At 38.7% G+C, this 68,926-nt stretch overlaps 1 protein-coding gene and 4 non-coding genes across 5 annotated transcripts; 3 read left to right on the top strand and 2 right to left on the bottom strand.

The window, feature by feature from the left end:
- Positions 1–20,915: 20,915 nt before the first annotated feature.
- Positions 20,916–30,055, bottom strand: LOC139735982 (uncharacterized). Its single transcript, XM_071646736.1, has 5 exons — positions 29,962–30,055; positions 26,043–27,820; positions 25,324–25,396; positions 24,456–24,733; positions 20,916–21,320 (listed from the first exon to the last, which is right to left on the bottom strand). Exons 2-5 carry the CDS (start codon positions 27,816–27,818, stop codon positions 20,916–20,918), a joined length of 2,532 nt encoding a protein of 843 aa, XP_071502837.1. The 5' UTR covers positions 27,819–27,820; positions 29,962–30,055.
- A 1,736-nt stretch (positions 30,056–31,791) lies between these two features.
- On the top strand, positions 31,792–31,863 carry Trnap-cgg (transfer RNA proline (anticodon CGG)). Its single transcript has one exon. It is a non-coding gene; the product is annotated as a tRNA-Pro (tRNA).
- An 889-nt stretch (positions 31,864–32,752) lies between these two features.
- On the bottom strand, positions 32,753–32,824 carry Trnap-agg (transfer RNA proline (anticodon AGG)). The gene has a single exon. It is a non-coding gene; the product is annotated as a tRNA-Pro (tRNA).
- Positions 32,825–34,555: 1,731 nt separating this feature from the next.
- On the top strand, positions 34,556–34,627 carry Trnap-ugg (transfer RNA proline (anticodon UGG)). Its single transcript has one exon. It is a non-coding gene; the product is annotated as a tRNA-Pro (tRNA).
- A 417-nt stretch (positions 34,628–35,044) lies between these two features.
- Positions 35,045–35,116, top strand: Trnap-cgg (transfer RNA proline (anticodon CGG)). Its single transcript has one exon. It is a non-coding gene; the product is annotated as a tRNA-Pro (tRNA).
- Positions 35,117–68,926: the final 33,810 nt, after the last annotated feature.

Here is a 68,926-nt window from a genome sequence, read left to right as displayed (position 1 = left end):
ACAAAAATAATTGCACCTCATTTGCGTATTTTACAATGTTGGCCTATAGCTGTCGTTTCTTTGTACCAGGTAGTATAATAACTGACCATTGTCAGTGCTGATTTGAAAAAAAAAAGCAGAATGAACATTTTGGTGTCTCGCTTAAACGAAGAACCTTGGTGAATCTTTTTCAGAACAAAATTGGGTTTGTGTGATTCTTTGAAAAGTGTCGTTGATTTTTTATTTCAGAATGACCACTTATATTGAACTGTTGAAACAAACGTAAAACTCATGTGAAAAAATGCCAAACTAGAAGGTTCCTCGTGTCAAACGGACACCACTGTGTCCCACTTACATGAGGAAACGTTTTCCCCACGCTGATATTTTGTATGCTGACTTGCATCATTTTTAGTTTAGAATGTTAGTTTTCACTCACTTTTTGTAGGAACTTACTAGATATGAATACTTTTCTAAAACCTATGTTCAACTAAATCTAATTTTCTGATTCTATTGTCCAAATAAGCATGCCACAAGTTGGGTACCGGTACCTTATTTACGGAATATATACCCACATCCCAGTATGGTAGACAACGTGCACTTCGTGTAAAAACAGGCGTCATGCACACTGTCCTGAAATCGAGCAATAGTGGACACACGATAAAGGAAATCAAATGCTCAAATTCAGATCTGATTGATTAAATGTTGGTTCACTCGTATAAGGACATCTTTAGGAATCGTATGACCAAAGACCACCGACGGAGTTTCTCAGGCTCCAGCAGTAATTACTCCGGGAGCAATGGCAGAATCTTCGTGATGTAGACATGGTGTTTCCTCACTGTGTCCTTCGAGTAAACTTCTGTAGGCATCGTATTGATTCGACTGTTGATTGGCTTTTGACCATGTTCTGGGCTAACTTCGTACGTCATTGAAAATTTCAGATTCGTTTTGCTATCTTGTGTTAATTTCGGGACAGTACGAGGCCAATTAAGACCCGATATTATAATAACCTTCATGTTTTCCGTGATAGCTCAGTGTGCGTTTCAGGTGCAGTCCGCGTTGTAGTGTTGTCCCGGGGTGCAGACACCGTAAGTTGTCCTTGAAAGTTAACCATTGCAAGGATTAGGATTACGACCGGGATGATGCGTGATGCAATCTTTGAAAGTGTAAAAGTGGCTTGAAGAATGACCTTTACAGGCAGATGGCCACTATAAACAGATAATTCCTCCGAAAGTTGGCGCGTATCGCATACATGTATTATCGTGGTATATCAGTGCATGCAATAATATGGTACATGTACATGTATGCACATGAACGGACCTGGCGGGGTGTACATGACCTACGTATCATAACCATTCATGTGTATACTCTGTATGCTGTACGTACAAATGTGAGTTGAGAACGGCATTTTGCACGTCATGAATGAGCTATTACTGATCGTGTCTATGGCACGCCACTACAGATTAGTTATATCTTCGTTTACTACTGTAGAAGCAAAATGATAATATATTCAACAAAAGATCGAATACGCATGCATTAAATGCCCCCCCCCCAAAAAAAAAAAAAATGTTCAAGATACCTTACTATATAAAAGCTTAACTCAAAGTCCCTGAACGATGTTTTTATCTTTGTTAATCTTCCACTTTTTAGAACAAAAAAGATGGAACTTATAGTTAGTGCTATTGTAACACCTTTGTTCTGTAGTGTTGATGTTATTCTTCGATGGCGTACGATAGGCGGTGTTACATTGGTAAAGTTTCTCGACACTCGACGACAGCACACAGAAGAGACCAAAAGACCAGTTCTTATTACAAAGTATACGGGCTCTTTATTTAATCACAGTGGGATATAACGCTTAGCAGAGATATATATTAACAGGTACTCCCCATCAAACGGCCATATATTGCCCCTAAAGAGGGATGGCAAGGGAGACCAACGCTTTGTGTCTTTACCCGAAGAGGGTGAAAGAGAGAACTCTTTTCCAAAAGCACATGGTCACTTTTATAATATACTCGAAGGAGGGGCTTAGTCTACAATATTCAAATATTCAAAATAGAGGGATTCAAATTATAATAAAACAAAGGAGTTGGTTAATAATAACTGTCAATCCACGGGTCACTGACACCAATGACTCACATATTACATGATGGGGATGATGGGGGGAGAAACTTAGCACTGGTAGACAATGGGGAGACAGGTTATCCAGAAATGTTTATGGGAGAGGTTAGGCTCCTAGGGAGGTAGGGTGTGTGGACTGACCACAGGATGTGATGACCAGTCGGGTTGGACAAAATTCTGAGAATAACAATGAAGGAGTTTTCCCTCATGTCTGTAGTGGTTGAAGCTCGGGTTTGTAGCAACAACACTCCTACATTTGATATATTACACTATGAATAAATCAATGACTGAAGTTTCACGCTTGATTATGCATTGGCGGGTCTAGTAGTACCCTGTTTCAGGAGTGGGATGGGGGGGGGGGGGCAAAACCTTCACATTTTACTAATGACAAACTTTCAACAAAATGTGCAGGTAGTTGTGAGTGATTGAATTTTCATGTTTTCTGTGGCGGATGAGGGATGCTCAAGTACGAGAGGGGTGAGAAAGTTTCACATTTTCAGCATCTTCTTGAAAAATATAACAGGTTTTTTTTTTTTTTTTTTTTTTTTTTTTTTGGGGGGGGGGGGGGGGTGTTTTTTACCAAACGCGACAGGTATAGCATCTATATGGCAATAATTAAAATCCCATTTGTTCGAAGGGGGAACCAATATCCAGGGGGAGGGGTGGGGGATGGGGGTGGTGCAAAACCCCACATTATTGTTAAGGTCTTAAAGTGTAACCCGGTCTTAAAGTGTAACTCGGTGCCTAGGCTTCTGAAAATGTGTCTCACATATAGAGCGCCACCTGTGGTTTTGGATAAGTTTATAGGCCAGTTCTTTCTGTCGTCTGCTTACACACCATCCGTGGTTTTGAGTACGTTATCAGCCAGTTCTTTCCGTCTTCCGCTCGCTTGCTATAAGAATTGCATTTTGAAAGTTTCGAAAATGAATTGCAGAGTATTGTTATTGTGGTGTTTGTTCCTGTTTACATCGCTATTTTGTCAGTATCAACCACGTCCAGGCAGAAAATCAGATGATGATGGCGAAGAAAGGCTCGGCGAATGGCAAGAAGATGGACAGTCATTTGCGTGTCGAGGCAGTGGTGATGCTGGCATTCCAGCTGCAGTATTTCAAATCCAACCTACTCGGCGTTAGCATTCCAGACTCATTTTTTGTACTTGTTGTAGTAGTGTGTGATGATATAAAAAGCAATGGATTGTACATAGGACTATAATCATATCGATGATTGTTCAACTTGAGTCGTTTTCAGTTGCCAAATAACTTCTGTGACTTGGAAGTCATTCTGACTGGGACTGTAACAAGTCTCCCAATCTTGCCATTTCTGATGTATACATGCATGTATAATGTGTTAATTACATTCCAGCTATTCCACTGCCAGTTGACCTATTCAGCATTCTGGTATTCCAAGCTGTAGTATTGTATTTGTTGTAGTAGTGTGTGACGGTATCTAAATAAACTAATAATCTGTACATATTCTACGATCGTCAAAATTTACAATGTAAGTTGCATTCAGTTGCCAAAGTATCCTCCATGAAAAGTTTTCTATTTAAACATTTGTTAAATATCTACTTTGGAGAGTCATTGTACCTGGGAGTATGACAAGGTTTCAATCTTGCCATTTCTATAGTCATTTATTTCACGATTTCACGGGTATTTCAGCTTTTTATCAGCAAGTATTTGTTTATTCATATAATTCCTTTTTTATTTGATGCATTAGTGTGCAAAAATATTGTATGTAAATTTTCACTGTTACCATTTTGACACAAGCAAATTCGGAATTTGTAATAGGCTGGTTTTTTGCTCTTTTTGTTCTCAGTGTTTTAATAAATATTCGCTAAAGATATTTTCTCAGCTTTTTAGTAATCATAATGGAATCTTACACATTAGAGCCTTTGAGGGCAGATTTAGAAACATACAATATGCATTGCATTGTCGAAAAGGGCATTATCAGTGATGGCATATGACGCAATACTGTCGATGTGTAATTCAAAAGAATAGTGTGGTAATCCTCCCCTCCCAAACAATGCTCAGGAGGGGACTGAAATGGGCTCCATAACATACGTGTGTGCAATGTTTCCCTTGAACTATCAAAGTAGATTATTGCACACTGTAAAACGTACATATTGTCACTCTGAGATGACCAACCTTATTTATGTATGATGCACGTCATGTCAAGATACATTTTAATATTGTATTGCTTGGAAAGGATTTGGTATACTGTGCAGTGTGTATAAGCGACTGCAAGCAGAATCACGTTATACTTTCAAAGCTTACCAACTCATTTATATCAGAACTTTTATATTTGCACAATTTGGTTTGGTAGCTAATCTATGTATAACTTGATATATGTGAGTGCCTCGTGTCAGTGTGTTGTTAACGCGTGATGTGCGAGTGTCTTGTATGACTTTAAAGGACAAGTTCACCTTCATAAACATAAGGATTGAGAGAATGCAACAATATTAGTAGAACACGTCAGTGAAAGTTTGAGGAAAATTGGACAATCGATGCAAAAGTTATGAATTTTTAAAATTTTTGTGTTGGAACCGCTGGATGAGAAGACTACTACAGCTTGTGAGTCATATGCGTACAACAGTATAAAGAAAATGTAAAAGAAAATTCAACATATTTTCACTTTTTTCGCATAATAAAAGAGCTCTTGACTTGCCTCTTTCTAAAGGCAGGGGGAATAATATTGCCCATAACATTTGTCGGTAACGAGTCAGGGGAATGTGTACTTTTTTCAAAAGATGGAATTTTGTGAAATTCTCTTTATATTTTCCTTATATTGTTGTACGCAAGTTATTCTTACACTGCAGTAGTCTTCTCATCCAGCGGTTGCTGCACAAAAATTTTAAAAATTCATAACTTTTGAACGGATTGTCTGATTTTCCTCAAACTTTCAATGATGTGTTCTACTAATATTGCTACATTCTCTCAATCCTTATGTTTATAAAGGTGAACTTGTCCTTTAAGCAGCAATATGATACTTGTAGATGTTAAAACCTCTACAATAGTATTTGATATACCAAGCAACTTGTCCTTATCATAGTGACTTGTAAAAATGTTTGTACACTTAATAATCACAACAGGGATGGTCATTTCTGTATGCAGGATATTTTGTGGGGTGTTTTCGAGAACAATCATGTGCAATAAACCGCACATTACGTGGAGCAGATACCAATATGTTGGCCTACACGACATGTCGTCAGGTCCTATAATGTGAGCAGTTCTTTTCATATCATTTATTGTTGTTTCTGTTTGGTATAATGTATCAACAAACACCTTCGAAAACATACTTATTTGTTCACCATTAATCATGGCTAACTTTGCAAATGAGAAATAAGGAAATCATCAAGAAAGAAAGCAGAGATAAAACAAAAAGAAAAGTGAAAGCATGGGGAATAAAGTTTGCATTTCCTGATAAAATTGTGGATTTTACCATACAAGCAGTAGATACCTCACCGATCAGAAAAAAAAAAGAAAGACAATAAAAATGATGAAATCACTTTCCTTCGCTGCATCAGTGGCCACCATCTGTGGTTTCAAAGTGAAAACCACAGAGGACCTTCCTCATCTTGGGATGTAAAACAGTCAGGAATGTGCATTAGGCAATAACTGAGCCAGCAAAACCGTTACATTGTTTATGTAACAATACAGTGTTAGGTGTTGAATTACTCTGGGGATGCTACCTGCCATGTAAAGTAAAAATCTTTTCAAGAAGATGTAAAAAATTACATTACGCCGCCCTCCTCCTCCTCCCCCCCCCCCCCCCCATCCGACATAGCAAATAAAAAGAAATCATACATTCACCTTCTAATATAGCATTGCATCAGCTCTGTTACTTCTAGTTCTGGAGAAGATTTGGGTGTATTTTGTTCAAACAGTCCCGTATGTTGAGGTCTTTGGACTTGGTGCCCCTTCAAACAAAGTGGGATTCCTTTACCCAGGGATGCTATCTCCCAAATTCAAGTTTATAGTGGAGATGTATATGTCATAATTATATTTTTCAAGAAGATGTTGGAAATGTGAAAATTCCACCTCCCCCTATCATGGACGCGCCTGGATACCGCCATAATCTAACATGAAGCTTCTAACTTAACTATAGTATTTGCCTAGCTCTATCATTTGGTTCTTATTATTGAAGAAGGTATAAAAAAAAATCCATAATGTTTTATGTAATTATTTGCACATTAATTTTGGTAATGCAATATATTTTGATAATAGAATTAATGTGCACATTCATTCTTTTTTTTCCTTTCAATCATGTACATAGTAATTTGATATTTTCTGAGATTTCACTGAACGCTGAAAATGATTTTGATTCATAGTATCAAAATATGTTGAAGAAAAATTAATAAATCTTACAAACAAAATAAGAAATACATTATGAAAAAAATCGTAATTGTTCTATTTATCCTTGATTTTGCTCTTTTTCTTCATTTTGCTCTTTTTCTTTTAATGTATCAAACCTATAGCTCATGTCTGCATCCCCCTTCCTATTGTATTCTGAAGTACAGGCATCTTGTCCTAATATTGTCCGTGCTAGTTCTTTGTGCAAAAAAAAAAAAAGAGAAGAAGTTTGTTTCCTTTCTTTTCCTCTCTCCAGTTGCCCTCTAATCTATTTCTTTAGAAAGGTTACTAGTATACTCTGAGGAGTACATGTCAAGCTATTGCTTTCTAGTGAACTCCTACGTTCTTCAATACGTGTTATTAATCTGGAATAGTTTGACATGAATTTTGTTATTTCGTTGGTGACAAGGTAAGGTCCTTTGCCTTTAAGTAGTTTGTATTCTTCAAAGATTTCATGTATATCATGTTGAAGAACAAGTGAATTCAATTGAATTGAATTGAAATGAACGTGCTTGATGACGACAAATGTATTATTTATCATGATATACCGCTAGTTTACAGGCACACACCCTTGTTGGTCGTAAATGAGTCTGCACCACAGGACCACTGGCACTGAGCCTCTCTCCCATGGGAGATTGGCACAACGAAATGTGTGCTCGACCGCTGCATACGCATCGCTCTGACACATTTTCAGAAGCCTAGGCATCGAGTTACACTTTAAGACCGGGTTACACTTTAAGACCTTAACACACGTCCGCCCCTCCGCCCTCCCCCCCGATTTGGTGCCCCTCCGAACAAAATGGGATTCTATTACCCTACGGATGCTACCTACCTGCTACGTTTCGTGAAAATCGGTCATAGAGTTTAGAAGAAGAAGAAGGTGAGAATGTGAACATTCCTCCTCCTCCGCATCCCCCTCCCCGGCATCCACTCATCCGCCATAAAAAACTTGAAACTACATTCACAAATTTACCGACGAATATAGCAAGCTAAGTTCTTTCATAATGTTATGGAGAAAGGTGAAAATATGTTATATTCTGTTTCTATTTATAGCCAGTACAAAAGAGTGGAAAAAGTGAAAAACAACAGGCAGGCGAAAATAATAAGTATAGCGACAGTTTACGAATGCAGAACATAGAGTACATTTTGATTTTGTAATAAAAGGAAACGAATAAACGATGGGGGAGTGCTTGTACAATACGATACCTGTGGATCGGCAGCACACGTGTGGTAATGACAGGTACAGTGAGATTGTATGTCAAGTGGGGTTTGGTTCAAATGGCAGATAGTGATAATTATGGCCGTCATTGTCTGTTCGTGACTTATGACTTTGGTATACTACATGGAATGCTGTGGTATAAAATGTGTATATAGGGTGTAAAACTAAGGTCCAGTGAAGAATTTGAATGGATTAACAATCAGACTGCATGGTTCGTTGGAGCGAGTGCTTGGACATGGAGTATACACTTGTATACAAGTTTATACATTACCAATCCAATCCCATATACCGGTGGTAATAGTGTTTTATTGTACAGTTGTATTCCTATTATGACAAATGTCGACAATTTTTAAAACGGATGGTTTCGCTCTTTAATGTGTACGCATACTGGCATTCCTAAATGTGTCGCATAATAATCAATAGGCCTACATTATGGATACAAATAATATCAACTTTTTAATTCATTGCAAGCTATAAACCATTGAATTAATAACAAATTAGTGGATATATCACAATGTTTACATACAGAGAGAGACAACATGCACACACTAGTATTTTATAAATTTACACAGACGTCTCCTACAACATACACAGTACTTATTTACTGAAATATACACATTCGTATAGTTACATGCACAACATACATTATCATAAAATGTACATATTCATACACGCATGCACGTATCATTCCTCTGTGTACAACAATGTCTCACAACTTCTAAGCAAAGTGTGTGGTCAGAAAACATGCGGGTTACGATTTAGAAAAGGGATCGATTCATACGATTAAGACTTATATGAATATCATCATCCACAATAAGTATACCCGTCGATGACAATCCTACGGTTACAAGAATTGACGTTCATAGTGATTTCGTACCTTATATATAAACTCAGTCAAAAAAAAAAAGAAAAGAAAAGAAAGTAAACACTTTTGCAAGATAATATTTCTCATAGAAAATGTGGATATCAACCTGGTATGTAAATGGAAAGAGAAACTTTACGCCTGAGTGAACACCTTTGTTTTTCTCTTCCAAGTCACAAAAGTAAAAATTGCAAAAATGAACAAGTTGTCATTCATGCGTAACTGCTCTTCCATGTAACAAAAAGAATTGAACAAATTTAACACAATAAAAAACGTGAATTAGCTTGCAAAAATAATCTTTTGATCTCTATGATATAAGGCTAAAAAATAATGGAGGAATATGAAGAATCTTCTGTCAATTATTCAAATTCAAATGAAATGAAAGAGGAAGCACTATTAAAAAAATGGTAGGAATTTGAATTGATTTTTCAAATTAGGAAAATTATAAAAAATATTTTGTTCTTTAATTTGTCTCATGAATTCTTAAATTACTAAATTACAGAATGAAATAAAAAAAAATATTCTTTTCATTTAATCGTCACTGTGCCCTTACTTCCTGTGTCATTTTAAGTTTGAAGTGACAGAAAATTTTTATTTTCCACCTTTAGTTTCCCACTTTGATTTTGTTTGAGGTTATAAAGAGAAAAAAGTACGAAAACTTACTTTTGCTATTTCATTCAAGTCTCTCATTGTGTTAAACTGGTCTTTTGTTATCTTTGTTATGTTTTCTTGAAGGACATATTTTGGAAACAAAAGACAACATGTATTTTTTTGCAATTTTTGATTTTGTGCTTTAGAGGACGAAAATGAATGTGTTCACGCATGCGTAAAATTTCCCTTTATACTGACTTACTAGGTTGATAGCCAATTAAAGACCATACAATGTTCATTTGTTGATGAAAATCGGTTTTGAAATGGCTGAGATATCCAAAAACAAAGCAAAACAAAGTGGTCGTAACTCACCAACCTTTTATTGAAACCTTTTTGTTTATAGATATCTCAATCATTTACAAACTGATTTTCATCAAATAAACTTTGAATTCCTCTTAAAATGATATATATATGCACTTTCATATTTCATAAGAAGTTTCATATTATCTCACAAAAATTTGGAAACCTGAAGCTCCAACTCAACCAAAACTGTATCAACCGATATTATTCATTCGTGTATCATAGAGGAGTGGTAATAATACCGATTGCTTACCTTATCCGTATCCGTGCCATTGTGGTAACAGGTCGTTTCAATCGGCTTCGATGAATGATGCAGTCGTTCTCTTCACGGAATATTTTGCTTCATTTCCTCTGATAGAAAGAAGATTCGGAGGTGTATGCACACAATTTTCCACATTGGTAGAACTCTTCCACCTCCCTGATATAAGGTACGAGCAGAAAGCCTTGACACAATACTGTGGTAGCCTTAAAGGAAACCCAAACCCAAAGAGCAATGTGGATTGAGTGAAAGCAGTAACATTAGTAGAACACATCAGTGAAAGTTTGAGGAAAATCGGTGTTGGAACCGCTGCATGAGGAGACTACTAGAGGTTATGACGTATATGCGAACCACAATATAAAGAAAATATAAAGAAAATTCCACACACACACACACACACACACACACACACACACACACACACACACACACAAATCACTTTTCTAGCATAATGAACGAGCACTTGACTAACCGCTTTCAGAAAACAGGGGGAATAATTGCTACTCTTAACAGATTATGTCAGTATCAAGTTAATGGAATGTGTAATTTTCATGAAGAATGATTTTTTTGTGGAATTCCCTTTATATTTTCTTTATATTGTTATCCACACATACGTCATAATCTCTAGTAGTCTCCTCATCCAGGGGCTCAAACACCAAAACTTACAAAGAAATTCATAACTTTTGCATCGATTGTCCGATTTTCCTCAAGCTTTCACCGATGTGTTCTACTAATGTTGCTGCTTTCACTCAATCCACATTTCTCTTAGGGTTTGGGATTCCTTTAAGCAATCCGTATAGAAAACCCGGCTTGCATTAAACATTATCCACCCTGGTCATAAAGAACTTCAATCCTCGACCCTACTGGAAGGATACTTGGCGTCAAAGTTCCATTTTAGCAACGGGTTAAGGTCTGCCAACAAGTGCATTGAAACTGCCATCACTATTCACAACCTAGCTGCATGTATACAGAATCACTGGAACTCTTGGATTGTGGTTCTAAGGGGTTAATGCTTGATTTTGAAACTATGTTGTGGGCACTTGATTTGGAATAAAGGGCTTGGTCTCCACGCCCTAGTCTATTTCACATCACCCAACATAATGTGTGGTTGTGCTGGCTTGGAGGCTGTCCTCTCTAGATTTTAGAGAAAGCGGCTGGCAAGAAAAGACTAGGCTTCTCGGGGATCATTCATGCAGAACACACAGGATGCAGCTATGCTACATCTTCTTTTCACCTAACAAATCACCCATCTTCATTAACATCATGATATAATTGTAGAATATATATTGAAGAATACGTGAATGTATTTGGTGGGGTAAATTGCCAAAAGGTAGGACCCCTATGAAAAGAAAAAAACAATAGATAGATAGATAGGTATATATCTATATATATAAACAATGTATATATATATATATATATATAGAGAGAGAGAGAGAGAGAGAGAGAGAGAGAGAGAGAGAGAGATAGGTATATAGACAGATAGATAGATTGATGGTCAGGCAGAATTTCTCCCGGTGGTCACCATGAGTGGACGCGCGAACAAGCTCTCCACACAGCCAAGACACACGCATCACAGGAACAAACACACCCCATCACCATCACCATCACCATCACCATCACCATCACCATCATCACCATCACCATCACCATCACCATCACCATCACCATCACCATCACCATCATCACCATCACCATCACCACCATCACCATCACCATCACCATCACCATCATCACCATCACCACCATCACCACCATCACCATCACCATCACCATCACCATCACCATCACCATCACCATCACCATCACCATCACCATCATCACCATCACCATCACCATCACCATCACCATCACCATCACCATCACCATCACCATCACCACCATCACCATCACCACCATCACCATCACCATCACCATCACCATCACCATCACCATCACCATCACCATCACCACCACCACCACCACCATCACCATCACCATCACCATCACCATCACCATCACCATCACCATCACCATCACCACCATCACCATCATCACCATCACCATCACCATCACCATCACCATCACCATCACCATCATCATCATCATCACCATCACCATCTCCATCACCATCACCATCACCATCACCATCACCACCACCACCATCACTATCACCAAGGCCCAGTGACTACAACAATCCCGTACAAACAGCAAGACTCCTACACGGAGCATGACATGCAAAGCATAGCACAGCAGTATTCACTTCTCATATATTCACTGTACATACTCCCCCTACTCAATAATAAAACTCCATGTACACTCCTCTCTAATAATTGTGCATTTTGCTCCAAATATAAACATAATCAGCAGAATACATATTATAGTCTAGGTACCAAAGCCAGATCTTCAGCCTAATATTAATTTGAATATGATTAATTTTGTTCTTTGATGGTTTTTCCCTATTGTTCCCTGGTGTTGTATCAAAATCTAGATGATGCGACTTTGGTCGGAGATATTCAAGCTGACCCCGTCCCTCCCCCCCCCCCCCCCCTTCGTTATATGAAATCTCATGACGTTATCAGAATATACCAGTCCAGCTGTATATATTTAAACCAAAGTCACACAACTGACGCTAGCCGAAATATAAATTTAGTAACTTAACATCCTGGGACCTGTGTTCATAATATTCATCTCTTGAAGAAGATGTTAATACACTGTATCAACCTTTTCAGGATACATATTAAAACATTCTTTCCGACATTCATTATCGGGATATCTTAGTATACATGGTATAGATTACCATTTTGGAAGCCATTTTGGATAACATTCTTGCCGATTTGTGACAAATTTGCTCCACTGCAATGTCAATAAAATACAAATTACTGGTTCCATAACTCAAATCACTTTAGAGCACAATTTTTCACCATTTGTAAGGAAACATGGGCCTGAAGGAGTACCAGATTTTGGCAGTCACATTGAATATCTCGATGCCTTCAAGGATACAAGAGCTGCACCATCCAGTTTCAGATTCAGCATTTATAAAGAAACATTCAAAAATGTCCAGTATTGGCACCATCTAGGCAGCCATTTGCTGGCCAGTTTGTCCATCATCTTGATATCTCAAAACATTCAAAAAATTAAAAAGCTGCATCATCCAGATTTGGATCCAGTAACCTCAAAGCAGGGTTAATCTGTTTTTACTGTTTATGAGGAAATATTATGGGAATTTCAGTTTTTGGCAACCATTTTGGCGGCCATTTGAATATCTTACACCCCCCTCAAGGATGCAAGAGCGGCATCATCCAAATTCTGATTCAGCACCCTCGAAATATAGGGTAAGTGTTAAAATACGATGCAGCTTCTGGCACCCAGACTACGTCCAGTGCTGACATCCCACATGTACCCCTGAACACAAAAGTAATCACATGGTATTTTCAAATCTCAGACCCATCAGAACCTACATTATATATATATATACACATGCACAGTAAGACTACAGAATACACATATTTCTCACCTTCAGCCTCTCAATGAAAGACTACCAACTTCAACAACTTCATAAGAAATTTCATGAGGTTTATTAATTTACCTTATTTCATGACACAAATGTTTCTCCTTGTTGAGAAGAAAATCTTATCCAGAAACACAAACACTGTATTTACATTCTGGTACATGAAAAAGTTGCGTGGCATAAAACAAACATACAGACATTATGTTTAAGGTGTACTGCGAGTAGACCAACATAAAATGAAGATACACATGTTTAAGGTAGAAAATGCAGATGTGCCCGAATTACACAGATTCTCAGGTTATAAAAAACAAACACACCCCAAATCCTGGAATTAATGAAGGTCTACATAATTCTAACCACATTCCATTCATAAACCTAATAAGACAGTTTAAATTTCTTTATACAAAATCTAAAAAGGAAAACAAAACAAAACAAAATAATGAGGTGTAGACACCAACAGGTGTCAATAATCAAGCACAAGGTAGAACGTTGTCCAATGTTTTGTAATGGTGTAAAGATTGGTGTAGAGACAAGGTAGAATATCACTACACCGTACCTTCTTAACTAGTGGCTAGCCTCAAACAGTCTTCTACGTACTTGATCACTTCACATATCAATATGTAAAGGTACTGTTAGTAACTGACAGTAATTGCAACCAGAATAAAATTTAATCAGAAATTAGTAAATGTTGTGGTATTTTTTTAACAAAGGTTCTTGACACGATTTCTCTTGTGAGAGTGACCAGAAGCATTCAGCACTAGATTTAACACAAAGTTTTATGAATCAAAAATTTCAAGTTTCACAAAACACTCAAAGGCAACATGGTCCCCCTACACTATCAGGTTATATGATTTCAATTACAGAAGAGAATTAACCCACTCTTTGGATTTTTCTTTTTCATTCATGCAAAGGGTAGACTAGACTTGGATTTGATTGAAATAGGTTGGCATAAAGGTAGAGCAGGAATGAAGATTTGAAATCTTACTATCTGCTAAATTTGTCTGTGCATCACTAACCTACAATGTACTGTACACACAAACCACACAACCATAAAATAAAATATCCCTCCCTGCCCCACTATACACATTGTACATCCCCCTCCCCCTAAATTAACTTCATATCGCCTGTGAACAGGCAAACAGGCAGACAATGCAAAATATTGTACTGGGAAAGGAAACATAATCATTTCATGCAGTTTACTGAGAGAAGCTGGTGTGGTATGAGACATCTGAGCTGCTAGAATACAGGATGTATTTCCCTGACATCTAACATCACAGCCCATGGTTGGTCAATAAGTTACATGTCAAACATTGTCTCGGTCTATGCATACATCATCCTACAGGATACCTCTGGGCCACATGCTGAAGTAATCCACAAAATTATTCCAGTTTGGCTTGATAAGGTAAAACCATGCAAAAGAGAACAACGAAGGATCCATTTTAAAAATCAAACAATCACAATAATTTAGAATACAGTGAAAAATAAACACTTGTCATATTGTCACAAAACAGTGATGTTTTTGGATGCAAATGAAAGTGAGAAGCTATGATGTCTTCAGCTTATAACTCTACTATTGGTCTAGATGTGAATTTTACTCTGAAAATTATACTTTTAGTGACTAATCTAGAAACTACAACCCAACTGCTCATAGTTATCAGTATTAGGTTATTACAACACAGTCATTCTGTGTGGACATACATTTTTCTTTTAGGTGTCGTACTAGAAACAGAAAATATTGTGAATTGCATCTTGAAGAAACACTGGTTAAAAGTATTCCAGGATTTCTGAATGTTACTCCACTCAGAGCCAGTTGTCATACAGGGATACTAACCTTTAAAACGGCACTGCAGTATTCTGAGGGCTGAAAAAACACATTTTCGGTGGAAACAACAGTACAGTGTATTTTACCCTTACCACAATAGACATGGGTTATTGTGTAGTAATACAATTTGGGAGAAACAACATTTTCCATAAAACTTGTAATCATAGTGTATTTGGCACACATCAGTACTAGATGCATTGCTGTTAAAAAGCAACAATTGGCACCTCTGGTAATATCTCTACAATGTGAGTTATCATCTCATAATTACCAATTACTGTATACGCCATATAATAGCGAGTCCAAATTTTTGCGAATCGAGACTTCCTGACAATTTTGTGAGTAGTTAAATTCGCGATCATGGGGTCCTGTACTGAACGGAGAAATGTATACACGTCCATCACATTCATATCGGGATCAGAGTCAATACTTTCGCCTGTCTTATTTTCGCGAATTACAGCTGACTCGCAAAGTTTGCGAAAATAAAAACCTTGTGAAATATTCGGCGTATACAGTAGTCTCCTACAGACCAGAACTATTTACCATCAAATTTTCTATGAAGTGTCTCCTCAGGTTAGTGCATTAGGAATGTGATAGGACCCTTTTATCGAGCACAATCAGGACAGTGCTTATACAGCTTTATAGCCTTATGTACTCTATTTCTCTGAAATTTTAAAGGGGTTGTATAGTTTTGGTTTTCAGGTTTGTAATTTTTTTTTTTTTTTTGGGGGGGGGGGGGTGAAAATGAAAACACCTCTTATGAAATGTGAAAGAGCATGTAATTCCAAGAGGAATTCAACGTTTATTTGATGAAAATTGGTTTCGTAATGTCTGAGATATCCAAAACAGAGCTGTCCTAATAAAAGTTGGGGCCCACCTTTTATTATGATTGCTTTGTTTTACTTTGTTTTTGGATGTCTCAGCCATTCCAAAACCTATTCTCATCAAATAAACTTTGAATTCATCTTAGAATGGTATGCTCTGTACTATTTCACAAGTGGTTTCTTGGTATCTTGCAAAAAGTTAAAAGCCCAATCCTCATCTTCACCAATACTATGCCATCCCTTTAGCATACATTCCCTCTATTTATCCCATATGAATATGTTATGTAGGCTCATGTCTGTGTGTTGCAATGTGTATGCACATTTTGTGTGTGTCCACACATGCTTTACGAGAGCAAAAATCATTTGTACAGCAGGTACGACCCACAGAGTTCTTATCTGCATGTGTACAGCTCACATGTAACATAACCTACAGTATGTATCAAGACCTACATATACAATCAAGCACAAACATACCTAATCGCTTTCTACAAACAATGCACATGCAAGCAAGTAATACTGAATACAACATGAAGCTAATACAAGCTCTCCACAATTCTACATGAATAAATAAAGCAAGATCAAAGCGACAAAAGTATAGGCACTTCACATTTAAAGTAAAATGCTGATGATATTTTTGCTTGTCTTGTCTTTCTCAAAAGGGATCATATAATGCTCAGCCTTGACTTCCTTTAAGCTGAAATCCTACACTCTGGCATTTGATGATTCCGATTAGTTTGAAATTTTCTTGTCTATGGAATGACACATTATACATGTACCACGGTATGTAATTCAGAGTCAATTTCTGCATTTATGAGCTGCTCTATGTGTCTCTATATACTGTGCAGCTGACATCTTCAGTACTTTGGCACCTAATTGCTTAAACCTTCCACTTGATGAATTTACACTACAAACCATCCATTTAATTCTGGGAGAAGGTGCTGTTTCCACAATCTCTTTGTGGTGTACAAGTGTAATTTCAGCTTGGAAAAATTCAAAGTAAAACAACACAACTCATCAGCTTTGTAAGATAAATTCATGCTAAAAAAGAAACTTTCTTTTAAATCAAAGCGAGATATTAAATTAAACCTAATGCTACTTTCTTTCCTCTGGCCCCAAAACCTTCACCACAAGTTTTATATCTATGTATCCAATCTGTCACGACTATTTCATTGAATAAAATGAGAGTAAACTGACTTCATGCTAAGTTCCTTGAAGCCACATTCAATGGGTTGAAATATACTCCATGGCAAGGTGCGAGACATATGTGTATAGTGTTGCTGGGGTGACAAGACCTTTATCTCAAATTTTTGGTGAAAATCACATGTCGGAGTTATGTCCAGTCCAAATTCTGGCTGTCTTACGCCAAAAAGAAGCCACCATGACATGTCAAAGTAAAGGTTATCCCATTTGTTATAATGCTTCGGCTGCCATGTTTTTTTCACTCTCCTGAACATCTGAGATACACTTGAGATACAAGGTTCTGTGGCCCCACCAGTTAGATGCTACTGCACCCTTAAAGGGAAGGTAAACCCAAAGAGCAATGTGGATTGAGTGAAAGCAGCAACATTAGTAGAACATATCAGTGAAAGTTTGAGGAAAATCGGACAACCGATGCAAAAGTTATGAATATTTAAAGTTTTGGTGTTGGAACCGCTGGATGAGGAGACTACTAGAGGATATGACGTACGAGTGGACAACAATACAAAGAAAATATAAAGGAAATTCAACAAAAATTCACTTTTCTAGAATTATGAAAGAGCAGTGGACAAACCGCTTTCAGAAAGCAGGGGGAATAATTGCTACCCTTAACATATGTCAATATCAAGTTGATGGAATTTGTGATTTTCATGAAAAATGGATTTTTGTAGTATTTTCTTTATATTTTCTTGGTATTGTTGTCCACTCATACGTCATAACCTCCAGTAGTCTCCTCACCCAGCGGTTCCAACATCAAAACTTTAAAAATTCATAACTTTTGCATCGATTGTCCGATTTTCTTCAAACTTTCACTGATGTGTTCTAATAATGTTGCTGCTTTCACTCAATCCACATTGTTTTTGGGGTTTATCTTCCCTTTAACCCATTGAGGACGGACTGATTTTGCTACAACACGCATTTCCCATAGACACCTGCCCGTGTATTTTAGGGATTCGTCTTCAACGGGTTAATCACTGCACTCTTCGTCATTATATCAAAGGTACACACACAAATGGCTCTAGCGCCATTTGTACGGGGGAAAATGGCAAATAAACACACACACACACACACACACATACACACACACAAACATACAAATCTTCGGTGATTATGTTTGTGGTTCATCATTTGATCATGAATTCACTGGAATCAAACTAGGAAAGTAGTCGGAAAGAGAGGCAGTGCTCTCTGAATGTGTGGTATGTTAGGTTCTAAGGTGTCCACTGGGAAATACTGGCAAAGGTATTTCACTTCAAGTTCCATACCACTATTCAATGTAATTCAGCCCTCTATACTTGCCACACATGGTGCCACACAGAATGGATAGCAGCATGAATAAATCCCACTCCTCTGTAATGCAGGCCCTTTCACAACTTAAACTATATTTCAGCAAGGAATGTAACTTAAAAGAGTGAAGCAGTAATTACAACATTTGACAACGATGTTATACAGGTATGAAGCATCAAGCAGTACATTGTATTTCATGGACATGACCAATAGACTTTTACTACTGACCACTTAAAGTTTGTTGACCTTGTGTGAAAGAAACATTCAATGAGCACAATATGGCACAACACATAGCAAGACGCTGAGAATCATCTCTATGTAAGGATTATGAAACGCCAACTGTGCACACTCTTGCATCAGAATATATAATTTGAGTGATCGTGTGCATGTGCGTGAGTCACTCGCAGAGCAGATTTGCGCTGGACACAACATTTTCTGAATAGCTGCATTATTGACCAATGACTGACAAGAAATTCTATGACTTTATTTTGACACATACTTACAGCGTTGTCCTTGAGTGAGAAACAAGCAACATTTTGAGGTGACTTTCTTATCGGGCTCACTTTTCAACTGGTCTATAATTCCCTTTTAGCACAAATTGCATCAGACTACACTATTTTTGTCCAATTCTAACAGTGGGCAATATCAATGCAGGTGGAAAATCTGATGTGGTGTTGTGTCTTGATGTCAAATATCAGTCTGGTTGGGCAGCACCTTAAAAATACATTTTATAGATTTCCAAACCCACTATAACTTGAATGTAGGTTCAGTTTGAGGTTATTGCTCTCTTCTATGTTTATTTTGCCCTCTCTTGCTTACATGTACATGCACACTCAAATAGCTTAGGTGAACATGTCAACTGAAGTTTCACAGAACAAGAAACCTTTTTGTAAACTTGATGACGTGCTACAGCTGATTGGATTATCTAATCATGGAATTTCTCTGCTCATAATGATGTCATTCAGGTAAACAATTGAAAACTTCAATACACTTCTTCCCCCCCCCCCCCCCTTTTTAAAAATCATAAGTACACCAGACAAATATTTGGAGATGTCTGATTGTTGTGGTAGGAAGAAAAATAAAAAAGAAACAACCCCACCAAAGGCCCCCGCCCCCCAGAAAAAAAAGAAGAGGGAAAAAAAAAAGAACTCTCATGGAGTAGAAGCCCCCTACTTAGGAAAAACACGCTGTACAGTTTGACAATTCTGGGTAATAAACTGGGTTTTAACAAGGCATACTAAGATTTGAATTCTGTATTCATTGTTTCATTTACTCAACACCATGACACACTGGTTTATCTTCTTTCCTTCCATGGCCATCTCAACATGTCACAACTTGTTCTATGTACACTTCCTTAACTTATACTGTTGACAAGTAAACTTGTTTTTCAGCTCACAGGAGCTCCCAGACCACAGAAATGACTTCCTCTGAGTTTGAATAGTTTGCCATAATACATCGACCCATATCTGTGTGTCTCCCTTTAAGCCTTCCTACTTTTCAACTTATTTCAAACACTGTACAACACTGTGATGCCCAGGGGGTGTTTCATAAAGCTGTTCTTACAGTTACGAACAACTTAAGAACAACTGGAACACGTTCTGATGTGCTACGCTTCTCAGAATTTCAATAATTCAGCATAAGAACTGACACCCCCCCCCCCCCCCCAAGTCTGAAGACAGACAGCTTGTCATTCTACCCAGATCAGCTCCAAGCCAAAAAGTCAAACTTCCTCTGTGAGGAAAATTTGACTGCAGTAGTAGAGATGTCAACCGAGACTGAGTGACTATAGCCACTGTCGCACTAGCAAAACTTCTTGAAGTTCAAGTTCTCGAAGTTTGGCTAGTATCAAAACAAAAATCCCCCAAACTTCCCACTAAAACTAAGGAAATTTTCTGAACCCCTGCAAATCTTCTCCAAGTTTGTGCAATCTTAATGCACAGAGCCAGAACTTCTGTCTTGTGACCAGTCCATTTCTTGTTTGCAGTGTCTCCTAAAGCTGTCAGACAGTACAGTACATGCTTTCTTCTTTTTTGAACTGAAACTTCAAGAAGTTTTGTCAAACTTTGCAAAGTGTTCTCAAAATTAGACTTCCCAAAGTTTTGCCAGTGTGACTGAGGCTCATAAACCAACACCTATGAGTCCACTTCATCACAGCTGACTCCCCCCCCCCCCCACGTAATATGATTCCTGCAACATAAATCTGCATTTACGCTGGTGTGACTTGGAGACAGAAACCATATCCTCAGCTGCAATACATTTTGTTCAATGCTATCTATCTTTCTGCACACAGGAGAAACCATGAAAACCTCATTGATGTACACCAATTCAATGGTCCCATAACCTTGTTTCTGACTACTATCCTGCACTCTCACTGCTTAATACACAGAGCCTTCCAAACATACCTTTTCTTAATATACTCTCTTTAAAGAGCATCAATTCCTCCTCCACCCTCCATCTTGCACCAATTCATGAATCATCAAGGCACCTACCACCTTGCATCCCTTCTGCGCAACACATGTTCAGCGTCAGTAGATGACGTCACCTATGAGGATCGGGAGGGAGGAATATCATTTATCTTTGAGGGTGTTGATCTTGTTGATAATCTTGAGCGCTGGACCAAGCTTCATGTTCATGGCGGTCATGAGATGATCCTCTTTGAGTAGCATCAGGGCTTGGCCGTCAATCTCCTGTGAGTGAAACTGCTCTGCGTAGTCGCCGCATCCCGGCAGCGTCCGGATGAAAGTGGCAACATGCTCCACCGACCATGATCCGGGGTCGCGCCCCAGTCCCGGCGGGAGATCGTCGCTATCGTCCGAGTACTGGAAGCTCTGGTCGCTGCGGCTGGGCGAGGAGACCACCACGTTGGGTGAGGGTGAAGAAGGGTTCTCCTCTGATGGAGCTGAACTGGAGCTGCTACCACTGCTACTGGTCTCCTGGGGGAGCTGTACGTTTTCCAGTTGTGGGGCTTTGCTCTGTAATATCAGCAACAAAAAGTGGTAAGAGAGGCGTCGAGCAATCACCGAGATTGTCTAAAGTTTGCCACACTAGCAGTCAACAATATTGAAACATGTGTATTCAGAGCAGGAAGTTAGATTTGGAGTCAAGATTCACAGTGACTGTAGGGAATACCTGTGAGTCACAACCATACACTTTGTATCACAGGAGTGTGAAATACAATTTTATAAGAATGGGAAAGCAGGCTTTATATATGGTTTCCTGTGTGTCAAATGGTCAGACAGAGAATCTGATAGGTAGATCTACACCAACATGGAAGATTTTATATCAAGATCACTATGATCAGTTTGTGTGTATTTACATTGCATTTGCTATCAGATCTATCATGAACTGCAGCAAATTCACGAGTATGAAATACTCCAAATTTGATGTTTATGAGCACAGAAATCTACACGTAGGTATGGTGGTTTAGATGCACAATGCAATGAGCAAAGAAGCCAATAGGTAGACTTAGGGAGGACATGTTAAAAAGCATGTTAACAGCTTTGCCGAGACATACAATACACCATGTGAAGGACTTGATTCAGGGAAGAAAACAAACACTCACCCACACACTCACATTAACAAACACCAGAGAGTGCGTCAGACACCCACACATTAATAACACACAAAAACATGAAAGGAAATATGGTACAACTTTGTGTGTACACTCCCACACACACTGACACACAGACTCATACACACCATTAACTACATGCATATTTGAACAAATGAATGGTACAGAAAATCAGGAACTACAAGAAGAAACACATGTTCATGCATCTTTTTACATGCTCTTAATTGACGAATATGCTTTTATAGTGTATGTTATTTGGCTGTTTAACAGAATTGATAATGAAAAATGTGATGATTTTCTTGAAATGCATTTCTAACTGATTTGTTGCGTACTACCGTGGACATCTCAGGGAGCACAAATATGTGATGCCTTGTCACAAAAGCCATATAATGTCTGAAAAATATTTCATTTGGCATTTAACAGATCTGAATTTGTTAGATGTCAAGCTTTAAATTGATATTCATAAAAAGTGCTCTACACAGAAAGCATTATAAAGAAGAATTAACAAGTTAGAAAACCATAAAGATTATATAGCCCAAATCGGCTCTACACACATTTTTCTTGCTTTATGATCTCCAACTTTATATAGGTAAAATGATGAGGAAGAAAGATTTGCGGTGACACCATGTGTATGTAGTCCTTAATCAGATCGCTGTTTGGCAGAAGAGCCTAGAAAGAGGAGAAACGAAGAGGGAAGCGACATATGGGGGTTGTGAGGAGGGCAGAAAGTGAAGAGTGGGAGACAGTAATGGGCTAGAGGTTGAAGTTGCACTAGTGGAGACGGTAGAGAAAGGAACACAGAGAGTGGTAAGGAAGAATAGTGTGAGAATCAAGTAGGATGTTCGGACATCGTTAGAAGGGGAAAGATGAAATAGAAGGGAAGAGGAAGAGGAAGGAGTTGAATGTTGGAGAATCATGGAGATAGGGGAGAGCAGTAATAATTCATGAAACCAAGAGAAGAAAAACGAAGTCGGCGAACAGTGTGGCTATGGAATGCGGAATCAATGGAGAAAAGACGAATAATCCCTCGAAGGAAGGGTAAGTAGAGGAGAGATGAGAATATGTTGATAGAAGGGAGAGAGAGAGAGAGGCGGGGGGGGGGTGGGGGGGGGGGGGGACAAAGAAAAGAAGTAGAAAAGAACAAATTGAAATTCAAGACGTAAATCAGAGGGAGCTAGTATGGATCCTAGAATGAAATGCTGCTGAGAAGGAAAAAAATGGAAAGGAAAATTGAGGACAGTTAAGTCCTGAAAAGGTTCCTGTGGGAGAAAAGCAAAAATAAGAAATCAAAATGAGATTAAAGTGTAGACCTGAGGAGAGAAGACAAGAGAAATAACCTGTGGAGAAATGTGTAAATTAATACTAGTGGTCCTGAAAAGGACCACTAGTATTAATTTACACATTTAGGTAAAAATTAATTTAGGTAAAATGATGTCACACCACATAATTATAAAGTGTCCTTTGTGCGTATGCATATCCCAAGGTTTTTTATGTATTTTGTGTACATTAGGAGTAATTCAGTATCAGTTGCAAGTCATACTATGTAATGAACCATGCACAAGTTAGAGTGAACTGTGAGTCACTGTATCGGGGCAATTACCCCCGGCTAAATACTGGTTAGTTATAAGGTTAGAGTAAAGATTAGGGTTAGGGTTAGGTTTAGGGCTAGAGTTTGAATTAGGGTTAGGATTAGGGGGCCGTATTCTGAGAGCTTATTAAGTGTCTGATTAGCACTTAATTACCGAATTGGTATTCTGAGAGCATGATTAAGTAGGGGGTATATTAACTACCATAGCAACAAGCGTTTTGGCGGGAAGGACCTACGCGTTTGCGCGTATCAATGCGCGTGCACCTCTGAGAGGACTTAATCACAGAGTTAATTACGAATCGGTATTCTGAGGGTGTAATTAAGTATGAAAGTTAATGGAAAACTTAATGATACCAAAGAGTGTCATTAACTACTCCGATATCACGCAATACATCGTGTTTTCTCTGCCACAACGATGATTACCGTCTTCGGTAACCGAGGAGCGGTTGAATGTTGTTATCATGGTATCCGTAGAATTCAGAGAAAAAAAGAAATAAAAGCCGATCTTCGAGGAATTTTGTCATTTTATGTGAGCAAAGAGGTTGAGATCTTCGCGTGCGTAGGTGAGGGGTTGTAATCAAATACCGGAGTGTGCGCACGGAGCTCTTGGGTTGTAATTACAGGGGCGTGGAGGAGCGCGCATTGAGGGCATATTTGCGCGTGTAATCATCATTTTGGCTTCTAACAACGCGTCTGATTGGATGGAATAACAATTAGATGGGAGGGACCTAAGATAATTACAGGGGACTTAATCATACCTTAATTACGTCCTCAGAATACCGATTTTGCCCATGATTAAGGGCCTATTAACTTCATGACTTAATCACGAAGTTAATTACAGAATTAATTACGACCTCAGAATACCACCCCAGTTCAGGATTAGGATTAGGGTTAAGGTCAGGGGAAGGGTCCGGAGTAATTGCCCTTGACCCATGAGTCTTATCTCACCCAAGGCTGGGAGACATTGAAGCTGAGGCGGCCATGTTTTCCTCTCTGTCCCTTGAGTGGCTTTGCCTTCAGCTGTAGCTTTAGCTTGTACTTTGTCTTTTCTGGCTTCTCTGGCTGGCGTGGGGAGAAGAGACCAAGACGCTTGGAGCAACCCACGTTGTAGCGCTTGGCACAGGCCATGGAGCAGAAACGCTTGGAACGCTTGAATTTGCGTGGCGAGTCCATTTTGCCACAGAACTCGCATCGCAGCAGAGCACCTTCCTCGACTGGCTCAGACGCTGTTGTTTGAAGGAAAAATGAAAACTTGATCTAAGAATTTCATGCTATCGAATCGTTGTCAGTGAGAACATAGATTAGGCTTTTATATTTTAGGATATGCCAGATTAGAAGACTAAAATTTAAAGTGGCAGAAGTATGATCATTGCTTACCGGGAGAATGATGAGTTGTAAGTAAGGCATGGGAGTGGGAGCTGTATTAAGTGTAGGCTCAAAAATATTTTCAAGAAAATTGCACAGGCATTTACACATGTAAGTTCAATGTCATAACTCAAAGTACAAGTATTATCTCCTGATCAACTTTCAAACAACCCATCCCAGAAGAGTTTCTGTCGAAATACCCATCCAAATCTTCACATGCAGATTTCAGTGCCTTACAACAATACTCAATTTAGACAACTCTTTGGATTTGCAATCTACAGGTAGCACGACTATCACTTTTCATAATACTGACCTGTTTAGAGCAATCGATCTCACATCAATATAATGGAGGTTCAAATGTAAAATGATAAGAACTTTTATCACATGATGATAAAATCATCACATTATCAGATTTTATTCAAGGTCACTGATGATAAAGACTTAATTTTACCGGGTCTTTTCTTGCTCTGCGGTGGAGTGTTCTTGTAGGCCACATTAGCTTCGGACAAAATACCGGATGTGACCTGTTTCATGACATACAAGAATGAAAGATAACAGAGTAAATAAGACACATGCTACAGATTTAAAAGATATGCAGCCCATCGAACACCTCAAAAATTCACATTCCTAATATAACTCTTCATAACTCCCCTGACCCCTTTAAAAACAGCATTTTTGCATTACTATGTTATGACTAACTAAGAGGGTAATCTCTCTCCAGACTACACTGTACATGTATATCAATAAAGTGCAGCTGAAGTAGAATGCTCCACTCTTGGTTCTCCTCATATGCTTTTGTAGGATAGGGAAGCATGAAGCAGTGTGGTATACATGTACAATGCATTGCTTCATCAAATATGACTCTACAGTGGACTCCCGTCATAACAAAGTCCTCGAGAGTGGCATTTTTCTTTCGTTACATTGAAAATTTGTTATGACCGAACAAATAAACAATAAAAGACATAGAATGGGTTGCGGCCTGAATCTTTACTTCGTTGTAACTGGAATTTCATTAAAACTGTGTTCGTTATAACGGGAGTGCCCTGTATTTGTTTGTTATGAGAGGTTGAAGAAACAAATTGTAACAGGTACTTTAACATAAATACATAAACCTCTTACAGTGTATGACATCAGTCAGCATGATGTATGATAGAAAACATAGTAACATACCGGGAATGGTTCCTTTGACTCTTCAATGATGAAGCCATCAATGACATGTGTGAGGATGTGTGGTTTGACTACAGCCTTTGGGATCTCCTTTGGTATTTCAATGACAGCCTCTGTGACCTCAGACCCCCCACCCTCTGTATCCATTGGTTCACTGATGTTCGCTGATGAAGACGGCCCTGGGGTCGGATTTGTGGAGGATGTTGCGGCTGCCGTCGATGTCACCTTGAAACGACTGTTCTTGGAAGAGGTGTCACTGTCGCTACCTTCGGATTTTAAGGAGGAGCGAGGTGTGGACTGGATGTGGGACTGGGTAGGAATGGTTGTTGAACTAGGACTATGGTTAGATTTAGCCGACATGTCCACTGGTTGAAGCTGGGGTGACCCCTTGGGCGATGTGACCAGGTTGATGGGTGTGGCATCAGGACTAGAGTGAAGGGTAGGGTCACTGGTGTTGTGGTGGGAATGTGCTTGGATTGGCCCTGTGGGACGAGGGGATACTCGAGGTAAGTGAGCTCTGATTTGAGCAGTGGGTCGGTGAGCCTGGTGCAGATTCTGCTGGGGTCCAGCCACAGTCAGCAGCTGGTGGTTGCTGGTGATGGTGCGCCCCGGAGACGGGAGGATGGGTTTGTGGTGGGAATGGGAAGGGCCAGAATGAGAGGAAGGCATCCTAGCTCTTGTTGGTGACACCAAACCATGTCTGATTTGGGGGGATGCAAGCCTCGGGCTAATTTGTCCATTTCCAGGGGATGGCTTTGTTTGTGCCTGGACAATCAACTGCCCAGTGGTTGTCATAGTAACGCGTGAAGATGCGACATGGTTGCCGCTGAGAGCTGCTTGTAACCGGGTATTACCCTGCGGGTAGGCAAGGAGTGTTGGAGAGCCAGCATGAGGGTAGAAAGGACCTCGCACCTGTGCTCCTTGCATCATGATGGAGGATTGCACCCCCCTACCTGCTGCCGAGATGGGGATGCGGATTCTGGGTTGCTGTCCTCTGGAAGCCTGTGGTGGGCTCCTGGAGGGCGGAGTCTGTTCCCTGATGACAAGACCACCAGACCTGGCCTGGGCACGTATCTGAGCTCTGGCCTGCATCAAGGCCTGTGCAGTGGTAGGTCGCATGGGTCCATTGGCCATAACGCGAATCTGATTCACATGGGTGGCCCTGCCCGGTGCACTCTGGATCGATCTGGCATGGCCCCGTATTGGCCTCACCTGACCACTGATCGGTCGCACCTGCTGGATTTGCTGGACATGTTGCACTTGCTGGACCTGCTGCAACTGCTGTCCGGCCGTCGTCGGCATTACCTGTCCAGTGGGTGTCGGTCGTATTGTTGCTGCGGTGATACGAGGGCTGGCGGGCTGGTTGGGACTGGACTGCGTCGTCTGAGAGGGAGTGTAAGATCGAACAAATATAGGAGTCCTGGTTGTAACTATCACTCTTTGGCCCTCAGAATCTTTGGTAGTCCCTGCCGGTGAACTCCGAGGACTTGCTCCACTGGGCTTGGGTGATGGAGAGACTCTACTTGGGGGAACCAAACTCCCTCCTGATGGAGGTGGGGGGAGTGCCACTTTGTGCACAGGTGCAGAGAGGGGTCCATCAACAAGGGTTGGGGTGGAAGCAGGTGATGGGATGGGTGTGGTCTGCGGTGCAATAGTTGCTGGTATTGTGGTTGTGGCAGGTGTGGCAAGTGTGACAGCTGATGTCTGTGGAGGAGTTTGCTGCGACATAGTTGTAGGGGTGGTTGTCCCTCCTGGCACAAGATCCTGTGGACTTGCCATACCTGAAATAGGGGGGGGGGGGGGGAAATAAAGGTTCTGGGTTATTTCAGCACCATCAAGTTACAACCATCAGCAGACACCTGGGATTCAACTTACATTTTAATTGACCATCTGACAGATGACTGCTAAATGGAAGCAGGTTTGTGACACGTTTTTTTTTTTTATTTTGGGTTATCTAATACAAAATGTCTACTGTTGAAGCAAGAACTGTGATGCTGACAAAAGAACTTGCCAGTAAGTGTTGCTGTGCATGTTTATGTTTCAATTCAATAATTGTACAACCTTCAACTGGCCAAACTTTTCCATGACAATAGCCAAAACACTGTAGCTACAAATGTACAAGCTGTCTGTAATACAAAATCCACTCACACTTCAACTTGTATGTTGGTGTAATATTTGCACTGAAATTAGCATTGCGTGCAGCTGTGATGGTATGTGTACAAAACATTTGATCACAGTATAGAATTCTACTCATACTGTCCCATTCACTAACTGACTTACATTGTAAGTCTAACAGAACACTTTGTGAGCAGCAGCACCACTGGTACAAACAGGTAATTACTATTTGAATGTGTTTGATGCACACCATGGCTAAGCAATGTACAGCAGTAGCAAATGTCATGCATATCATGGGAGTATGGCACATGGGATACCCCACGAGGGATACCATGCATGGGAGTTGGGGGTTTCACAGTCGTCCACATTGTACGTTATACATCACTGGTGTGTTTTGGCACAATTCAGAATTCATTCACCTCTTTATAAACAGTAAATACATCCATGATGTATGATTGAGGGTACCACTTATTGTCACCCCAAGGATCTGCAGCCTATTTATTCCCAAAGTATAAAACAAAGTAGCCCACGTTTTGCCTCCAATATGCCATAAATACTGCAGTTTCAAATATCGTGACCGTCCTGTTGATTCTGAATCTCCGTAGTGAAATAATGCCATTTTAGTGCGTGCAATGCATTTTCTTTGCGCGGCTTAAAAGGATACGCAGGGTGCCGATGGTAAGGTACCCTGCCGATACGTGGTAACGTGGCACCCTTACCATACTGCAGTATGGTATGGTACAGGAATTTCAAAATACAATTTAATAAAAAACGTCAATTACCATATAGTCGCCACTTGTGTGTATTTCCTATGCACTCCAGGGGGGCGAAATAACGATAGGCACTGAATTAGTTTGCCGCCCATAGCGCGACACGTATTAGAAGCGTCTATACTAGTTATTAGCGCATGTGTTTTCACACACTTCAAACAATGTAGGACCAGGATGCATTGTGCATCATCGCGTTTGAAAAACTTTGTTAATCTGCCACCTGAAATCCATTCGAAATAAAAAACATTCTAGCATTAAAAATGGTTTTGTGACCTGTTGCATATGGCAAAATACATTCAGATTATAATTTGTGTTTTTATGGAGGAAAAAGGTGAATTAGGAATATCTTTTGAGAGCGATGAAAATCCGTCGCCCTAGCTGATCTCCGATCACGGCATGCACGTGTTATGGATGTACATGCGACGTGAATGTCTGATGGCGACTTTAGGTAGTGGCGACTTAATGATAATCAACGTTACACAGGTAACCCGAACTTCTTATGTTGTCACTGCCTTGTGTGAAATGAAAAATGTATTATTAAACGTTAACAGTTGGTTACAGCATAGATCTACACTGTTGAGTGTTAGTGTTACTGCTGACTGTATTGAAAGCCCATGTCCATCATGGGCATGGCCCTGCGACTGGTGACCGACTAGACTAGACCTACGTACTGTATATTGCCAGAACAACACTGAACAAAGATCTCTTCGACAGCAAAATTCTTTGATAATGTCGATAGAATATGATGGTATAGTATAGTATTGCTTGCTTGAGGTGAGGATTCTTTCTCTTCTGCTATAAACGTGATAACAAGGCGTTACGTTGGCCTTATTGTGAGCGTAGCAACTAACGCAGCTCAGTCTAAAACGCGGCCACCGAATGAACAATTGACTGTAGGCCGAGGCTCAACGTATCGAACGTTGTTCTGTAAACGGGCAAAACCTATGTTTCCAACGTTTCCTTCGGCCATTTATTTACGTCTTTATGTAGTTATAATATATTGAGAATACCTACGAAATGAACTAAAAAATACTCACCTCTGACTTACGATGAAGACGGTTTGGACTCTATTCTTGAATAGGTTGTCTTTTCATTTCCACCAACGCGCTCGAACAACGGTGTAAACGTAACCTTTTACCTCTGTAATTTGATCATCACGTACAGTACGTTGCATGCATGCGCATGCATATCGGGCTATTGGGCTTTTTACGAATGCATTCATTTTTGTACCGTAGTGGTAAGTAGAAAAAAGAAGGAAACTAAATTGTAGATTGTATTAATCATGTACATTGTAACACCAGTACTCGTCGCCTTTATTTAAAGTTTAGTGTCCCAAGAATACATGTAATGACAAAGAGTTTCTGTAAAATACTCTCTATTTCTCTCTCCTTGCTCTCCTTTCCTCCCCATCTCTCCTAATTTTCTATACTAGTACATGTATTCATCTTTTTACTCGTCCTCGTTTTTTGTTTTTGTTTTTTTCTCCTGGGTCCCTTTCTCTCTTTCTGTTTTTTTTTTCTTTCTGACGATCCTTCCTGGCCGTTTTCTTCTTCATTTTCATCTTCATATCCTAATCATCATCATCTTCTTCTTCTTCTTCTTCTTCTTCTTCTTCTTCTTCTTCTTCTTCTTCCTCTTCTTCTTCTTCTTCTTCTTCTTCTTCTTCTTCTTCGTTGTCTATACTTTAATATTCATTGTACTTCCAGTAGGGTAATAATAAACATGGCCGATGTCGAAGCTATAAGATCCGTTTACCTCTATAAATGAGGATTTTATTTTATCACAGGTTTCAGACACTCTTTTGATATCCAAACTCGGTCAATTCAAACCTCGCTCATAACTTTTATATGCAACTATAGCCTTTAATTCAAGATTTCATTTTGAAATGGAATTGTATTTACAACTAAGGTAAGGTAATTTGTTGGGAACCAATAGGCCCTCGTCTATCTATCTTTATATCTATATCTATCTTTCCATCTACATCTATCTATCTATCTATCTATCTATCTATCTATCTATTCTATCAATCTATCTATCTGTCTATCTTACTATCTTTGATCTATCTATCCATCTAAGGCGTACAGGCCATCGGGTATTATCTTCTCCAAGTACAATATGTACATGTATTTTTCTTATTGGCAATCTATCACTCAGAACATTATCATGGATACCCTGACAGGTTTACAGATTCCCGATTTTGGAGACTTAACTTTCGACAACATTATCATTTAATGAGACGAAAATGACGTAGCTACAGAAATACAGTATAATACTCATGGCCGGGCTTCACCCATCTTGGGACCACTCATATAATCTCCACCCCCCCCCCCCCCCCTCCCCCGCCGTATTCAAGATCCATCTTATCTTACATAGGTTTTCAGTGACGTGATGTCGCATAAAAAAGAAAAAAAAATATGTAAAAAGTGATAAAACAATCCTCCAGATTAAATCTATTCACAGGCCGTGTTTGTGTTAATGCCTGCCATTGGATCTACCAAATATCTTTTTTTTTCTTTTTTCTTAGTCATGAAATGATTAATTAAGTTCGACACAGACGAGAACTCCTATTTATAATTAAACTGGGTACACATCAGTTTTGTTTTGTTTTTGCTTTGTTTTTTATTTGCCATGATTTTCTGTGAGAATGATAATGTTTGGATAATACAGAATGATACAGAAAATACATAAGAATGTCATGTATGACATCTGAAAATGTTAATTCCGTTATCAAACGGCGTGATAGGAAATGTTTTATCGTGTCACCAGTAAACACCCAATCATTGTGCAATCCGATGTCATCTAGAAAGGACTTCCATTGGATAGAACAACTCTATGTGACTTTTGATATTTCTGGTGGGAAATGCGGCGGCTTGTTGGTCTAGTGGTATGATTCTCGCTTCGGGTGCGAGAGGCCCCGGGTTCGACTCCCGGACAAGCCCATTCTTTTGTAGTTTTGACTGGCCGTATAAGAAGTAAAAATAATGCAAAGCTTTTTTTTTCTTCTTTTTAGATGAAGATGTAAAATGAAAGGAAAAGTAAGTAGCCAAATGGATAAATGTTAAGAGACGAATAAAACAGAGAGGAAGATAGAAGATAATGTATCATTTTGCTTCTTTCAGAACAGACAAGCCTACTTCGTTTATATGCGATTAGGAAGATCAGGGGATCAGCCTCGAAAGGCCAATGGCCTACTGCTGATTCATTTTCCTCCACCATTTATTTTAATTGTAATGTCAATCTGGAACACACACTTTTTAACTTTTAACTGTGATTATGTATTTATCCAAAATAATTTTTGGTTTGTATATGTATGTGTTAGAACTGATTGATTGTGTATTTATATGTTTTTACCTGAACTGTGGAAATAAACTGAAACTGAAACTGAGTACCATCTTGGATCTCCTGGGTGTCAAACACCATCCTCCTTGGCTCCAAGTCTGAGCGACAATCAAACCAGCAGGCTAACTAACATTACATAATTTGTCACCAGTACCGAGACTTCTAATTAAAAAAAAAATGCCCACCTACAGTGACTGCTCCAATTACTTCTACAACCGCCGATGCTATACTCCCGCTTTACTACTTATACTTCTACTACTGCTGCTGCTTTTGACACTAGTTCCAGGGCCGGCGGAGCGTTTTCCGGGGGGGGGGGGGGGCACTTCCGGGTTTCATGAGCTAACAAGCAAAAAAGAAAAAAGGTCCCCAGTTCATCTCTTCCCTACCATTTCCGAGTTTCTTCAGCTGACAAGCAAATTAAAAAAAAGAAAAAAACAAAACAAAAAACAAAACAAAACCAGGGGTGGGGGAGAAACAAAAAATATCTTGGGGCTTGTCCGGGAATTGAACCCGGGACCTCTCGCACCCTAAGCGAGAATCATACCACTAGACCAACAAGCCTGCACAGCGCCCTCACGGAGTTCAAATATTCTAGTACATGTTGTCGGCCGCGCCGGAACTGCCGACAATGACGCAATTAGGGTGTAATGACCGCATGAATGACGTCTTACCACTTAGCTGTCAAACAGTGAAGAGGTTAGTATAGCTGATATTACCTAAATTCCCTAACATCATCGATATATGGTTTTTATGATTATTATCAACATCAACATTGTTTTTGCCATCGTTCTTATCGTATTATCACCGTTTGTAATTGTCATTACATGTATTACTTTTGCTCTTAAACAGTGGACATCAAGATCTTGAGTAGATCTGGCGTCAGACACATGCGCCAGAAAGATTGGTACCAAGACACGCCCTGCCTTCGAGATGATGACCACATGGCGCAATCACTCAGTTTATATGCTACACGCAGAACTGTTAACTGTTCCATATACCTTTCAGGAATATTGGTTTGCATAATAGTTTGCATTGGTTTTGACAGAGGGATTTAAATAAGATGATTGTTTCTTGCAAAGCCCCTGTAAGGTTCACAAAATATCTTTTAGGGAAATATAAAGCATATTTTAGGAAGCTCTGTTCATGTACTTATCATTCATATTTCATCCTGTTTCATTTCATCATTAATCTCACTCACTTCAAGAGTATATCAAACAATAGGCCCTATGGGCGTATAATAACCATAATGTATACGTATTAAACGATATTAGATATGAAGAGTTTGAATGGTATATAAAACAGATAAACGCCATTTTCTGTTTTTAAGGGAGCTCATCATCGAACAGACTAAAATGAAATTATTTCAATGATATTACTCTCGTTACTATAGAGTGAGATATTTTTGAAGACATTGTTGTAATCATCACGTATCATTGATGATTTTCTTTGTTTTTTCATCAACTTCAGTTGCCAATATCTCAGGTTAAAGCTGGATCTTGGGGGAAGGGGGGAGAAGGGGTGGTATTGGGTGAATTTAAACTCTTCATATATATATCATATACATACAAATGCATACTAGTATTCAAAGATTAGGAACTTGCAAGGATCACAACATACAATGCCCAGACAATTCCCATGATTGAATCTTAAAATCAATCCATGACGACCCGTGAATAAATACTCCCTATTAACCCTTTGCCATTGAAATGTATAGCTCTCATCTAATAAATCTAACACGTGGCAAACCCACTTCTTACAAGGCAGGTAGCGAAAAATGATCGACATCACAGTACAAAGTTCAGGCGGTCGTGTAAGCAATCTGTCACTCTCGGAAGGTCTCACTTCCTGTCAACCAATTCAAGTCATCTCATTAACAGTTGATTAGTCAACAAAGTGTTTCGTCGGATTTCTTTTTCTTGCTTTAAACTTCCCCATCGGTTAGCTCTTTTAACAGCTAACTCTGATGATCATTTATTATCCAAGTTCCTGTTTCTAGCGGTTATTTCTGTACAGCGAAACATACGAGAGGAAATTAATGATTCTTACGAATTTTGATATTACGGATCTTAAACGGGACACCGCGCTCTTGTACGAATTACGCTTCCCTGAGCATGCGCCTTTAGGACACAAGTATAAACTAGTTCAGCAAACATCACAATCAGCATCAGCCTGGATAAACTCTCCAATTACATTGTACACACACTTTTATGTGCCACGTAGCTTCGCTTATCACAACTTATTCCATGAAGAGTGATAATTATATTGTGCTGTTGCCCAATATCAAACGTGTCCGGCTTGTTGGTCTAGTGGCATGATTCTCGCTTTGGGTGCGAGAGGCCCCGGGTTCAATTCCCGGACAAGCCCGAGAGATAATTTTGTTGTCTTTTTGCTCTCCCTGTATCACACATGATAAAACTTAAAAAAAAAATAATAATAATTTACTGCTAACTTATTGGTGTCGCTTAAGGGACTGGGAGTAAGTTTTTTTTTTTTCCCCGGATTCATAGCGAATAAAAAAAAAAATAAGCAGAGATATTTTCACGAATAATTAATTCTTCTAGTTCTCTGTGATTAGATTTCGGATTAATAGGAATGTGTCAGGTTATAGCTTTGACGTAAAGGAAATCAGCGATGAAATAATGAATAATAGCGATGATGACAGCTGAGTTTATGAGAGTATGTTATTTCCAATCATTCTTATGAATGGTGCAACCTATACCAACGGCACACATTTTTAAACAGACATTCAGCTACTAAGTATGCAGATGTGTAGGCACGTTCGGCTTGTTGGTCTAGTGGTATGATTCTCGCTTCGGGTGCGAGAGGTCCCGGGTTCGACTCCCGGACAAGCCCCTTTTTGTACACAAGCACATGCAATTCTTTTGCGGTTTGAATCCAATCTCTCTTATTTTATGTTCATAGTTTAAAGGCCAGGTCATGGTTGAAAAAGATATTTGTTTTTATACACATTCCATGGGTTTTATGGTAGGTTACAAGTAGATGACATCCTCCACAAATGTGAATAGGGCTAATATCACTGTCTCGTACAGAATATGTTCATTTATGACATTCCATTAGTCTATAGTATCTTATATCCTATTTATGTGAATGGAATCACTCCTGAATCGTTTGTTTGAATTTACTACAAACATAAGAGTCTACTGGAACAAGAAAAGACATTTTGCTAAAAGTCATATAGCAGTCGGCTATCATTCTGACTCGTTAATGTCACTGACGTGTTCTACTAAAATTTGAAAAAAAAATCAACATGAAATGACACAATACAAGTATATTTAATAAAGGGTTAGAATCCATTTCCACCTGCTTATCATTGTCTATGAGAGGCACAAAACTTATTGGAGTTACAGTATCAAGCTTGTGAAATTTGCACGCTTTGTAACCTGTAGAATTGCAATATTGTCAACATAGTCCAACCTAACGATTCCACAGCACATGGGTGGAGAGAAGCATCCCTTAGCTTGACCCCTTTGTAAAACTGGTTTATTTTTGTACGCACTTTACAAAAACTCCTGTGTCCATTTTGGTACAATGAAATTTGCCTCCTGTAAACAAAAAGATATAAAGTGCCCTACGTTTTGTGGCTGTTTTGATAGTGTATTTACACGGTTATTGTTCTCCTCTACATAGTGTGTCTGGCTCTTCGCGTTCATTCGAACAAGAGGAAAACTCCTGGCCGATCGGAGTAACCCAGATTCGCTTGAGGAAACACAAACTATTTAGAATTCATGCGTGTGTTACAGCTATATGCGTTGACAAAACGGACCAGTTTGCATGAGATCACACCTACATGTGTACGATATTTTGATACTTTTGTCCCTTTGTTCAGCTGCTAATCAAACATGATGTCTAAGCAGAAGTGAGCCGGTTGAAGATTCAGACAGATCAGTAAAGGTAGGCAAAACAACAGCATGAGGCACAGCTGGAGTTATAGACTTCCATAATTTCTTAAATGTCACTGAGCAAGCCAGATTATATTCATTCTACTAGAGACGACAGATCATGATATTCCAAGAAGGCTCTGCAAGGTACTGAGTGAAGATATATGAAGACCCTCTTGTCACAGTGCTGGACATAATGTCATGTAAGTGGCTTATTCTGTGAACCAGACTATGTTATTTAGTTCATCAGTCATAGTCAGTGTACAAAATACACAGTTGTAACAACAAACCCAACGTTGCAGTACACACAATAATGATGTAGATATGCCTTCAATACCATAGGTCTATAACTATACCATAGGTCTACAATGCTTTATATGCATTAGAAGCAAGGCTATATAACATCATAACCCATGCAGCTGGAAGTGTTTGTAATAGAAAGATGATAAGTTAATAACTTATCTCTAAAATTACTATTGTATCATTCACTAAACAACTTGTGGTGTTTGGTATATCATAGGGCCTATGTAGCTGGAGACAATAGGGATTCGTAACGTAGACTCAAAACTTCTAATATAAAGCTGTCAATCCTATTGATTCTTTTCATGGCTGTCGGTTATGTTCAATGCTATTCTAATCTTCATTTCTATTATGATTATAAAATCAATTAATCATGTATAACAAAGTTTATGTCTTGTCTTGGTGCGTATATCTCTTGTATAATTAGATCTGTAGATGGGATTTTACTTCATATCAGATTTGACCTTCAGCATTATTTAGTCAACAAAGTTATACCTTGTATCAATAGCTAGTGTTCTTCTTTGATTCTTTCTTCCTTTTTCCGGAAGAATATATGTGTCGAGCTTTAAATGCTACTTACTATACTACTTCTATACTGACAAGCAATACGGGCGTGATTACAGGAATAATGGGGTTGGGGTTCTTGTAAAGGCGCTCATAGGAGACAAGCCTTTGGTGTGTCTTGCCTTGTCTTGTATTAAAAGTACTGTGCTGTCGAGGTCAGGTAATTCGCAACGCTCGCCTGGTTTTAAAGACACGACAATCGGATGATTGGAGTCGCATTAAAGAGGCACGAAAGGCTTGTGTCATCAACGTCACAATGTAGAATTACGCCAGCTATAGTCTCACAACATTTCAGGGCGGGACAACTTCAGACTGTGCCATGTGAAACAGTGTCTCACCAGGGAGGTGTTACAAGGGAGATGGAGTGGCAACTCTTCATAATTCATGCAAACACATGTTTGGGTTCAAGGCGTTACAATGGGATGTCTAGCATTCCACTGCGCTTTGAAGTCATGCTCGGCACCGCTCTAGTTGCAAGACGAAGTTCGGAGACGAAGAACGCATTTCACCTTTCGTTGAATTACAAGCTTTATTTCACCGTAAAATTTTTAATGAAATACTCGAATTGATTTAGAATAGTTTAGGAAAGAATTCAATATTATAAACATGTATTTCTAGTTTCTTCGTAATGTGCAAATCGAAATGAAATGAAAATTAGGCCCTCTTAAAAACCTGATATTTTTCTATAATGCGCACATTTCCGCATGTTAGTTTTCTATCTTTTATTCTGGGATATTTTGATCTTTCAAATGAAGTACTCCGCTAAAGCTTGTTCCAGCGTGCTTTTAAACTATTTGGTGTTAAAATTGTTAGTTTTACACTGCATTTTGATTCGCTGCTCCAATTCAAGGTACACAAATTCATTGTTGCCATCACATTGAAAGAGAGAGCGAATTGCAGTTGGGTCAAGTATTTCTAGATGTGAGAGCGCTAGTCCCGATTATTGATGCTCTCTTTTGTCAAAGCACATGGGTAACACCTGTAGTTGAACGCATAACTTCTCGGCGGTGCCACGCATGACTTCAAAGGAGAGCAGTAGTTGTCTCTCCTTCTCTAGCACCTCCCTGGTCTCACTCTTTTAACCCCGTATGACAGGAAGACTCTACGGACGAATACTAAAAACCCAAATTTGTGAAAGAAAGAAAGACAGAAAAACGAAAAAAAGGAAGACGCAGAAGAAAGAGAACAGGAAGAAGAAAGAAGAAGGAAGAAGAAAGAAGAAGAAGGAGAAGAAGAAGATGTAATACGAAAGTTTGGGTATTACAATGAGTATTGCAGAGGCCTAGGAAACATTGTTCAGTACTTTGACTATGAAGTGGTTTGCAAGGCGTCCTTATTCGTCATGTTCCAGACACCCAAATCGATTTAAATGATTAGCAGGATGATTAGCCAATAACACAGAAGAACATGAGATCTTTCGCCATGCATTAAAATGGTCATGATATTTGCCCCCCCCCCCAAAAAAAAAAAAAAATAACAGCTTTTCACTGTTTGTGTTTCTTAAGGGGAAAGGTTATCGAACTTACGGTGCGGGGATCCATCAAGGTTTGCATGTCAAAATATCCGAAATTCTCTATGTCGGAGTATGCCCTCCAAAATGTAATTGAGATATCTAAGAACACCAAGGAAAGAAAAGGAAGTCTTTGGGATATTATTGTTCGTCGATTCTTGATGAGAGAGACTTGTTTATTTGAGTCATCTGTAAATGATATTTGGGCATCCACAGTTGCAGTCTTTGCTATTATCTTACCCCGACGTTGAACTGACACGTGCTGCATGACAATGCAGTTTGCCCGGCCCGGGAACAAAAGAGGGAGATGTAATACTTTCAATCACTGCGGTCATCATGACAACCATGGCATTGGTAAAGAGAGTAGACCATGAAGGTGCGAAATTTATGATCGATGTCATTTTCCTGAAACTACGCAGTGATAAGGACAAAGGAAATGGTAGTTTCATTTGTTGCTTTAAATCATCTTCAACGTAACACACCAATTTTGATTTCGAGAGGTGAAGAGCTAACAACATCGTGGTCATTGTTTTAGAAAACGGATGCAACAGCAGTTATTGTTGTCCGCATTAACTGACAATGCTGATGAAGTGCGCGTTCAGTGTTGCATAAAAGAGCTTAAAACATGATTCAAAGGTCTTTTCCCCGGTCTACTAGAGTAGTACCATAAACACAACAATAATTATTTTGTAAATAAGTATATCTATGTATGTGTGTAATTGTGTTTTGTGCTCCGATCCTACAGTCTGTCCTCGGACCTTTATCCATCATGCTAAAACACACATAAATGCTGTTGTAAAACCAAAAAGATCCGACGGAAAATGAATGATCGAGAGCGTAAGGCTCAGAGCGGGTTGATAGATAGTAAGGCTATGATAGCGCCCTCATACGTTCGGTATTAAAAAAGTATTCTGTCAGCTGCACTGGTTCTTGTCGTGCGATAGAATCTATACCACTTCTATTTAATGCCCAGCCGGCAACAAACTATCTATACTGTATCATGGCTGGTTTCATCTCCATGGACGACTAACGGACTTGTAGCCTAAGAACGAATATTAATGTCCGTAAAAATGCAACTGAAAGTCTACTTTCATAGAAGGACAAACAGATTTACGAGGATTTGCCGCGAAAATGTATGTAGCCTTTATGTAAATTATTGTAGTGCATGGGTACACGTGAATGCATTTTCGTATAGTTTATTCTCTTACCATAAGGGATATCAAGTACATATATCTTTACAGAGTTTTATATTTTTTCCTTCATCTTGTTCTGATGTACACGCGCGGAAGCTCTTATGCAAGAATAGATGATCAACGTTTTCATAAAATATTAATATTTTCTCCATGTTTGTCATCATCAGTTATTCTGGTAGACTCAGGCAAAGCCCCTCCTGAGTTGTTACGTAAATAGTTCCTGCGCATGTATAATGATACATACTGATAACATTGCACATTCATTATTACTTGACAAAGATGAACATTGTAATTTGAAAATGTTGAAATAATTGTAGTCGATCCTGGATTACTAGATTCGTCACCAGTTAAGTCAAGTTGAACAGTTGAACATACTTAATACCATGTGTTTTTTTTTTCTTCTGCTGCTGGGAGTGTCTTTTAAATTTTCACAAACATATATTATCATTACAATAACTGTCTCATAGAAAAGCGTGTTTATTGCAATTACCATGATAATATTCAACAATTTGTGGTATTTAATATCTGGCAGTCTAGACAATGTCTGTAAAATTGCATCAAAGATTCCAGTCTTAGAACAGAGAGGTGGAAACACCTCCCTGATTAGAATAAAGACGGGATTACAGTAGGAAGACAGTGTTCACAGACAAGATATCTCTTTTATTCTACAACAAGGAAATTTCCTTTTGCGTTTTCTGAGAGAATACCAAGAAGGCACAGTGACTTAATTCGCCGACGGTTTTAATTTTCAAAACAAGATATCAGTTGCGTGAAGCTTGAGTACACTCGTTCGGGGTTACCATGGTAACGTCTGCTCAATTCCTGATGCGTCCTCCCATGCGGGCGAGGTATCAGTCATTCGACTCCCGGTTATGGCAGCCATTAATCCGTACCGCCTTCTCTTACTGAGCAAAGGTCGCAATAATGCACAGCGACAGGTAACTCATTTTACACTTAAGGTATAGATCCCCGACTCTCCAGGGCACACAATAGAATAGGATATTACTAGTATGTATGCAAATTCTCTCATGTATGCTGGCGCACTTTGAGGTGCCGAAGTGCACTCATATTTCTCGACTTTGCGAGGTACGGTTGGAGGCAGAGGGGTGGCAGAATAAAAGAGCTAATTTCAGGGTTAACAACATTTCCTTGTCATCTGTATATCTCATGAACATCAAAGAGCGCTTTCAACCCAATAACGAGTGATGATACAATGGTGGTGGTGATGGTGGTGGTGGTGGTGATGATGATGATGATGATGATGGTGATAATTATGATGATGATGATGAAAGGGAATGGGGAAAGGAGGAGGAGGAGGAGGAGGAGGAGGAGAAAAATGGGTACGTGTACATGATGATCCCTTTAAACTGGCTGTAATCACAAATCAACAAACTAAGCAGAAACTTAAAACAGTGGGCAGAGTATTGGGTAAGATCTTACGTCACTTATATAGATCTGAATTGTTTTCAAACGCAGAGAAACATTTTGGCCTTTTATGGCAATCCAGAAATTCTGATATTGATGATTTGGGATCGATACATTTCTTTGTCTCCTTCCCATCTCCTGGTTTATTCTCATTATCTATCATCTATTAACTTGCTACACGGATGTCTTTCTTTTCATCCGTATGTCTGCCTCGCTGTCTGTCTTGTCTGCCTGTCGGTCTCTCTGTTTTTCCGTCTGTCTGTCTGTCTGTCTGTCTGTCTGTCGTCCTTGGGAGTTGAAGCATCTCGCCCGTCATTTGCCCGTCGCCTATTAATTGATAGAGTGAGTGAAAAGAGCTCACGTCTCACGTATGTTACTATTGGATAGGACTGCTCAACCTTTGGATTGTATATACTCGTGCAACTATGCCCTTCACGTTCGGACATGAGGATCGTCTAAACATGTGGCTTCAAATGCTAATATTTCACAATCAAAAGATTATGTGACCAAGACCAATGGCGATATGACAAGGAGGAAAATTATTTACAATAGGTTCAATTAATCTTTGTGTTTTCACCATTTAATTTGACTGTCGACCCTTTCATCTTAAATTCGATAGGAGTCTTTAGAAGAAAGTGGATTCTTTTCTCATTTCGTTATCATCATCTGTTTTTATCAACACGTATATCATCAGTGCGATATTTGCATTACCACCATCATAGCCATACCTTAAAAACAAAAGTTACGAATGCCGAATAATACAACATGGTAGTTTAACATTTGTTAAACATTTCTATCATTATAATCTTGCGTATAAGTTGTTTATCTTTCAACATATGTCATTCTTAATTTCTCGTCTTAATGTTGCTCAATTTCAGGTAATTTTAATCTCTTTTCTTCTTCGCCAGCACGGACATCACTTTGTACTACTAAAGGCATGTGATTCATACGGACGTTTCAGATCTACTAGCACACTATCCAATGTTATACGTGTATTTTGAGAAAATGAGTTGGGAGTTTGGAGTACGTACATGGGGCTAAGCTATACCTTTAAGGTTTCGTGTAATTGCCGCAGCGAACCTCACTGCACCTCAAATGAAAATTTAATTGAACCAAGTAGGCAGGTCAACTAGGAAAACGATTGGCTGTAATTACATCTAGAGGTCAAGTAGGCTTAATTCTTAAACCCCCAAAATTCAGCTTTGAAAGATCTTGTTTCTATCTATACTAAGTATGCGATTGTATACTTGATGTATGCAAGTACGTATTGATGTGTATATGCATGTGCGTCATAAGCGCGTGTTGTATACGAGACCTGTCTTGTACGTCCACACATAAATGCTAGTATTATTATTGTGTGCTTTCACGTGTTTTGTGGTTCTACTGCCCTGGTTTCAGGAGGTAAATTCCCCCGATGGTTACATGGACACGGATTTTTCTTGTTTGTTGGTGTCTTTCTTTTTAGGAGGGGGGGGGGGGGTCTACAAGCACGCGTGTTCATTCATTGATCTGTAGATTAGTGAGCAAATTGTTCCTTTAACTTACACGCTCTATAAATAGTATTAGCAAAATAATACAACAATGATATTCACATGTAAGATAGAGGTGCCTTGTTGACAGCGAATTACCGAAAGGAAAGCGTTTTAGAGCAACTCAGAAAGATGTGTGAACATAATCAAAACCTTATAATGTAACCATCTCCAGATGGAATGATGTTTCCCTTTCTGAGATTCCTCGAGATTTGTCATTACATGCACTTGCCCCGGGACTATAAGAGAGTTTACAAGCATAATCGTCATTCACATTTTGTCCCGACCGAACATGAGAAAACTAATCAGATGATAGTAATGAAGAGATAGCAATTAAACTGAACATGGATAAAATGAGTTTTAAAACGAGTCACAAAACTGCTCGCTGTCATAAAAGAAAAAGCAACAGTCGTCATGGAACGTACGCCGCACGCTTTGCTTATACAGCTTGGAGTCCTAAGTACGTGCTTAGCAGTCTCTCGCCCATGCGATAAGGTTGTTCAGGCCGTACACGCGCAGTTAGGCTTTGTTCGTCGTTAAGTCTACTCTATGATTTATCTACTGCTGATAGCATGAAATGTAACCAAGGTTCTCCCTCAAACGTGTCCACGTGATCATCGTTTGTTGACGTTTCCTTTGGAGGAGATGGTTTGCTTTGAGGTCACTGTCAGGTCAAAGCCAAGGAATCACCAGCTACCAGAAGTGTTTCTTGTGAAGGTAAGGGATTCTAATGAGAAAAACATGTGTTGCCTCAAAGTATACGATGGTACGAGTTCTGCTGCAATCTGTGCTGTAATTGCGTACATCACCGGCCTGCTTGGGGAAGTATAGGGCCGCATATCTCCCGGGCATGTCTGCGTTTGACTATAATTCCAATTCTGCGGAAATGTGAGGATATCAAGTCTTTATTTGCACTGCATTCTCAAATCTTCGTCTCGTAATCCAAATGCTTTCTGTGTATATGTCTGACCGAATTCACTTGTTGCAAAGTCGTGAGTGTGTGTATAACGTGTGTGTGATCACAATTTCCTGTCATCCTCAGGTAGCAGGCTAAAGAAGGCCAATGATGAAATACATTAACACGTGTTGATAGATCGAGAAGAGATTTCATTGATGAGGTGATGTAATAAACATCTTTATAGAATGTATCACTTCTTTGATTAGTCTTATTTGTGTAGAGATATCAAATTTCGGTCAAGATGATAGGACAATGTGTGTAAACGACACTTTACATCGAATCTGAAATAAGATTGAGAATTCAGTATACTGAATTTATAGAGAATCTAATTCAAGGAGTTCGAGAATATTTACGGTAAGCTTTGTAAAAGAAAAACGACAACATAGATAGTTTGGAAGATATATCTATACAAATAAGACGAGTGACTTATTGGCACCTTCTACTTATCAATTGTCTCGTTTTGTTAGTGTAGTAAGAAAGTTTTGTTCCTTGGGGTAAGGTAGTTCCGTCAACCACAGGGTATCAACCAGTGGCATGAGGAATCGGATGTTCAAGTTTAGGTCATTCTTTTCCCAAATGACATGAAAGGTGACATCATCTGCAAACAGAGAGAGAATGAAGTCTCGGGTCTGTCTAAACGAGTGATGATATTCGTTCTGCTGCTGTAATAGGTGTCATTCATCTCTGTGTAAAAATCCTGACATCATTCTCCGTCCCTGTCGTATTAAGTCGTGTATCAAGACTGAATGTTTGCTTAATAGGACTAAACAACCCAGTTTTTTGTTCAGCTGGGCAGTCCCTGAACTTGTATAACTGATTTGAAGACAGAAGAAATGCAACTCGTGTAATATGTAACTAAATTATTTAATGAGTGCGGCGATTTTTACACCTTCGTGTTTACAGATTGCACTGCTGCTTTATCAACTTGTTTTTTTTTTATGTGAGTTGTTACGAGGGAAGAGTTCACTTTCAATCTGCATCGTATGTCAATACGGAAGTAAGGATTCATGCACGGAAGGAGAAACCGTGACTCAATCTTATCTCGGGTAAATCCCAAGACCCACATAACGACTGGCAAAAACGCGGGTGAGAAATGATCTCTGGAAGCTCGAGTAAGTGCCGACTATACGCCCAACGTTGCCAGGAGGAGAGAAAATTTATCACCCTTTCCTACCAGTCAGCGTCGACCTGTTTGCTATAGTGGTTCTCTATGCGCCTATGTTGTAGCCTAGATAGGGTAGCCTTACCAAATTAGAATGTGATAGTATGCAAGGAGAATCAAAGAAGTGCTCAGCAAATAAGTGAATGTGCGGAATATATCATGTGAAAAAAAATACAGATGTGAATAAAAGAACAAGCAAAACAAAACTAGAAGGCCCTTTGGGGCTGTCCTGCGGACTAAGAAGATGGCGTTGGGTTGCAGTTGATGATTAACATGATTAACAAAATTGAAAACGTGATGGTTCTTACGGATCTACCTGTGCGCATTTTGTCATACGTATTTTTATCTCTAAGAATATATGATAATGTCAGATTCATTGTACTGTCATGGGAATCATTATCAAATATTGTCCACCATTCTTGGAAATAGTCCTAATTAAGGTTGAACACTTCAGTCATCAATCACCAGTCACACCATGCTGTCATGCAGATCCTCATTTCCCTATATTCATTAGTAATCAGGCAAAGCGGTTCAGAAATGAAGTTTGCTAACAATGATTCACCAATAGCAAAGCAACTGTCGTATCGCTGATCTTCTCCCACAATTGATTCTAACTCGGAGGCAAGAAATGCGATTCTGCTGTTTCCTTTTCCCCCTTTCCAGTATCACGTGAAACGTTTAAACAGAGTAGTATTCTCTTCATAGACTTTGAACTTTGCAATATCGTAAGATATTCTAAGCAGTACTTTGTATTTAAAAAAAAGGTATTCTAAGAACTTATAAGGCTGTATAGTATATTCTGAATAGGTCCATGGACGTCAATGGCGATTAAAAATGGAACTCGTTTTGGTTCCTGTTCCCAAAAGGTTGTCAATATGATGTCAATATAACAGTTAGTGTTCAAAATGCTGTTCAATACTCACATGTTATTCGATTGATTAGCTCGGAAACAGTTTTAGAAATAAGTAGATAGACAACAATCTTTCGTTAGCTCTCTCAGAATTTGCAAATATTCAAATCAATCAAAGACAAGTAACGTATCGAAATTCCTGTCTTTTTTTATTCTTTTTAGTTTTCCCAACATCCAGACGTATTGAAATACAGTCAGTTGCTGCGAAATATGATGACCCCGTAGAATGTCATAGCAAATTTCAATCTCGAAATCAGTCGCCATGATCATGTTCTGTGATTACGAGTTCTGTTTGTTTCGTTTCGTAATGTATAGGTTGTTTTTCTTGTTTTGCTGCTATTCAGTCCGTTTTCAATCGCAGGAGTAAGGGTAGTCAGGAAGCAACATCTAAAGAGTGTCATGTCTGTCTTTGATAGGAATAGAAGAAAGAATATATGTAATATTATACATATTGTGTATATACACCTATCGAATCCAAGGGTACCGGAGGAAATCCTTCGATTTGCGTGGATTTCGACTTACACCATGCAAGTAACGGTGACACATTTGCTCCAGCGATAATTGCTCCGGTCTTATTTTCTCCCATCATTGCAGGACGGGTTTTGAAAAGGTTTGGAGTTTTGGTTTAATTTGAAGATTAAGGATTAGGATTAGGGGTATGTTTGTGGATAGAATTTATGTTCGGCTTAGCGTGCAGATATTTCACGAGGAGCGATTGTAGCAGGAACAAATGTCATGGAAACGTAAGTATAAAACACGTTTTTATCCATCCGGCGTAGAATTTTTTTCGACTTAGCCATTGCATCTACTTACGCGAGATCGACTTAAGCATATATCAAATCTGTAGATTACAATAAGGTGGTGGTAGGCTAGAGTGACGTCATAATGTGTCTGAATGTCACTGTCTCTATCCGACATGTGACCTTCCCTTTAAGCTCCTCTTCAGAGATCGCAGGTGCGTCGTTAGGTTCAGCTTTCCGCTTCATGCATGCCTCCATCCACGGTATGTGGCATGTATGGTTTATAATCCGCGCCGCCACAGATTTGTAAACGAATGCAGGGATGAGGATAATCAAAATTTTCGTTTCCATGGCAACCAAGTCTGTCGTATGGATGGTTTGACGTTTTGTTGGATGCACGGTTTTATGCTAGAACGATGTGTAATGTCGTTATAATATGTCTCCTTTCCCCATCTATTTCCGATGATTTTCCTCCCTGCACGCCAGCTCTCTTATTTATTGTGCAAACAACAACAATAACTACTGAGCTTCAATCAGCTGTTTGTTGTTGCATTAAGTTTCTATCAGAGAGTCAGACGCATATATCATTATTATTGAAATCATGCAAGAGTAATGAAAACTAACAACGAACAAGAACATTGGTAACTTATTTTAGATGCTCCTACCCAAAAAGTTGTTTCACGTACAGAGATCCCTGACAGTGCATTTCTCTGAAGAGATTAAATGTAGGGACAACGAGACATGCTGGGGAAAAAAATGCGTGTAGTATGAAGACTGAATTTCTTACTCACACACGTACTCCCATTTAAAACAGTCGCTGGTTTCCCCAGGATCTACACACAGGAATGTAAGATGTAACCCTGTATAGTAAGCCCGATAGTAGCATTAGCATCGAGTTCTTACAATGTTTAAGTAATTTTTCAAATGGCATCGCCGCTGGAGATCCATTTCACGCCCTTTGTCTTTGTTTGTTTCTAGGAATGTTGATGTTTTAGCCATTAGCTAATGCATTTCATACATCGAGTCTTTAGTGTTCGCCTGAGGAATTAGTGTTTTTCTTCGAAAAGAAAATGATCTTTGGTTACCAAAATGATGGTCCGAACAGTGGCTACATCGCAGACTGAGTAAACAAAAATAAGCAAATCTCTTTAGATTCGAACCTTCAATTAGATAAAAACATGTCGTTTAAAACGAAATCAAGATTGTGTTTCAAAGAAAAATTGTTCTTTTCTTCGAGTGGATTTTGGTTTGATAAGCCATATAACATTCTTTACTTGATAAATAACTATGCTATCCATTTGTTCATAAGATTACTTAAATCATAATCATAATAGTCACTTGTAAAAATCAGCACAATCCACATGAATTGCACATACTCCTTTTATCTATGTCTTTTTCCAAGTACTTTTGAATCTGTATTGATAATGTAAATAAGGTACTTAAATCGTACCATAATTCCTGATTTTGCAATTGTGTAATGTGCCCTTAGTGAATTATCGGCATGTATATCCGCATTTCCGGTTATGTTGTCAGAGTGATTTTAAAGTTGAGTTTTGTCTTTTGTGTGTTTCCTTCTTTGCATTGATATAATGATAGCGAAGGATTCATTACAAATCCCTCTCGATCTTACAGACACCATAACAGGATGAAGAGGTATTCCCCTGACGGAAACATTGACCTGTTCCTTTGAACATACACCTTAGTAATACATTTGTTACTACGCCGTAGGGGATAGATATCAAGAAAGCATCAAAAATCGCAATTCGATATCCTACATGTCCCGTTAATTGCTACTTTGAGTATGTAAGGTTATCAAGAGTTATGGATCAACATTCGCCATGTTTCCTCTAAATGAGTACACCGAAGGCTGCAGATAGAAAAGCTCTCGTGGCTTACCCCTGAACCTGTATCAACTGGAATTAATTTCATGCCGGTAGATACACGTGACCTTAAAGAAGAAAGTAATCTCATTACATACTGGGCCCAGTCAAACAGGTCAAGTTATATACGCGAATTGATCATATCATTAGATAAAAGACAAATCTCGCGCAAAGTCTCGTATCGAAAGTCTCGATACGAGATGTCCACATCTTACCTAGATTTCAGCCAAAACCAGAGACTGACGCAACGTCACAAAAGGGACATCAGTCAGTCACAAATAGAGACACAAAACGTTTGAATCAGTCACTCGGTAGCAAATCCGTATATTATTGTCATGATTTGATCAACTATCGCAGATGATGAGTGAAATAGAATGCTATAATGACATTGAACATTGTTGAAGAGAATTTGATGCAAAGCGTTTGCGAAAAATGGCGAAGCACTCTTGCTTACGTATTTTGCCCGACATCATGCAGCGAGTATTCCTGTGTGATTTATCCTTATCACTCTTTAATGGGCTGTGTTGTTACTGTTGTGAGAATAACGTGAATAATTGATGTCATAATAACTTTGTACTTGTTTCAATCTATGTCTGGGATAGTTGTGAGATGCAGAGCAAATGATTCAAATAACTTTCAATTTCTGTATTCAACCGGGCATTTTGTTTCACGAAAATTCTGCTTACAAACGAATTTGGTTTATTGAATGCCCATGTGGCATCTTCTAAACAGAACTGACATACCTTAGCATGACCGATTCAGTAAGTTTCAAGTTTCCAGTTTATTTTTTTTCAAGTTTCAGTCTTTTACTATTATAGGTGAGAAACACATTAATATTGATTCCCAGAATAGATTACAGCAAATCTACTTAACAGCTAGAACTAGTAGAATATTCATGTAATAATGAATAGCAGTTGACAAATTTCTAATGCACATTACTTTACAAGTTCTATTTAAACCTGCTGCAATGCAAGCGATAATAGCCACAAAAATATGACTAGATTAAAAATAAATCATTAATTTGTGTGCCGTTTTGAAAGTCTAATGATTCCCTGAAGTCAGTTCTTCTGGTTTCTTGTGTTAAAGCTCTTGGTGAGCATTACGTGTGAATCGGGCATTTACCAGCTCCGTCTCCCCCTCCCCCATCTCTTTCCATCCCCCTCTCTCATGCTATTTCCTAACACACTTTTCTTTATCCCCGCTGCGAGAGGCATTCCACTTGTTATTTTACCCCCATTTTCTCTCCCCTTCTCGCTCCTCATGCTTTGGACACGGGGGGCCGGCTTCTATATAGAGTGTATTTGTGTGACGTCACTTGCACCCAGTTCACGGAAAGCTGTGAGAGAGGAATGAAATATGAAAGTGTTTACACTTTGCCAAAACACATCTTTGATGGAGGGAAAAAACGTAAAAAATGTCAGCTTTGGCGGAAGTGATGTATGTTCTCCAGGAGGTATGGAGTTCGTCGACCGCTGACATTTCATTTGTTCAGGATTTCCCTTGCTGATGGTATAATCAATTTTCCCAGTTTGGGAGGGGGAGGGGGAATCATTGAGGAATAGATGAGGATAAACTATTCTTAAAAAAAATCAGAGTCAAAACTGGTTCCCTGATGTTTGTTAACTTTATAAAGACCGAAACGTATCTATTGTCCAAAAGTTGTATTTTTCTTCCAAGTCGCGCTGTGGAATAGAGAATTCAATCAAGCATCAGACATTTTGATGCGAGGTCTTAAAACACATAGGTGCAAAATAGAAAGAGACGATTTCACAATGTAGGCCATGAAGTGATGCATTTCTGCTCTAACATAGGTCAACATCCGAGGTTACTTTTGTGAAAACTCTTTTTATTCACTTGATCAGTGATAATCACTATCATTATACATGATTATCATAATGGTAGGTCACTGTTATAAGGATTTTCACCTCTGATTTTCCTCGAAACCGCAAAATGTGATTTTCAGCTTTATACTTCAAAAGAAAATGAACGTTATGATTCATTCAATCGTACGGCACAGTGATGGGAGAAATACGGTAATATATTCTCTGCGGTATATAGAGAGAAAAAAGAAAAAAAAGTCGAATAAAAAAATGGTAACAACGGCTGGCAACTGACAGCATTCCCCAGATAAAGCTTTTGCTTTTGAAAACAAAAAGGCAGAGCTATCGGCAAATGTCCCACACAATCTATCTCGTTAGACTTCTATTGATAAGATAAATGAATTAAAGCTGCTTTCCGAAATATTGATATTCTAATAAATGCAAAAGAAAAAGAAACTGAAAAGAAAAAGAACTGGAGTATTTTTCTTTCTAAACTAATATTATTAGGATCTTGCAGACGGCTCGTCAGATATTTGTACAGGAGGCAACCTAAGGAGGCTTAATATAAACCATACGGCGACTGAAACGGTAAAGCGGCCTTTGTGTCACAGCCCCGGGTAGGATCGGCGGTAGGTTAATACAGGCTTAAAGGAATCAGTTCCAACCCGCCTCGCTGAAGTGGCATTTCGTCTGTGGCACAAGTATAGGATAATTTTGACTTTTTTTAAACATTTTTGTTTTGTTTAAAAAGCTTAACTCGTACATATTTTGTTATACGAATTATTTGATTCCGATGCAATGTTTCATTAATAATATACAATAAGAAAGGTCTAAATATTTATGTAATTACATTATTTACTACCTAATAATATTACACAAAATGTAATTCAATTTTCTATTATGGAATAACACTTCAGCATCCTTTTCAACCATATTACAGTTTCATGGATATTGAATTCCACACATAAACCCAAAATGAAATTACATGTTTGGGAAAATACACGACAGATATCATAAGGTCTTCTGTATCCGGGGTAGCCTCTTCACTTCTACCGAAGGGCCATGTCATTATTATTACCTATTCGTAGCCAGATATTCCTATTTACTCACCTTGGTCGAAAGGGGGCATGGAGGGTAGAATAGATATCTTTTCCATGGATGCAAGCACTTGACGGGATTCGAACTCGGGACCTCCGATTAAAAATCAATAGTCTTATCCACTCTGCCACTATATGCTTCCCTGCACTCTCTAACATGGTCCTAGGACACACTTTCGGGCTTTGTGCATGCCTCCTTCATTGTTTTGAAAGCGAATGGGAATGATCGATATAACAAACTGACTTCCATTATAATATAATCAGTTGAGCGCTTGATTTTACGGCGCTGCCAATTTGCCTGTTGATGGCATAACATTCCCTTTGAGTGCTTGGATGTACGATCAATACACAGTTGATGCGCTTGGAAATCACATACAGCTAAACTAATGATCGGTTTCTAACGAACTTTTGATTGGTTGGGAGGAAAGTCATTGACTCTCAGTCTGAGATTACATAATAAGACGGTAGAGACGCGTCAGACCCGGTTTAATCGAGTTAATTATCTGGAAATTAAGGGGGAATGTAGAGCGCAGATCACATTCTGCACTGCTAGTTTGCTTTCTCAGACTCTGAAAGGAAAGTTAAAAAATTGATTTCATGTTCCAGCACACGGTAGATTACCGGACCAATATCTGATAGTCTCTTTGTATCTAAATGGCATCGTTGGTTTTCAGCAGTTATGGTGCGAAAGATATACATTCTATTTTCAAAGGTGGGTATAACTGCTGTTTGTGCTTTAAAAGTGGAGTGACAATTTTCCAATTGCGATTGTAGCAAACTGAAATGGTAAGAGAACAAGTAAGTGCAGTACAAGGCATTTCTGAATCCTGAATTTAGATTTCTGTTAGACTTAACACACATTAATCATATACCACGTATACTGAACAGGCTTAACATATTTTAAACTTCAATTTGACATTTTAGTGGAAGAGTCTGAATATAAAGACTACACAGTACTGACGTGGTAACATAATGTTTACAACGGCTGTAACATGGAGGAGGTTTTGGATGGGAAGTGTGTGGCTGTCGACGTTACCTAATCTATCTGTTCTATTAAAAGTGAAAAGCTAGGATTTGATTTTTCAACTTTTGATTGGTCATCGAGTTACAATGCCCTTTGAATTTCTGGTACAAAAAATTGTCAAACTATAGCTTGGAGCATACCTCAGATATACACGTGGATTAAATAAATGCATGCAATAATAGTGGAACATAAGTGAAATTTGAGGAAAATCGGACAATCCGTTCTAAAATTACGAATTAGTGGAAAAATGAGCAAAAAAAAAATGGAATTCCAACGGGATTCGAACCCGAGACCTACGGATTGCTAGCCCGATGCTCTTCCGACTGAGCTATAGAAAGCCCTAGTACAGTGTTCGTCCAAGAAATCCTTAATTCTCAATGCTCGATTGGTCAGAAGCTATAGCAGTGTATAGTGTGACACACACGCACACACTTAAACGTGGTATAAACCCGAAGGATGATTCAACTTGGGATGCAGCTTTTTGAGTGTGTAACAAACGCAAACAGAAGGAAACTGACCAGAAATGAATATAATTTTTCAAGGTTTTGGTGACACCATCGCTGGGTGAGAAGACTGCGAAGGTTTGTGAAGTCACTGCAAGAAGACGAAAAATAGAATATATAGGCAGAATTCAACATATTTTCTTTTTTTCTGATGTAATGAAAGTGTAATTAACATAATTATGCCAATAAAAGGTCGAATTTATGTGTCCTTTTCATTAAAATAAATCTGTTCATATTAATTTCTTCAATAATTGCTCTGAAGTGACGTCATGAACTCTTGTAGTCTTGTCACCCAGCGATGGTGGCACCAACCATAACTTTTGAAAGGACTGTCCGATTTTCGTGAAACTACGCTGATGTGATCTAATGATATTGCTACATTTACTCAATTTATATGTATGTTTATGGAAACGTTCCGTATATAGAACTTTAAAAATTTACTGAAATCTACTGAAATCGTGTCATGTGTTTGATCTCGATGTATCTTGGCACATAGAAGTAGAGTCCTATCGTGCCTATTGCACCTCTTCAAATAGACTGTTACGCCTTACGAATGGGATTTGTATCAATTTGTAGCGATTTTTAACATCGAAGCGGTGGTGATCACAACAATACCACCATATTGGGGAACACATGCCTTACTGTACGTGAATTTAGAACTTGCTAATTTGAAACAACGACGACAACAGCAGCAACAACAACAAAAACAACAACAACAACAACAACAACAGCAACAACAAGAACAACAACAACAACCTTCCTATGTATTTTTATCAGCCTTTTTTATATCTTGCATGATGCGCTCCCTTTTATACAAATGCACTGGTAGCCTTGGTTTAAAACTCTGCAGTCGATTTTTCACCTCTTATAAAACATAGCCTGAAGTAAGTACCTGATAACTAGGTCAGAACCACATTCGTGAATTGCGTCCTCTACATCCAGGCATCATTAATATTTGACCTACTTTCCTTCTACCTCCCCAGATTTCTGGGTAAATTTGATTTGAATCCAGCCAGGCGTCGATCGGAGGAGAATTTTTGGGGAGTTAATCGATGTCCTGATAGTAACCTCTCCAAGACACTCATTTTCTTGTTAAGGTTTACTTAAGCCTTTCTTCCCTTTTCACTGCTCTACTGTTTACTGCGTCTTCCACCGACGGTGCTTTTGCGAGTCTGCCCCTTCCCCTCCTGTTTTCAGCTCCCAAAGTACAATGGTCTCCAGCTTGGAGCTGACTTTGACAGGGAAGTTGAAAAATTTCGGTGAGATTTGATGTACTCATACCTTTGAACGATTTGTTTTTCTTCTTAGTAGTACATATATTTCATTATATAATGCATTATCCACACTACATTATCTTATCTCTTACAAATTGATAAAACAATATGATTTGTGTGATATATGCTTTGCATTTTGTTTCATCCCTTTCTTGGATGGAAACAAATTATAATTGAATTGAATTGATTTGAATTGAAAATGAATTGAATTGAAATGATTTATTTTCAAAAACAAAAAATCTAGTAAGGATTTGTGTTTTAGAAAAAGGGGAGCCTTGTGAATTAATGACGTCATCACCTCCTGTATGTATTTCATGTGGTTCTCACTGATATTACTGTCTCGGAAGAAAAAAAATCACACGAAATCGATTCGATTGTATCAGATCTTTCTACCAATCTGCATATTTGATTTTTTACTTAACATGTCATGGGTTATAGTGTAGAGATGCACTCTATTAAAATAGGACGTTGTATGGAGCTGTTTGGAAGAAACAGATAGAGAAGTTGTTTCGTTGATATCTGTTTTATGGCTATAGTATTCTTGGTTTCATAGGTGATGTCATGCACTATTTACTCCCGTTGTTATGGTTACATGCTACACGTTTTGTGCCACAACATAAAACGTGAGAATTAACAACCAACAGTTAATGTTGGGATGTGCGTACGTGTGAGTGTGAGTGTGTGTGTGTGTGTGTGTGTGTTTGTGTGTGTGTGTGTGTGTGTGTGTGTGTGTGTGTGTGTGAGTGAGTGTGTTTGTGTTTGTGTGTGTGTGTTCCCGGGTCGACTCGCTAAATGTTCTTAATTGTGACCGTGCACCCCAAAACGAACATAAAGTCGCACACACTGATTTCGAGTGAGGACTGAAAATAAGTGAAATGGTCAACCTAGCCGAACTTGACCTTTTCATATTTTCTGAAAGAGCGGGTCTTCTTTTACATTATGCTAAAATTTGGTATCCTAAAACGGGCAGGAAAGTGTGTTTTTTAGCAGTTTATCTCGAACATTTTTGGTAGAATTTAGTGTGATTAGGTGTGTCTTTAGAATCCCTTTTTCATTTCTGAAAAACCTTGTCCACACTCTCCACTTTCAACTCTAATTACTTTTGAAAGGATAGTGCTACAGCTTTGAAAGTTGGCATTGATTATGGACAGAATGTGTTAATGAGGCATGCTTAATTTCAGTTTAATCTGATAATCCCGTCATTGTTGTTACTCTGGTGGTCTACTTCCTGTTTTTTTTTTTTGTCCCATTCATTGCACAGCCAGCATGGTTTGGTAAAGATTAAGCGCTTGAATAGACACTGTACTTCAGAGTCTCTTTTCTCAGTTCATACTTTTCCTGAGTTTGTGCTTTCTTTCCAATATTTAGATAGGTTAGGAGAGTCCATTTGATTTGAGTTATACATCATTTTAAAGCTTAAAGTCTGCTCTTTCAGAATATGGTCTTAACTAAAAATTCATGTCTGGCGACTTTTTGTTTGTTTTGAGGTGCAGGGTCATAATTGTAATTCTTGGTTGAAAAAAAAAAATTGTCATTTATTTCATTGAGTTATGCGCGATGATCTCAAAGTATGTGCATGCGAACAAAAAACTTCTCTGAATTGAGCAAAGTTGAAAGTGAAAGATTCCGGTCTACACTCCCATTCGAAGGTTTCATCAAGGTACATACCATGTTAAGAAATGTATCAGCACAACGTGGGTGGAATACCGAGTCACTCTTTCATACTATACATGCACGGTCAACATACATTGTAAGTACCGCACTTCACAACTACGCCAGTCTATAGCCATGTTCTCACTTGTTTCTCTCCCTTTACTGTGGTATTGCTTTTCAATTCCGCACAAGTGAAGATGCACTCTGCTCGGTCCATGTAGGTTAAGTTTGGGATAGAATTTCGAAACTTTCACAGAACATTCCGATGTGGACTAAGTAAAGGTGTGAGGATGGGTTTGTTGAATAATGGAAAACGAAAAGGCCGCGAAGCGAATGCAGAGTGTAGTTTGTATTCGCTATATAAATGTTTCATGACCGAGTCATATTACTTCCCAGATGATATCGTGTCTAACATTTCACTAGCTCAAGGATGTGGTTTGAATGTGACCTATTACTTCTTGAACTGTCACCTGCGTAGAAGTACCAGTGAGCGTTATAAAAGTTTTTTTTTTCTGTTTTTTTCTCGGCAAATTTGCAGAAGTTGACATTCAAGTAATTCTTTGGCAGAAAAAAAAATATATCGTGAAACTCTTTCGTCCATAAAATAGGTAAACGCTACTTGAAAACGAGCGCAAATCAATCCTTCCCTTTTCAAAGGGATTATTATTATTGTTATTATTATTATTGTTATTATCATTATCATTATTATTATAATTATTATTATTATTATTAGTATTATTATTATTGTTATTATCATTATCATTATTATTATTATTATTATTATCATTATTATTGTTATTATTATTATTGTTATTATTATCATTATCATTATTATTATTATTATCATTATTATTATTATTATTATTATTATTATTGTTATTATCATTATTATTATTATTATTATTATTACTACTACTATTATTATTATCATTATTATTATCATCATCATCATCATCATCACTATCATTATGAGTTTTATCATCACTTTTCTGTTTACATTAATGGACCTTTTTTCGTTTTCCCTTTCCCACCAGTACAAATCGTCATTACCTTTATTTAAGAATCGCGCAGGATTAGACAACTAGGGACCTGCAATACGTATTAAAGGCGTCCCCTGGTTCTGTGTATAATTCAGGTAATAAGAGATGATTTCCTGGGATGGCTTGAAATGAGACTAAATGTGCGCAAGCTGGTCAAGCATGTCCAAATCATCAAAGTAATTTCACAGATCAAGAGTTTGATCAAGAATAAGGTGTGAGGTCATCTGGTGTTACATAACATTCATAACCTTGTAAATCCGTTATTTTTATATCTATATGGAAACACTGGTGAACTCTTGCAGTTGCAGGGCCAACTGTTGCATTAATCTAAATTTTACAAATTTTACTTCATCTTAGCCAGAGTTTCAGTGGGTAAAATATTGATTTCATGATATGAAGGACACTATAGTTTTTCATCTATTTTTATTACGTTTTGACACCTTGCACCTCTCAGTTAACAATGGAGTAAAGAGCGCATTTGGGTTATCGTTCATCTAGAAATATGATCATATTATATCGAAACTGACGAACCTGCAAGAATTTGGTATAATCAAAAATTTGTATTCGCTCTGAAACTTTGAGAGAAGTAACGTCGGACACTTGTCGGAGTTAACAATAACGATGACAAAATTCTGAGAATTTGCAGTTCCAGTAGTGATTTAGGAGTTCGAAATCTAATGATAGCAATCAGAAAGGGAAGAATAATATACAGAAGTGTAAGGCAATGTGCATTGTTTAGTAACATTTTGTCAGGTGATCGATTTTATTCAAACCAACAAAATATCCTGCGGATAAACTGCCAGGAATATTTGAACTTATTTATGTTGCTGTAGGGGAGACATGCAGTGGTCATAACATAATCACGATGACAAATTTCCATTATCACTCTCATACACGGAGAATTTCCCTCTTTGCTTTGTTCACTCCATGGTAGACTTGGGGTAGATGTGGTACTAATAAAAAGACTCCCTGTAAAAAGCCTCTCTCACCCGACGCTGTACGAGAGCTGAATACGTTGGGGAACACGCCAGTCGTCCATTATTAAGCGACCACTTTCGTCACCAGTAGCGCGTAGACGTCGTGTAAGCACGAATTTGTCAATACCAAGCCGACTTATGCCAGCCCAGCCGTGTCTGTATGTACACTATGTGGCGACATGTTCAAAAGCAAGTACTGTGCTTCCGAACTACATTATCTTATCCCTGTCTCTACATCCTTCAGAAAGTTAAGGTTGAGAACACTTTTCCCTAACATTGTTTTCGGCTCCCTTTGTAGCCCGTTTTTTTTTTCCAGATGACATTTCAAGTCACTTTGAAATAGTCTGCTTTAGTGTTGCTATGGTGATTTTACTTTACGTGTGCCAACACTTGATTGAAGTGTTAGTCATAAGTACAGTCAAACCTGCCTCTGCGGTCACGTGTCTATAGCGGCCACCTGCCGTATACGGCTACTAACTGTCTACAGCGACCACTCGTCTATAGTTTTTCTTCTCCTTGGGTGGCCACTTTGAACAGGTTTGACTGTATATAATTTTTGGCGTCCTAATACTAGTATTCAGCCTAGAATCAACAATTAAAACAAAGCGTTCTTGTGAGCTTTCCATATTTTTTGCAAATTTTGGGGATAAAACTTTTCTTTTCTGAACTATGAATATGGATAACAGCACATACAATAACGGCTGCTCCATAAAGGTTAATGAGACATAATTCCTTATTTCTTTTTCGATATTTAAACCAAATTACACCCAATGGTGACGACTGCAGCAGATGTAACCACTTGTTAAATCACTGCTGTATGTATACATACATTGGAGTGAGAATGTGTGACCACTCCCAGAAATCCATCGCACTGGCTGTGATCCAAAGACGCCTAGAGGTGATCTTGGCCTTGAAATCAGGCTGGAGTCAGAGTCGGTCTGGTAGAAGGTGATCTGGTTATAGGCATCATGAACCTGACTCACACCTCCTCCTTCCTTTTCTAAGTTAAAATAATGATTCAAACAACCATGGTGTGTGTCGTGGATTTGTAGTCGCAGAGGCTCAAAAACAACTGGCTGCATTTCACCGGACGTTTTCTGTTGCCATTCAGTGACCGGAAGTAAATACTTTAAATTCGAAGAAGTCTGATTTAGGATGCGAAACGCATTGAAGCGATGTGTTAGATGTGTACGGTGAGGGCGTCCTTATCCGTTATCCCAATTATCTCGTTTCGCTGAAACTGAGATGAGTGGGGCGGGGATACCTGCTATACCAGGGCATTACCAGACTAATTCCGAAATGGAAATTGAATGTAATCAGGTGTAAAAGGAGCCGCGCTATTCCAAACATGAAATAATCATGTACCGCGTTGCCACGTCTTTCCACTTTGCCCTTCTCCCTTTCCCTTTCCTTCACCATTTCCCCTATCTCTTTCTATCTCTTCTTCTCTTCCCCCTCTCTCTCTTAATTTTCTTCTATGATTACAATTCATATTTAGACAGAGCTTCCTCTCTCTCTTATTCGATCCTCATCTCTTATTATTCGCCTCTTTAAACCTACTAGTGCGACCATTTGTAAAAGAAGAGAGTAAAACAGAATGAATCAGAAAGTTACGGAGAAGAGAGAGAGAGATTTCTGTACATATCATTGATATGATATGATTCATATTTATTTTTATATCTCTCTATCTTTCAGTCTATTTATATCTGTAAGCTTATTACAGAAGTATATATATATATATATATATATATATATATATATATATATATGGTGAAGCGGGCTTGGCCTCGTACGTTTTGGGTGCTGCATTATCTTTATGTATAGGTGTGACGGAGGAATGACTGCTCGCAGTCTTCTTTTCTTTTTACTTTACAAAGGGCTCCACCCGAAATAATCTCTGCAATTTCAACGACTTTTTAACACTAACTTCTTGACAGCATTTGTATAAGGTATACAATATAAATGTAATCATGTACATAATCATTATAGTGGTTGTGTGCAATGTGCACTTGTATTTGCATGTTTATCTATTTCTATCAAGCACGCACGTGAATGTGTACTGCTTTTAGTTCAACTAAGCATTTAATGATAGTATACACCTATAATCACCTAATAACGATAATGATGACATGGCACAGCTTCATCAATGCTATCACCGCTCTTAAGATCGCATCCCATTATCAGGTTTCAAACTAAATCTGGGTCAAGAGGAGTGAAGTGGATTGGTAGATTGACAGAGAGAGAGAGGGAGAGAGAGAGAGAGGCAGAGAGAGAGAGATCGAGAGATGACTAAAACGTGAGATACGTAAATGGCCTTGGTAATGCATGCGCGTGCGTTTGCAGTTACCTCACACCGACTAATACATTTCAAATGAAAATGTACAGTGAGTGCTTAGAACTCGCTCATCTCGTCGAGTTGTGCTCCCTGGGAAACCATGGTTAATGGTTTTGTTTCCATTAAAGTCTTTCTCCATTTTCATCTCTTAGCATGGGAATTAATTCTCTCTAACAGTGAATTCAAATGTACTTCGTTTTCACGTTTGTTTTTGTTTTTCGTTTTGTCTATTTTTTAGTCAAAGCGTATGAGAGAGTTCTTTCCTCACCCTGGTACACATCGCCAATCATTCGTGATAAAATGGAGTCATCAGCAGAGACTGAGTACAGCACATTGCAATGCATAATTGATTGTTAAAGCAAGCCATTAGTCATCGCATGGTGATATAGGGACTGGGTTTGATAAGAGCAGCCCAGTTTCTCTTCAATTGCTTTAACACCTTTTGTTGCTATTTTCTTTTCTTTTCTTTTTTTTTTTGCATATAAGAAATTGAAAGAACTTTACGGGGGGAACTCGAGCTTAGCTAGGGGCACCTGAAACACAAAGACAATTTACAGAGCAGTATTGATATACCCCCAGCATCAGTAGCAACGCATCTCAACGTGTGATGCGAATATCTTATGTTCAGTTTTTTGGTTTAATAGTCTTTTTTTGCAAGCCTCTGAATTTGAAACAAGCTAGAAAAAGAGGATGCACGGGGTGTCAGTTAACATTTGTACGGCGTGCGTCAAATACGAGCTTACACTTCCCTTTAGTTTGTTTAAATCAAATGAAAAGTTTTCTCATTGCTTGGCTTGGGTTGCTGAAGTTATCAACCAGATACCGTGATTAAGATTCTGTTGTATTGCGATAAATTTCATTAAATATTTGTCATGATATGACTACACATATTGCACACTGAGGATTGGTTTCAGATCTCTACGAAACCATATCGGCAATGATATACACTACGATTGTTAAATAAAATCACCCTCCCCCCTAAAAAAAAAAAGAAACCCAAACACACACCAAGATATCAAAATGAGATCGCTTCAAAGGAAAAGCATACTTCAATCTTTCGCCTTCAGCAGGGGAGTGTTGCTTTGCATTTGCCAACTGTCACGTGACTGTACCAGGCTTTTTATTCATCTATTTTTTTTTAGCTCATATTGGTCAGTTTAGATGTGTTGAGAGCAGTATAGAGCAAGGATTGCAACGACTGGTCATCATATGAGTAGTAATGATTAGGCAAGTAGGTACGGGTATGGTTTCCGATCACCGATCTCTTGATCGGACACTGATACCGCCATCGATAATTGAGAGATTACACCGGTTAGTCTCATTTCAGGCTGAAAGTGATGAAGAAGTGGGAGTCTTCTTGTAAGTGGTATGCGAACATGTTAAAACTCAAATCGCGCCATCAGATTGCTGAAATGAACGGATAGAATTTCGTGGTTAGATCGCAACTTACATGAAATGAAGCGTATAATGAAAACAGTCTTGCTTACCGGCAAAATTCTACTGTCAGTAGCTGTGCTTAACAAATGCTTAAGATGATCACCAAAAACAGACATTACTTAACAGCATCATGATGATAATCATATTCTAGCGACACTTTAATGTATAAGTCAAACAGTACAACACCGTATCTTCTTCTTAGGTTTTTTTTTTTGGACAAACCGTAAACTTTGCAAGGCGTTCAAATAGACTTGAAACCACCTCAATTACACCATTTCAGTAATCTCTTACATGCCTTGGTAGCAAAATCTTGTTCCAAACCAATGTTATGATATTCGTATAACAATATGGAACATAAAGACATATCCGTCCTATTATAGCCTATGTATATAACCTATCTGTGCAAAGCCTTGGGCAATATATATGATATGCTAATATGTAACCTTTAAGTCTTGCAAGATGTTCCTAACCGTGTGTATTTGTGTTATGTGCGCGTTTGTCTTGAGAATAGGCGTATATCAAATTCTCAATCACAATTCAAAAAAAAATATGAAAGAGACACTGAACAGAGATAACTATAGCAGAGCTATAGGTTGATGAGGTCTTTGATGGTGAAAAGACCAATCTTGGCGAGCCTTACTCTTTGGGTTTCCTCACTCAGTCTGTGAAAATGAAAGCATGACGAGGAGAAGTATCTCATGACTCCATATTGGTTTCAAACCAAACCAGGATACCATCGGAGTGTGAGGCTCTTGACCCAGATCAATCAAAGAACTGACCTGGAAAAGGGGTCGGCTACACTGCAGCTTCCGGGTAAACAGTCTGAGGAGGGGAGGTCGGGAAAAATTGGGGCATCCATTTACACGACAACAATAAAAACAACTACAAAATGCATGGATTTATCAAACTAAATATCATATTATGATTTATTTGACTTTACAACCGTAACAGCTGGAAAGTACGATAATAAATATGATGTATAAAAGGAAGCATGTACACATGAACACAAAGTAGATTTGTTGGAAGAAGAAGGGCATAAAATCATCTGAAATGAAAATCTAACGTTAAATAAAGCAGGCCAGGTGAAGCAGGCATCAAAATTAGAAACGATGCGATAAAACAAAACCCTGGGTCAATATTACAAGTCATTCTGCTCCAGCCTATTATCTTGATATGAATGGCAAACTTGGTGTGAACAGGTGATGTTGGCTTCCAAACTGTTTGTAAGCCCTATATCTCTCTCCAGAGTAAACTTCGAGACTACCTTATAGTCATATTGGTTTTGCTATCAAACAGACATGATAATCTGTGGTACCTTGAAAAAAAGGAATTGAGTAACCTTTTTATTTGTGCATGAAAAATTCATTGTTTTCTTTTTCTTGACATCACTCACATGCGATTGGATTGCTGAAAACAAAGTGTAGGCGGTATTTAACGAGGCTCATTACATGATGTTAATAGTACCTGTTTGATGCAGTGCTTTGCCACTTACCTGTGTTCCGGGAGTAGCAGGTTTTGACCTTTTTTTCGATTTACAATTAAAAAAATGGTCAACTTTAGCGAACAGCTGTCTTTCACGTCAAATTTTACGAGCGAAAGGAACTAAACGGCACAACCCGCAAAACGTTCAACCTGATATTTAGGTGTAGCCTCCGATTGACGCGAACCCCATTTGCGTGATTTAAAACTCTTGACTTCTTTTGACATTTACTAAGAAGAGACAGACAGCGCAGTATAAAGCTCGTAAAAAGATTCCTAATCTTTTTAATATGCGACAACTGTCACGCAGTTGTTATATCAGTCAAGTAAACTTAAAAAGCTTAGTGTAAAGGAACCCACAGATTTGTGTGTGTGTGCACGCGTGTGCATGTCTGTGTATGTACTGTATGTGTGTGTGTGTGTGTGTGTGTCTGTGTGTGTGTCTGTGTGTCTGTGTGTATTGTAAATACGAAATGGATAGGTAAATTCTCGTCAGTACTGTAGTAAATCAAGTGATGCAATTTCCAATTTTGTCTTCGAAAATGTGTGTTAGCGCTCATCAATGTTTCATTGCACGTGTGTGCCCGCAGCGGATCAATAACAGACGGGGAATTTCAGACCGCATAGCTTCGTCTCGACCCGCGCCGTATCCTTCGTAGTTTGCAATGTCGTAGCTTGACAATCAGGGACGGACACTTCGCTGATCTCTCCTCAGGTATAAATATAGGTCTCGTATCAGGTGAAAATCAATGCGGTCCGTCCGAGTGCTGACCTCATCGAAATCTGTGGCTGGACGGTAAGAGGGTAACTCTGAAAGCTTTAGTAGATTTTATCGATTTGCAAATAGTATCACGTCAGCAATTATTGTCAACCTGTCCCCCTCGGCTTGTATACATTTCTCATCTATCCAGCTTTATCACGTGTTTCACAGCATGGATATCAACATGCATCTCTACCTTATATCTTTAATAATATTGTATACCCCTTAAAATAAAGTTTAAAGGGTGTATAGTCATGATGTGGAATAGGTCTAGTTTTAGCAGTTTTGCCATTAAAGGAAAATTATCACAAGTATAGCGACAATAAGAGAAACCTTTACCCACACCGAAAAGAAAACATCAGATTACATTATGTTGAACAATCATTAGATCTGAAATACTATAGAACAAGAGGGAAAAGCCAAACAAAACATGTTTCACACTAGTATGAAGATGTATGAAAGATTTTTATGGGTTCTCTGCGGATTTCATTTCATTTCATTTCATTTATTTTCTATATTCAAAATGGATTAATAAAGGCAAAAGCAAAACCAAAAACAGCTAAAGAACACCAGACTAACAAGCTGATGGTGCGTGGGATGGCTATTATAATGAGTAAAGAAATCAATGTTAATTTCCTGAGCTTGATATTGAGCGAGGAGTGTATCTCCATACCACGGGTCGTCTGGGCACCAGTGAGAATGCAAATCTGGCCTTCAGGAATCTGAAGTCTATACTCCGAAGGGCCGTGCGTTCATGTGTTTAGATATTATCGTAGAAGTGTTCATTCTGTCACACTTTCTCTCCCCCCCCCCCACTTTTAAGGTATCCATCAAAGATTTCAGAAGAGTGGTTAATCTTGATAGTGTCCTCTGCGCTTCGGTATTTACATTCATTTTGCTCAGCTCCACTTCAATTGCTGAGAAAGGTTTTGTATTCTTGGCTTTAAGCTTGAATACCCTGTGGTAACTTTGTCTTTCCTCCAGACCTCTCTATCCAATAGCAAATTTAATTTGGGAAGCTTTTGTCTTGTTGACATACGATCCGTCGTGAACTGACATTCAGCGTTCCGTTAAATGGGGGCGCACTCGATACGACAAACACTCGAATCACATCACGCTACCTTTTCCTCGACGATCTATCCAGGCAAACTGATCAAACAAAACCCTGCGGAATCTGACCCTAAAAGCTGAATAAAGGTCATGATTTACCCCATGGAATATATGATTTACGTAAATACCTTATCCCAATTAATGAAACAAAAAATCCACTTTGTTTGCGCTCTCAACTTCTTAGCAATTAGAATACGCAGAAAAAGTTTAGAGTCCAGTGCAATCTACGTTAGATATAAACTTAGTACCGACTGTATGGTGATGCTGTGAGTGTTGGCTTGTGATAGCCAGACAAAAATTATTCTATATAGCGTGATTTTGACTAAAGATTTTCTTACCGTTACAAACGTCCTGTGTTTCCATGTCTGCATTTTCCTATGAGTTAGATTACCAGTAATTTGTATGTGTGTGTATGTGTGTGTTTTGTCTGTATGTGTCTGTGTTTGTTGGTGTGTATGCATGTGTGTGATTTGTGAGTTCAATTCTGTGCCAGTGAGTGCCCGTGTTCTAGTTCTTCCTTTTCAATAACCGTGCCGCTGCCGCCGTTCAGATAAATCACGACCCTATACCTTTGATTGGAGAAAATGAGAATTAGATTCAAATTAGACAAAGTGAGATGAGGCGAGGGTTGAGTTTGGACACGACAAGGAGCGATGAATAACCTCAGACCATAGCGAGAAATTCATCGGTCTGCCTACCACTAATTAGACACTCAAGCGCGTCTACAGTCTGCGCGCCTCTCATACTTCGTTTAAATAGAGGAAGGTAGAGACTCGGTCGATATCACTCCGTTAGATTCTTGGATACCTCGCCGGGAGCTGAGGGTTATAGACCCAGATTGGAAGTTTTTCAGTCTACAATAACTATCTCACGTCGACTTCACGGCTATGTTCACCACTTGCTTGTTATAGGAAAGACTGTAAAAAGTGATGAGGTATACTTTTTCAGAAGCAGAATCCAAATATAAAGATGACCTTCGGCATTTTATTGTCATTAGTTTCCAAAGATGTTCCCTTCCTGTCTCGGCGGCCATATCGTTTCCGCTAGAGCTGCGGATCGCAGCGCATCAATCGCTGAAATGTAAAACTTTAGTAGACAAATTGACTCTATCTTTAAAAAAGAATGGAGAATAAGTTGCTATAGGAGAAATTTAAAGTCTGGTATGTGTTGTCAAGTCACACTTCCACAGATCAGAAATCAGGGGAGCATTTTGTAATGTTTCAAAAGATTGTTTGTTTGTTTGTTTGTTTGTTTGTTTTAAATATCCATCGATGATTAGTAATCGACTATTTTTTTTTTGAATATGTACAATGACTGTAGGAGTAAGCACAATAAACTCATGGGAGACCGCATCTATCCCTCATTTATTTAGTCCGTGCAACACTTCAATAGAGTCAATATTCAATTCTTCGACATTATTGAAAGTGTTTGATAAAGTAGCCATTACCAAGAAAACATTCTCTAAGCCATCGTGGCATCGTGGACGAAGATCAACTGGACGTTAAGGGGGTGCTGCTAGTGGCCGTTGATGTGTTCTCTCGTTGAGGGGTCTAGGAAGAGCGCAGATCGTCGACGAAGCGAGCTTGCGCGAAATAATCTCGCTTAATAACTGGCGACCCAAAACATGTCAACTTCACTTGGCCGCGACAAGGACGAATGATTACAACAGTCTTACCATCAACCTAAAGCCAACCAGTGTGCAGCTGCAGTGTCGCTACTTATTGCCATTCACGTGTTAAGTCTCGTGCATGCTGTGCTCAAAAACGGACCTGAAATGGTGGACTGTGCGAAAAGTGTAGAGCAGATCAGTATCTGTTTTCCATCCATCAGATAATATTATGTCAGAGATTATTCGATTTATTATGTCTACCTTACTCGGCTTGTTTCAGTGTCATAAAACGGCTGTAGGCAAGTAGCAATCCTGATGAAGCATAGAACAGTTACAAAGAGCAAAAAGCACTAAGTTTGCGTTAAAGTTTGCCTTATAAAACAAACTCGATTCAATCATCAATTTCTTGTGTGTTAAAGTGTATATGTACCACGTGTGTGTGTGTGTGTGTGTGTGTGTGTGTGTTTAGCTTGTTTCATTGATGAAAAAAGACGTATTCGAAACCTTGCATGAAGAGAAATTTACGTCGATGATCTAATAGATTTTGAAAACAAAAGCAATTGATTTACTCATTTAAAGGCAAAAGGTAATAAGAACCCAACCAAAGAAAAGAAATGATAGGAACAAGTTTTAACCACATGAAGAGAAGACAAGAGACAAATTAAGTGTAAGGAAAACTTGAAAACAAACGTACGAAAGGAAAATAGGAGAGAGAGAGAGAGAGAGAGAGAAAGTGAGAGAGATAAAAAACAGGAATGAAATATAAATACGTAGAGAGAGAGTGAACTTGTATATGGGCTGTGTGATCATTCAGTGAAGGGTAAGAGTGCGTTAACCACATTACCCGTTCCGAGAGATGCATTAGAACGATGCTTTTAGCTGGAATCAAGTCGGATTTACATTTTCCAAAGAATTCACGAGAATGTGATAGAGTTGCAATGTTACTTTATACTGTAAGATATGGCTGAGATCATCTAACTCGTAAGGGTGCGGGCATTATTTATAGTAAGAGTGTTTTGTGGTGGTTTTATTCAAGTAAACAAAGAAAGAAACGAAAAAGAAAGGAAATTTTCATCATTTTGAATGTGACGCTAAACTTACTTTATTGGAATAATGTTGCCCCCACGTTAAGCATTCATTAGCTGAAATGGACGGAAATTTGTGTCGTGACCCAGTAGGTAAACCATATTATATCGTGTCCTCTAGATGTCACGGGCTATAAATCTATGGATCGATAAAAGTATGATCTATTTCGGCTGTCCATATAATTTGTAATTTACATTTTCATGGCGTTCGTTGGTTGCAACCTTTATACCTTACTTAAGTGGACAGGGCCATTTACGCAAGGACCTTGTGACATGATAAATCCACTACCGAGTCCCAAACCGTGCCACTCGAGTGCTGCCATTTTCATCTCGCTAGGGAGGGGTTATCAGTGGAGGGGGTTTACGAGTCCTTTTGCTCATGTATAAACTCGGGTAGATTCCGAACAGCGCGACATGCAAATATTCAGAGAGCAAATCTGAGAGTCCATGTTGAGTGCAATTATCATACATCTTCATGTCTCCGATGTTCTCGCTCATGCTATTCACGCGGGCTAAAATGCATCCACACCCCGCAGGCGATCATTCATCTTGGCGGACGAACTAAAAAGTTAAGGACAGTTGTCGGGTTTCGCACCCTGAAACGCAGGGACTCTAAGGCTAAAAATTCAACACCAGCCTCTTTGTCCTGCCAAGAGCCTATACCGTCTAGAATCGTAATCACATTTTAGTTCATGGTTTGCAGAAAAGAAAGTGTGGTTCTCTTATCGTTTGTATTTTCGGTAATGGCCATACTTAACAAAATCGAATATTACATATTTTATAGGTGATAGTGACAACTTAAGGAAATTTGCATCCAGACTGCCACACACCGGTGAACACATGCGCAGATTATTTTATTATCTCAATTTAATTATATTACAGATATTTTGTCAATGTCGCCTTTCCTTTTACGTTCATGAAATGATAATCCTGCTGTTCGTAAAGTCTATCAAAATACTTCCTGATGTGGGATATGTATTTATTTTTGTTATCTATCTTAAAAAAAGAATCCACACATTGTACATTTATCTCATTCTATAAATATTATTTGAAATCCATATTTGCAACGTCAGTATGAAAAGTACCTAATGTATCCATGCACTGAAAATAAAAGTTTTTGGAACCACTTTGGGAAATAGCCATCTATAACTGTTCCTTGCCTTTTAGAGGAAAAACACAAACAACGCAAACATGGCTTTCTTATTAATTCTCGTGTGGGCATCAGACCCTGTTTAATATAACGGATCCACAACTTAGTGCGTTCACCCAAACTGAAATATTCAAATGAGTTCAACGCTTCTACTTTTTATGACCCTCTTTTGTTCAAACAGAAACATTCTATTTGACACGCCTTGCGTTTACCGCGGTATTATTGCTAAATCAACCACCT

The sequence above is a fragment of the Diadema antillarum genome, unplaced genomic scaffold, assembly GCF_040938485.1.
Source record: "Diadema antillarum isolate AM-2024a unplaced genomic scaffold, OU_Dant_1.0 seq00000616_RagTag, whole genome shotgun sequence".
Lineage (NCBI taxonomy): Eukaryota > Metazoa > Echinodermata > Echinoidea > Diadematoida > Diadematidae > Diadema > Diadema antillarum.
Note: the sequence above shows the minus strand (reverse complement) of the source record. Positions and strands in the feature narration are given on the sequence as shown.

Excerpts from the sequence above, each read along its gene's own strand:
- LOC139735982 (XM_071646736.1), bottom strand. The coding sequence starts at position 27,818 with ATGGCAAGTCCACAGGATCTTGTGCCAGGAGGGACAACCACCCCTACA. Across the intron at positions 25,397-26,042 it reads AGTCAAAGGAACCATTCCCG|GTCACATCCGGTATTTTGTC; the intron begins GTATGTTACTAT and ends GTCATGAAACAG. Across the intron at positions 24,734-25,323 it reads GCAGAGCAAGAAAAGACCCG|CGTCTGAGCCAGTCGAGGAA; the intron begins GTAAAATTAAGT and ends TTCAAACAACAG.